Below are 71,861 nucleotides of genomic sequence, written 5' to 3'. Positions count from 1 at the left end.
ATCCCCTCTTCTGACCCTACCAGTTGGTTATTCATGTAATATGGCTCCATATCACACTTTTTTTGCTTTATAAATTGGGTACCCTGGACATGAGCTTTCTGCAGAAGACAATGGAAATTACAGTTATGAAAAACTCTTTTTTAAAAATAACAGAAATGTTTTAGAAGAGTAGAGTAAGTCAAATGCAAGTACAATTCAGTTCCATAATTATCTCATAATTAGGTTAAAAACATCATCCATTTGAGACCAGCAGAGCACCACACTCAGAATCTCTCTAGAACAGGGAGGAAGAAAATGAATAGCAGCAGTATTTGGAAGCTGAAAAGACATAGCTGTGATATCTCTGTATTTCAGTACAAATGCCAATCTATTCTCCCAGCCAGTATTTCCAAATGATTACCTTCCTTGTGATCCTGAAGTACGCTGTTATCAGACTCATTAGCATCATTTTTAGAAGAACAATGGCTGTGTAAGTGGCGTAAGCCCGGAAGACTTCATTGTCAATTAACTGGGTGGCTTTAGCCATTTCTCCCCTTCTCACAGACGACCTTTAAAAAACATTAAAGTTAGTTAATGCTATCATTGCAATCCAAAATTCTGACAACAACGTTGTCTTAATAGCCTTGTTTTTTAGCATCACTGCAATGACAGCACGATATTGCTACCGTGGAAAGTTTCTTTTAAAACAATTTCACCTCCTTTTCTATTTTTTTTTTTCACAATAGCATAATATCATACCTTAAGATGATAAATTATACCATTTGGCTTCCATTATAACTGCTTATTAAACTATCAAAGTACAAACTACCAAAATATTTAATGCAATTGCAGAAACAACACTTAGTCACAGAAATTAGTACTCCTTTGAAATAACACAAGGAGTTAGACCAATTTTAGACCAATTCATTCGAACTAGCAAATTTCCCTAAGCAGCTACCGGGATAGAAGGAGTGTGTGACAATACTATGAACACTACACTGTGTGAAGAGAAAAATTAGTATTGCCTACTCTTTTTTGTGTAAAATGGCACAATTATAATTGCACTTCAGCTTTCAAACTAACCAGGATCTTCCTACCCAGCAGTAACTTGTGATCAAACCGAGTTGAACATGCACTTTTCCCCTTTGAGACCTTGTTCTTAAAAATTGCTTTTAGCATGACTCACAGGCAAAGATTAAGTTGTAGTGACAAAAAGGAGAGGACTATTTCTGCTTTTATCATGGGAGGTTTAAATTAATGAAGTCTCCTTCCAATGAGACCGTACCAAACCCACAATCCTATGGACACGGTACATTTTTTATCAACACCAGAAAGTTAGGAGGTGCTGAGGAGTGAATGCACGTGAAAAAAAAAAACAACACATCCCCATGCACATTCAATTTTTGCTCTGCACAGAACCAGGCTTTTGCCTCACCAAGTGCTTCAACCATGCACTTAGTGACTAGGAATCCACAGAATTAGGATGTCTTAGCTTCACTAGAGACTGAAATAAATGAATTTTTTTGTTACAAATAACTTACTTCCTGTGATATAATTTTAACAATAGTAATAAAAATGTTAATATTCACTTGATTTCAGTTTTAACAATCACTCATCTTGTGTTCAGCACAGTCAGCTGTTGCTGAACAAGGGGAACTTGATGAGCCAAGAGCACTATAGAAGACTTGCTCTGAAGGCACATCCTCGGTGAGGAAGTGGGCAGGATGGAGGTAAGCAGCTGTTTGCTCAGTGAAAACAAATCTAGCCTTGCCTGCACCTGTCTGCTGTGGTGATGGGATTTTGCTCCCTCTCTTATCCTTTCTAAAGCAGTGCTTGGGTCACTGGGTCTAGCACAGGGGTCTATGGACCATGGGAAATTAATTCAGTGTAACTCTCCCTCCTCTCACATTACAGTCCAGTTCGAGATAAACAGCGACTGGGCGAAGGCTTCTCTCAGAAATGGACAGCAATTGTTTCTGCTTACTTTAACAATCTTGTTAACACGTTTTAACAGAACTGTCCTACTACTTTTAACTTTGTATCACAGCAAAAAGCACACGGTGTTTCACACAACAAAAACAAAGTAAATCCACGGCGTCAGAGCACATTTCCCCAAGCGACGCTGAAAATACACCCAAGAACGATGCAGAGGGAAACTGTTCCCCAGCACCTTTGGCGCTCCACCACATTTATCCATTTTCCCTCGCCGCACCGTGGCCTGCCCGAGCTCCCAGAATGCCCGGGGCCTGCCTTCAGTACAAAATGGAAGGGCACCGAAAAACCCGGGGTGTCAGCACCAGCAGAAATGCGAAAAAACAAACCCCAAACACGCAAACAGCACAGGGTTTTAAGGGATTTGCTCATTACGGTTACAAACAGCCTGATCTACATGGGCAATAACAATAATAGTAACAATGACATGTCTCTGCAACGCCGCTGTGCTGGCTCTGGGGGCAGACCCTCCCGCCGCCCTCGCCACGCGTGTCCCGGGGCCCCTCGTTTGTGCGTGCTTCAAATGCTCCTTCTCCAAGCGCGCTCCCGCCGCAGGCTCCGCTCCCCCAGCCGCCGCTGGTTCCCGGCCCGGCCCCGCGGGAGATGCCCCCGCCGCGCCACCGCGTCCCCGCCGCGCCGCCCCCTCACACCGGCGCTCCCGGGGACGGCCCCGCGCCCGCGCCGCCCTCCCGCACCCGCGGCGGGGATCGCTCCCGGCACCCGCCGCCACCGCGCAGCGCCCACACCTCGGCCTTGCCCGCGGCGATCCGAGCCCCGCTGCTCCCGGGCGGACACTGCGCCGCGGCCCGGCCCGGCCCCGCCTCGCCCCGCCGGCCGCGGAGGCGGGTCCCGCCCGGGCCGCCCTCACGGAGCCGCGGTGCCCCGCGGGCTCGGGGCGGTCACCCGGGAGCGGCGGGACAGGCTCGGAGCCCAGCAAACTCGGGAGAAAGAGAAGGAAAGCGTGTGAAAACGAGCAAGGTAAAAGCCCTCCTGTCTCACCACCCTTGGACAGGGGGAAACCAAAGGCTGTGGCCCAGACGGGCGCTGGTAGTGACAGCCAAGTTCAGCGACTGTGCAAATTCCCAAGAGGGCTCAAAGCTTATCTGAAAGTACCTGAAGTCTCAGTATTTCGGGCCCTCCGTTGTTCTGGCGGGCCTTAACTTTTACCAAAGTGAAAAAAATTAAACACGCTTGTATTGCCAAGCCATCAGCACTGTTCCAATACAGATGCATCGTGTTTCTTCACAAAGTGAAACAGAAAATTAAGGAACTCCGCAGCTGGCCACAGACTTGTCCTACCAGTGTGCTACAATGTGATGAACAGTGGGAACCTGGCGTTCCTGAGCTTCCCAGTGCTTCTTCAGAGAGAATTATTCTAGTCCCACAGCACTCCTCATCAACAGGAGCAATGCTTGTGACTAAGCAGCTCATGATAAGCAAGACTGAAGAATATAGAGATAAATGTACTCAGATGCCCAGCAAAGGTTTCAAAACTAATCCTAAAGATGTGCACGTGGTCAGAAAGGGATACAATTTTTAAAACTGCATTCTTACAGAAAAATCTCTCCTCTTAGCTACGTATATTCAGCATTCACTGATGGTACTTCTGTGCTTTGTGTCGTATCCTGTCATGTCACGTCACGTCACGTCACGTCAAATACCTGTGTAACTCTTCTTAAAGTCATAAAATGCAGAAAAACCCATTTGAGCAAGAACTGTAGTATCAGAACTGTTTTTAAATGTTAGTAGGAGTTGGGTTCAACAACCCTTGTTCTCACTAAGAACACAGCAAATAGTGTTTCTGCTGAAGTCAACAAAAAACTCACAGGAGCATGGGTCCATCCCAGGGAACAGATTTATTTCAAAAAACATGGAAGCATTTCTGCAGCTCATGACTTAGTTCAAGCCAGGAATTTTATTTTCATCCTTTTTTTTTTTTTTACCACACATAACACATATCATAATCACATGGTGTGACTGAAATAAAACTGTAATTATCTTCTAGTACTGCCTTTTTGATTGTTTGGCATTCTAATCCTTATCTGCAGTCAGTTTTAAAAGCAGGTAAACCTATTAAGTTAACAGTTAAACTAAACACACATTATTACACTTGAGAGGAAAAGCTGGTAATTGATTTATACAAGTTCTCAGAACTACACCTGGAAACACCAGAAAGCCAGAAAAAAGGTGCTTTTCATTTGCTGTAGGTAAGATATAAAAAGAAACATAAATGCATGTAGAAATTCTACAATTTCCACGCTTTCCTTTGAATTTTACATTCCAGTTTTTCAGATTCTGGAAATTCAGATTGATTTATGTGACTTTAAAAAAGCACTTCTGAAACTGGGAAAGCTGCTATTCTCCCAGTCTTTGAATTTTGAGAGAAACAACTTGTTAATTTTTTCCTACCTTCTTTGAATACCCCTAATTCTGAGAAAGAAGATTAGGAGGAAGGGAGAAGGACAGGAAGGGAAGAAAAAGAAGAAAGAAGGAGAAAAGAGAAAGAATTTTTTTTAAAAAAAGCAAGGTAGGGAAAAAATAGAAAAGAGAGAAAAAGACTTTAAAAAGAAAGTTAAGAAGAACAGGAGAAGGCAACAGAAGATAAGAGAAAGGAGAAAAAGAAAAGATAAAAGAAAAAAAGGGAATAAAAAATAAAAATAGAAAATATTAAACAAGGAAATTAAATCAGAAAAAAATAGAGAAAACTAAAAAGGAAAGGAGAATTTTTTTAAAAATTAAAAAGCAAGACTGGAAAAAAGGGGGGAAAAAAAGAAAGGTAGAAGGGAAAAAGAAAGAAGCAAGAAAAGCCAAGATTTCTTGCAGACCCTGATCCACTTAAAAGGTTCAGATCCTTAGAGCAAAGACTCTTCGAGGGCAGAGAATAAGAAGAGAGAAAAAGTGGAGCCATAGTCTGTGAAGCAGAAGTGAACTTGTGCCCAAGGTCTGTTTTCTTCTCAAAGTTCAGTAGCAGCATAAAGTGCCTGTAGAACGTTTGAAAACTGCTGTGATCTAAGTGAGGCTGGATGCATAACTGTGGTGATAGTTGCTCCTGAGGGGCCCATTCCCACCGTCCTTACTCATGTGAATTGTCCCTTGGATGCTAATAGGAATACTCTTGTAAATCAGGGCTGCCATATCAGCCCAGTGCCCAGGGTTATACCGATCATGAAGGGTTTGATCTTGCAAACCTCATTCGTGTGAGCAGCTCTTTTTCATGGCAATTTTCCCATCGACTTGAAGAACTATCCACGTAGCCAGAGACAGTAGAATCAGGACACAAGTTTAGGGTCAGCATAAAAGTAGGAATAAAAGAGTTTTTCATTTAACCTCCAGCAAGGAATGGATACTCCCCAAGAAGGCCAGATAAGTGCAATCATTCTCTTTTAACTGCAGGGAGGGCAAAAGAGAGGCACGTATTGATCAGACTTGTTCTGTCCTGTCTCCTTCTCTGGCTCCATTTATTCACCATAATTAGAGTGGCAAAGAAGGCAGCAAGAGTACACTTTCACCACGCCTCAAGCTTTTGTTCAACATCCCCTTAGTAATATAAATTAGGCGTTCCTTCAAGTAAAATTGGCAAATTATGCCTGCTTCATGAAATAAACCAGTGCTTTACAGAGTAAAACAAATCATGAACACTAAGATTCAATCCATATTTTAAGTTAAAATCTGAAATGCTGTTTAAATACCACAAGAAAAGTGTTACAAAAATGTTTAGTATGACGGACCAGAGTCATTTTTTGTGCTGCTCAATTAAAACCTGCAGCTTCTGGTTCGGAAGCACTTTCACTGTATCAAATGTTGACACCTATGTAATTTCGCTGTGATTCACACACTTCTTCATAAGATCTCAAGCTGCTGTCTGGTTTCTCTAGGGAACTGCTTCAAAAACAGCAAGAAAGGATCGTTGTTCCATTGGGAATGCTTCCTGCTGGATATAGCTCAGTGAAGGGTTCTCTGGCATAAGTTGCCTTTCAGTTGAGCTTCTAACACCGAAAGAGCAGTGTCCATCCATCTGTCTCTTTTATCCATGCCACTGTTTAGAGGACAGCAGTTCCCAGTATTGGAATTTGCCATTTTTACAGAATTCCAGATGCTTATTTGTGAGACAGAAACAATAGGAAACAACTGAAGTGACCAGTCACAGTGGATGGTGACCAACAAGCAGGGAGAGAAAAGGGTACAAACTCTAGAAAGCACAGGAGTGGTGATATCTGCTGGTTATCTGCCCAGTTATACTTCATTTATACATTATGCAGAGACCCCACAAAGCCCATTTACTGGTCATTATCAAGCTATCATCTAAAGCTGCTACAGTCTTCCAGATCAAAAGTCAGGTGCAGAGCAATCATAAAACCCCAACACAAGTAAATGATCTGTAATCTGTGCCCTGCCAGCTTGGTGTCCCACTTGAGGAACAACTCAGAAAGGGATTGGTGGGCATATAGGAAAACCTTTTTAGTAGGTCTATAAATGGACCTTTATTTTGCCTTGATTCCTCTTTCGCTGCACAAGAATACTGCAACATCTTGCAGTCTTGCTTCTGAAAATAGGTCTGCAGCACAGAACCACCTTTGCAGCTGGCAGTAATGCATGTGTGGCGAGGTGTTTAAAGCCCTGTGCTGAACTGAAGGGGAAAGCTTCACTCAGCTTTTGTCATGCTATTTGAGCTGTACAGTTGCTTTTATTAGGAAAGCAAGATATTATTATTATTAAAGGACATGGGAGAGTGGATATGTGCCCACAAAGCAGAGTTTTCAGCCACCATAGTAACTTTCTTTTAAACTAATCCAATGAGAGGGTTATTTGTTAAACATTATTACATACAGCTCACAGAACAAAATCTGATCCTTTAAAATAACACTGAAGTAGCAGAAGGAGAAAGTATTCACTATAAAAGCAGAATGCTTTTCAAATTTCACTTCACAGATTGGACTGACAAGAGTGTAGAGAGCAAAATGATTTTTAAGACATCGAGGTTTTGATCATTTATATAAGAGTCCAGTGGGTTTTACTTGTTATTGTACTACTTCTCTGCTCCAGAGACACAAGGAAATTACAAAGCTGGAGACCAGACTGGAAGATTTCTTGCCACAGTGACACTCCAACTGCACACAGAAGGCTTGAGTGAGCTACTGAGATGAAAAAAAGTATCTAGCAAGAAGTTGCCAACTTATCTCTGCAGGCAAGATATTTCTTTAAGTAAACAAGCAAAAGCTTTACAGTTATTGGAAATACCTGTAAACAGACAGACCCTGTATGTCTGTAGATAAATTGGTAAAGTGATAAAGTTGATTTTTGAAACTCTCCCAGATCATGCATTGTACTACTTGTATAGATATAAGTATTTATGTAAGGCAGTGAAAGAGTTTGGCCCTGTGGATTGAAGCAAGCTCGTTTTCTCATGAGGGTTCTATGCTACGCTTGGATGGCCTGAACCTTTGGTGTCTGTTAACCTTGACTGGATTCATATCACAGTTGAATATCAGTAGGCTAAATGGTCCTAGTGCACATTATTAGTCATCTAAAATTGGAGTTTCTTAACACTTTATGTGCGTGTATATATATATATCACTGATGGGATGTGAACCATGTTTAGCTAATAGAGCAGCACCTGCCTGGCATTTTGGTGATGATTGTGAGAGCTGAAAGCAGGGAAGAAGAGGGGTACTAATGCCCAGGTGGTTATTCTTGAGGAGTAACCATCTGAAAGAATTAAATGTTCAGTGTAAGCAAAATACTGATCAGTAGTAATCACTCATCCTTCCAACAGGCAGGTATCACTATCTGATGGGCTGTGCATGGGATTCAGTGGACATTTTACATCAGAGGATGTGGGGAGAAGAAATAGGGCCCCCAGATTTGGGGTGTCTGTTTTCATCCTGCAGGAAAGGAAGACAGGAGATTTCTGCCTTCAACCACTCAGCTGTGTCCAACTCACAGATTGAAAGGAGTTGTGTAATGAACACAAAGTGAGTAGATTTTGCTAAGTTAGAAAAGAGTGCCTGGAGAGTGCTTGTCTGGGACTTACCTCTGTGTGTGAATTGTTCCTATGTAAGGGCTAAGAGGCAGGCTGTGTAGTCAATGTGAGGCAAACATCACTGTTTTAAAAAATCAATTAACTGCAATTATAGGGCCTAGTCCTACAGTACCTTTGCAGTATGCAGAGCTTCCCCAGGTAGCACAGCTATTTTTATTAGCAATCTCCCCTCCTCCAGCTCTCTATACAGAGCCAAGTTTAGAGTCAGCAAAATTACTTGGAACCAGCACATTTTATCCCCAACAGCCCAACAATTAAACTGTATTACCATACATTAGGCTTTAAAGGGGTTCCTTTAGTGCAGAGTATAAAAGGCTGTAAGGAGAGACAGAGAGGCAAAGAAGACAAACATTTCATGTGTAACAGGTTAAAGTCCTCCTCTATGTCTGTCCATTGACTTCAGCTGGCCGGGGATGAATACAGACAATTCAATATTTAACAATCAGCAGCTTTGCTTAGTCGGCAAGAAAAGAAACAATTTAAGGTCCAGAGCCGTCCCCGTGCTTTTTCTGCCTTCCTGAATCTCCACTCAGTTGCAGTAGCTCTCTCCTAACAGAAATGACACTCCACAGGGTAGTCTCTTGGATATTTTCTGCTGTGGTGCAAGATTACTCCTCGTGGTTTTATGGGGCAGCAGTAGACTTTAATAGTCACCCGAGACAATTATTCAGATACTGTATTGTGCAATAAGATTGCTTTTGAACAGCTGCAGAAATACTTAGCAGAAACACACTCCCTAAAGGCCTGGGATGGGAAATAAAAACAAACAAGCCACAGGAGCAAGACAAAAGTCTGCATCTTACTCCATCTTTTAGCTTGTAGAAAAAAGGAGTTGTGTAATTGGTTTAGAAGTTAATTGGGACAGGGACCATTTTTCATTTAGTGGTCCATATAATGCCCAGTAATAATAGGCTACAAATACATACACAGTCACTATTCAAACACAAATCCTCTTGGGCAGTGTTGTGACCCAGTGTACAGTTCTTTGCCAGGCAATTCTCATTAAAAAGATAAAAAGGTGATAAGATGTAATTATTCTCTCCAGTAGAGATGATCTGCTTTGGTGCAATCCTGTTTACAAAGAACATCACAAAATCATACATTCCTCTGGTAAACATGGGCAATTTTCTTTCTCAAAGATTCAGCCTTGCCATTCTGATGAATACCATGCCTTAACAAAAATACCATTTATATCTTTTTCCCCTCCAAGCCACTATAATCAGTCTTTCTCTGTTACGCTCTGCTGAAACTAATTTCCTTGCCATTGCAATTCTAACTAGTCCTGGTGAAAATCTTTTGGCTGATATAACATATTGTGGCTTAGCTTGATGATCTCAGTTGTTTTAAGTCTCAAAATACAAAGGGATTTTCAGCAGCACTGTCAATTTTGCTTGAATAAAGAGTGCTCATAAACACATAACATTTTATGGAATCTCTTAATAGGTATCTGGACATCAAATCCTGGCTCCAGCTCAGGACTTAAGAGGATCTGCCAGTACAGCAGGGGAAGAGAAGTACGCTTGCTTAGTTTCAACTCTCAGAGTCTCCCTGTTTCTTTTTAATTCAGCTGGGCAGTTGGTGGGGGCTCAATGGGCTCTGCTAACCCACTCCTCTGCTGTATCATAACTGCTTTTCTCTTAAGACACACTTTGAATATATCCTCACCATTTTGTCCCAGGATGGCCATGCAGGCAAAGTCAAGCTGGGACAATGTTTTGTACAAAATACAGTGCGTGATATGTTGGGAATTTAGCAGCTGAAAGACTGCTTGTTCACTTTTTACTCATGTGAGCTTCATTGAAGTTGCTCTTGATTTATAGCTGGATCAGCAGAATCAGAATCAGACCCTTGCTGCTCATTTCTGTGGGAGCAGGACTGGGTCTCATGTGCTCTTGTGCTCATTATATATCTCAGTACCGAGTCTCTCAGCTTTGATTCATAGAGTTGTCTCTAATTTGGTACATGCAGCCTTCCAGACTAGATCACATAGCAGCAGGATAACAATCCTCAGGAGAGCATTTCAGTTTGAGAAATTCATGAAGAGGGTGACTTTGCTGCTTACCTTCAATGACACTTGTGGAATAGGAAAGAGAAGAGTGAATGAAATGGAATTGCCAGCCTGTTTCAAAATGTATGCTCTATTATACAGCAGATGACAAATAGCGTCCTCAATAACATAATTCTGGGAGCTGTGCAAGTTTTTGTTGGGTTGTTGTTTTTTCTTCACTATAATCTGTCTTTTCACATTTAGGCCAGGTTTTTCTTACCTGTCTGCATGGCACACAGGAGCTCTGAAATACTTCCTTGTGCCCTTCTGCAGGGAAGGCATCCACAGGCCTTGCCTGGGGTGAAAGCAAGCAGGAGGAACAGAGCCTCTTTCTACCATGCAGAAGGGAAAGACCTTGAATTCACCTCTTTTCTATTCCCAGCACTATGACAAGGAGTGCTGAATTCAAGAGTGGGCGAGAAGTCATCGCAATGTGAGGTGTTACAGATCTGGGGCAGGTCACTTCCTCATGGAGCAAAACAATGCTTTTCTGAGCCGTGAAAAGTCATGTCTGTGCCTCCTTACGTGGGAGGGATGGCAAAGCAGTAACCTTGCCTTCTTCCAGCAGGAATGAGCCACTTTCCTAGTGGAGAGGGCATTTTACTACATATTTGGGTGTACTGAAGCTGAGGGGAAAATGTGTCTTTGACAGTAGCTCTAGTGAATCATCAATATATACATATGTATAGAATGAGTGTAGGAGCTGTGCAGCAAGAGAGAATGAGAAAGGGTTCCTAAAAGAAAAGTGAGCATCTTCCCACTTTAAGAACAGCAGGATTTTTCTCCTTTTTGTGGAAGGTTGGCTTCCCACCCTGGCAGCTGCACCAAGACCATTTGGAACTGATCTCTTGATGCTTTTCACCCTATCCTAATTTCCACACAAGTGCCTATTTGCAAAAGGCAATGTTGGCCTCCAATGGTAGCATTAACTGTCTTTGTACAAGAAAAATTACTTCCTTGTGAAGCGGAGTAAAGGATTTTCATGGGATTACAGGTTGAAGCAAGTTGAAGAAATGTGCTTGACTGTATCCTAAGAAAAGATCAAAGCAAAGATCCCTGACATGCCACCTCCTCCCAGTCCATGTCATACTGCCCTGGCAAAACTCTCCCAGAGTATGCAGATTGTGATCTGGACTCCTACCTCAACAATGACCTGAATGATCTAGAAGAAGAGGCGAGAGAAGCCTTTTGAAGAGGAAGCTTCAGATGGAGGATGGAAGTCAAGTTCTGTCTTTTCCTTGAGTGGAGCTGACTGCTCCTCCTGGGCAAGACTGCAGGATTTGCCCCTTAACTTCATAATGTACTTAGTTAACTTTTCACAGAGTTAAGTCATTAACCTTGGTTTGGACGTGTAGGATTTGTCCATCCTTTTATCATTTTTTTCCAGCTGTTAACATGGCACTGCGTGATACACTCAGACGCTTCATTGCCTTCCCAGTTCAGAGCAGCCAAAGCAAAGAGCTGCTCAGGAGCATAAGGAAACCTCTTTAGCTGCCCTGCATAACCTTCTAAGCCAAGGGCAAATTCTAGCCCACATTCTTAGATTTTATATATGTTCACCAATACATTTCATTCTCATTTTCTTTAAAACTTTCATGAAGTTGCTTCAGTCATTCAATTCTGAAATTTCAGGTGCACCATCTCATTTTTAGCCTCTGAAAAGCCTCTCTGAAATTATGCCCCCTCTACTTTTGAAACCACTCTTACCACTCATTCTTGTCACTCAGTATTCCCTCTACTCTTCCCTTGACAAGGCAGATAAATTGATATACAATGCTACATAAGGGAGGTCAAGGGCACATTAGAGTGGCCTGATTTGCCTGAATGCAGTCTTTCTGCTACTGGCCTTCCACAAAAGGTGCTGTTAAACTCTGTGGACATTCCATTAATTCTGTGAGGAGCAGTGCAAGTTTCCTTCCTTCACTAAATTTTATTCAATAAACAAGCCACCTACAAAGTTGCATCATCTTCTACAATATGTTCAGAAACACCTAAAGTATAGCTATTTCTTAATGAGCTATACTGACTTGAATTCAAGTTTTTTGACTACTCTTCTTGCAGAAATAAATGTAGTTGATTTGTTTCTTCCACTGCAATAGACCCAATCCAAGTCCTATCGAGACCAACAGATTTTTTTTCCTAATTTTTGGGATATGGCTTACACTCAGCTTAAGTGGCACACAAGGATTTCACTCATTTTCATGCTTCTGAAAAGTAACCCCAGTCACAAGTAGTGGCACCTCCTTTAAAGCTGAATTTTCCTGTTGATAAAGAAGATTCTGAGTGGATGTTTAATGAGTAGGGCCTATCTGCAGCTCACCTCTCACAAGTACAGAAAGCAACAGCAATGGCATCTATTTTCTGAGAACTTTACAACAACTGGAGATAACTTATCAGAATAAACACTGATGGGCCAAAGTTTCCACCTAGTCAGTCCATGCCAGCCAGTAAATTTGGCACTTCTGATAAAGCAGTGAACTTAATTTTTCACTTCTGTACTTTTCGTGCAACAGTTTTAATGAAGAATAGTGGGTGACTCCCTGTGCAAATTGCTTAGGGTATCAAAGTTCTTTGTGTAGCACTGGAAGAAAGGAAAATTGTATTGTATTGTATTGTGTTGTGTTGTATTGTAATGTCTTTCTACAGAATGAATGGTTAAACCAGAATTTCTACATTTCTTCAGAATGGGGGTTAAAATGTACTAGCCAGAGGTTTTCTTAATGTTTTGTCAGTTTGATTTACATATTGGGAATGCTGGAGGTTTAAGGCAGGTTGTAAACAAGTTTAATTTCTCTACTTTTTTGGTGGTGTCAATGCTCTAAGTGTAGCATGCTTTATTAAAATTAGTATGAGTACTGTTGCTTGATGTTTTAACCGGAGCAATACAGGTTCCAGTTTAGCTACATGCTTCAAACGCATAAAATAAAAGTCAGACCTATCACAACACCTAAAAATGGATACATATGCTTAACTGTGCAATTGCATTAATGTCAGTAATGTGTATATTGCACAAAAATTTAGACATGACCGTAACTCACTGCAACGTTCGGGCTTATTGGAGCAGGAATCATTTTTAAATTTTATTTTTTCTACTTGTTTAACAAACAATAAGAGATGGTGACGGGAAGATTCAAAAGTTGTACCTCTGAGGCCTGATAATGTATTGCACATCCTAGTGATGATTCCTGTTACATTTGTGTGAATACTTAAAAGAAATTGCGGAGGGATTTGGATAGAAGGACTTGAGGTATTTATGGAAGCTCCCTGTGTTGGTCTTACGGGGCCTGAGCAAGGTGAACTTTTCCCACAGCGCTTAACTTCTTCCTTGTAACCTGCAGGTGTTGTCTTATGCAACTCAGCTTTGCTGGTGCTTGTGATCATGTTGCAAGTTCTTTGATACTCGATGTTTTTCCTGAAATCCAAATCCTTCAGGCAGGCGAATCTCTGAGAATTTCTCTTGGTAATCCTTTGTGCTAGTAGGGGAGGAAGGAGTTAAAAAATGTGGCTGAGTATAGCCCTAAAGGTCAAACAACAACACACATAACACTGGGAAACATAACCCTCATTCAAAAAGGGAAAATCTATTATAAATATTTTCACTTACAGACTTTGCCTTTTCTAGACCTGATTTTTTTTTATGCATTTGTTTACTTCCTGAATCAGTTCCTTTGGTTTCAGCTTGGGTCAGAGGTTTGGCAACTGTTTCCCCATATTTTTATTTTAATTAGACTATCCCTGATTTTTATATTGCCTATTAAAACAGTATTAAAAACCTGCAAAGTCTGCAAGACCTACTTTTCTGGTCAGTACAGAGTGCCCTCACATCACATTGCTCTTAATGGAAATTAATTGTATCATGCCTATAGACCTTGGAGCAGTTTTGCAGATATTAGATTCTTAGACATCTGTGATGTTTTATTATTGATTAAAGAATGAGAGGAAATCTCATGGTTTAAGACCTTGTACTGGGATTTATGAATTACTCCTTTTCCTGTGTGACCCTTGGACGGTCATTGAATCTGTCTTTCAGTTTCCCACCCGTGAAGCAGGGAATAATGATGATTTTCTGCTGCTGCTCTTTGTCCATCATGCCTACTTAAATAGTGCACTCTTTGGAACAGGACTTGCTGCTGGGCAGTGCAGAGAAATTTCATTCTGAGTTAGGATCTGCAGCTGTAATACAAATAATTAATATCAGCATTAAACAGTCAAAGGTATTACATCCAAGATGCATTTGGCCTGAGGCCCACATAGTTCTTAAAATGATGGATTTTTAATTGATTATTTGGAATGAGGCCTTTTCTCAGACTAGCTAAATCGCTTAAGACCCATGCACACCAGCTATATTTAGAGGCGAGGAGGTGGCAGAGTAATTCTTAAAGTGCTCTGTTTCTAATAACCCAGGTGAGTGACAGTCTGTGAGTGCTGCCTCTTTTAAAGCAAACATGACTCACAGCCCCCAGGCTGCAAGCATGTGCAGGTTAGAAATTGTATTGAACTGTCCACATTCAAGAAGCAAGGAAATACAGCCAAATTCATAAACATTTAATTTAATAATTTCAGGTTCGTACAACAGGGTAGTCACACTAATGGCTTAGCATCTCCAACAGCAAAATGCAAAAAGACTGCTTAAAATTGGGGCCAGGTTAGGGTGAGTCTGGAGTAAACAAGGCAATATCTTCATCCCACAGCACATGTTGATACTTTCAGAAAGTATTCTGCAGAAATTACATCGTTATAAGAATATCTCCAGAGTCCAAATCAAAGGCAAAATGGGAACAGCCTTCTTGATGCACTAATGTTTAATTCTTGTTGAAACGGACATATGCACACACAATTGGCTGCTTCCCGGGCGTTTCTTGCCCCAAGCAATTACCAGCACCCATGAATGGTCTCTCTGTCCCACGTGGTGAAATGAAACTCTGCCATTAGAAACTGCCAGGAGGGTGCACAGGAGGAGTGAGCACCACCCCATGCCTTCTCACATCTCTGACCAAAGCTAAAATAAGCAGCAAAACAGGGCAAAATTGGTTTCCCAGTGGGAGAAGAGTATTCTGGCTTCTTGAAAGATGCTTTATGTCCCTTGTGCTCCTGGGGACAATGGACCCAGTTGATTCTTATTTTGTGCCCTAAGCTTGTCACTTACCTTGGAACCCAGCCACTGTTCCTTTTTCTGTGAGATTACCCAAGACAAGCTCTTCTCTGGGAAGCTGAGTATTGCCAGGAACTCTCACTGATGCAACAACTTTCTTTCATCACAAGCTGCAAAATTAAAAGCACACTTTGGTTTTAAATGCAATAGCAACGCTCACCCAGGCTCTGGAATAGCTGCATCTTGGTTCCATTCTCATTAAAGAAGTTAATGGCTACATGAAAAATTAAGCTAGTTCTAACTACTTTCCTCCTAAAGGTAGTTTCACTAGAAATCAAACATGGTCCTTCTTCCCTCAACCATTGCCTCTTTTTTAACAGTTCCCATGTTCCATTCCCAAATATTTGCATCCAGTAAGCATGAAGACAGGTGGAATACACAATGCAGAGGTTTTGGTTCTGAGTTTCCACACGTCTTTGCTTCCTTTAGAGCAAACACAATATTGACTTTCTAGCTGCCTCCCAGTTCTGTTTCTGGGCATTGAACCCAGTGACAGGTGAGAGCAAGGCACGATATCTGCTTAACAGCCAGTGCACATCCGGCTCTGCTATGGCTAAGGACAATTCCCATGTCAGAAAATCAGGTAATCATTACTCAGTGGTTTTGCACCAGACTAGGAATATCTGCATTTTACAACATCTCCTTCATGTGGACCTGAGGGAACCTGACAGGTCTGAAGAATGAAGACCCAGTACCATGTAGCAAGAATCTGGTAATGAAAGAAGTTCAGTGTCCTCCCACCTACCCACAAACACACCTTCAACTCTGACCCACTTTGCTGGGTGGTGTCTCATGTACTCCTTTGCCTTTTTAAGATTTGTTTGTGTAAACTTAATAATAACTTTCATCATTGTAAAGAGGCTGCCAAGTTCTGAAGCTACCAGGGTGTACTAGATATAAGGTTCATCTGGTTCCTGGGGGTGTTGTACAAGCTGAGATCAGCCTAATAAAAGTACGGGAAGACTGAGAAGCAGTAACAACTGCAATGTGTAGTGCTTTGTGTAACATCTCTTAACTGGAAGTATTTCATGCAAGTTATTGCCAAAGATTCAGATTTTGTTCTACTTTCAGAAGTTCCTTTATTTCCACAACACTACAGTTAACTATTTAGTTGGGGGCAACCAAATTAACTACTCTTTGTCAGCTTAAGCTGCTCAGTTTAAAATAGTTGCCAAATATCTGAAGCATAAAATTTAATAGCTTTCCTAACATTTGTTCCTCAAAATTAATAATTCTATAGATAATTTTCATTGTCTGCATAAATATCCAGTCCCTTTTTGTACCTTGTCAAGTTCTTGGCTTCCAAGAGAAATTAATGTCAAAGTCCAATTATAAGCTGAGTAAAAAAGTATTGTTTTCTCAGGCTTGGACTTTATTCTTCCTAATGGCATTGAGCTGAATTTGTCTTCTGATTCTGTGTTATGAGACAGTGAGAAAATAAGCTCCCTATATCTTTGTTACTGATACACACTTTCAGGATTATCCGTTTTAGAAAGGACAGTCTTATTATCCTTATTTAACTAAGAGACAACAGTTTCAGGGATAGATGGAGTGATTAGCAGTTGAATCATAACTTATGTTTCAGGCTAATATTCTCAGTTCTTTCCTTCCTTAATATTTGCTTCTATCACAACCAACTTCCAAGAAAGGCTTTCCATCTGCTTCCTCTGCCCCCTCCCCCACTTTACCTTTTAGAGTTAACCCTTTCTCTTCCAAGCACACTGCTTCCAAAGTCCAGTGGAAACAGTGGAAGGTCCCTATTGATTGCAAAATGCCTGTAACCAGGTCATGGGGAAGCGATGTGTTAAAGGGATAGTTTTCTTGATTTTTTTCTCTTCTGACTCAGCCTGGGAAGATTTGGCACCATTTCCAGACTGCTTCAGTCTCTCTGAGAGAGGTTAGGATTTAGTTTTATTGGTTTATGTAGAAAAATTATAGTACATAAGCTGACCTTTCCTCCTAAACCCAGGATTCTTTCGGTGTGTGTTTATTCCCTTTAAGTTTCTACTTAATGGGTTGTTGCCCTGAGTTGTAGATTCTGTTTATTACACGATCTAACTTGTTTCATTTGTCTGCCTCCATGATACAGGACTTCAATGTTGAAATCATATCCCCTATAAACCATTAGTCTAATCAGTCCAGCTCTTGAGGAAGCTGATAAATCAACAGTAATCTGAAGGTCAGGTTCCCTTCAAGGACCCTGTGTCAAAGGGCTTTGGCATTCATGTCGTTCTGTGTAATGAGCTCTGCCCTGGAAGGACAGAGAAAATACACCTTGATAGCTGATGAAGGTTTGAGATTCTTTCTCCTGAGCAGGATTATGATTTTCCTGCATTTCAGTAAAATACTTACAATGTAATTTAGTCAGTGTGTTGGTGGTGGTTAGATGTGGATGCTTGACCACTAAAAACTGAACTGGCAAGCTACATGCTCCTTTCTGCTTAAAGTCACTTAAGAGAAGAGGAAGTGATTATCTAGAGTGAGCTGTCAACCTTTATGCCAGCTTTCCTCCTGATATGATTTATAAAACAGCTAAGATAACCTCTGGGGGGGAGCTTTGCAATGGAAATAGCAAGTGATTTTTATTCTAATGAACATAACACTGTCACAAGTTTAAAGTTCAAATCTGAGGTACGAAGGTTTGGGGGAAAAAAAGAGCCCGTAAAATATGAATGTGACAGCATATGTGTTCCTTTCCTGCACAGTGTATGAAACATGAGAAATAGGCAAATTTTACTTTTCTAATGAGGTTTAAAATATTTTCCAGTCTTTATCAGGCAGAAGGTGCTCAATACCAGTTGTTTTTTGGTGGCTGGATTTTTTTTCCTTCACAAACTCCCCGATTAAGATGAGGCATTTTTCTCAAAGCAAGTTGTGCTGTGCCCTTTGGTTCTTCAGCACTGCAAAATGTCCTGTCACAATTGGCACTCAGTAAATAACCCTTGGCCAACTGTGGCCAACAGGCAGAAAGCTGAATGCACTACAGGAATTTAAACTGCTGGAGGAGGCTTGTCCTGACCTGCATTTAAAAACACCAAATGACGATTTATTGCAGAACTTATTTCTTCTTATTCTGTTAAAAGGAGAAAAATAATAATAATAATAATAAAAAATAAAGCATCAATTTGACAGCTTTCACTGATATCTAGCTTACTTCAGAACTTCTTTAAAAATACAATCAAACTCTTTTCTAGTAACTGTTACATGCAAAACAAAACCAGCAATAACTAATTAGAAAGTTTATACATCAGTGGCAGGTTAACCTGCCCCTGAACTTACCCAGCATATTTCTTATGATGAGAGTTGTATGAATGCAATTTAGGCAGTGAACCATAATGTCTGCAGGCTTGCTGAGGCTGATAGCTTTTCACTTTCTAGTCAGTACCTTTCTGTCTCAAGGCTAGAGTTGCACTACATCCTTGCTATCTGCTGAAGTAGAAAGAATCAGCTGAGTAAAAATGGAAAGTGAACTAAAACTTTAACAAAGCTCTAAAAACACTTAAATTCTGTTTATTAGCCTTACTTCCTGAAGACATATCTCACCTTGAAACCATGTATTAGTAGGAAGCTCCCTTGTTGTACCAGTGGGGCACACTGGAAATGAGGTGGTGGTGCTCCATGGGATTCAAAACTTCCATGTTGGTCTTTTCCTCCGTGGCCCAGCCATCCCCAGCCAGGTGGGGAAGGGGACAGCAGGCACGTGGCAAACGCCTGCTGAGTGGAAATTTTCAGTGGGACATCAGTGGAATGATTATGACCTGGAAGAAGCAATATTGAATGCATCAGTAATCAAAACAAATTCCTTCTGCTGATTTGGTAAAGCTGGTATGAGTTGTACAGGAATGTTGGCAGCCAGCAGGAATAGGTGCCACTGCCATGCACTTGCTTGCTCTGGAGTCCTGCCATGCTGAACTTCCATAACTAGCAGCAATGATCCCCTCATTTCTCTTTCTGAGTGCAAGCTGTGCACTAAAAAAGGTACTGAATAGCTTGAAGACACAAGGAGTTAAAAAAAGAGGAAGTATAGCTGTGCTTTCCAATGTGTCACATGATTTCAGCTCACTTTTCTGATGTGAAAAACAGAATATAGTCTAAACTGCTTTCAAAATAACGAAAACATGCTTGGGCAGTATTTTCTTAAGTTTTGTCTGTTTAAGTAACTAACTGGTGGGACAGATGGTAGATAAAAGAAAAATGAATCTCCAGGAAACCCCAAAATCCCCTTTGAATTTTTGAAAAAGAAGGAAAAAACAAGGAAAATTAAGAGATCTTTTCATACACCAGCTGTTCCCAAATGATAGACACTACCACACCATTGGGAAGTTTGTATTTACTTTGGGAACCTGACTGCATGAGGGACCTACCTGACACTCAGGGACAAGTACTCTGTCTCTCTGTGGCAAAAAAATGCACATTGGGTGGGGACAATGCAGCTCAATTTTTTTCCCCTCATTAATGTCTCCTGAGATACGGTCAGCACAGATTTGGGCTAGGGAATACAAAAGCTCAGTATAACAGCTTGTTAAGAAAATCAGGAAATCACTGGGAGTTACTTCTTTCTTTTTCAGCAAATTTCGAATTTCCACAGGGGGAATAAAATCAGTAATTCCTGATACATCCAAAGCTTAGTATCACAAAAACTTTGAAGGTAATAAAAATAAGCAGCCTCTCTATTTTTCCATTAGCAGGTGTCTGAAGCTTTGCTGAGACTCCTACAGGCACAGAGAGATGCTATACGCAGTGTTTTGCCACCGTCACGGGGTGATTTATCTATGGAGTATAAATTTTTATGCAGCTGTTATACCTCGAGTGGTAAATAAGGCTTTGTCTGTGCTCCAAAATTGTGCCACTTTAAATATACCGCTGTAATTAAAGTGCTACAACCCATTGGCTGTTGTTACAGCCCTGTAAAACACCATTCTGTCATGTACTTGTCCCTGTATAGCAAGGGGAGCAGGGTGATTTTGTACTGTAATGCACACTGAAGCTTTTTATTGATGTTACAGTTACATCTAAAAGAAAAAAAAAAGGCAACAAAAATGTTATGCTGGGAGAGGTCTTGAGTGTAGATAAAGTCTAAATCAGAAAGATTGTGGGCAGCTTCAGGTATAAACTACATTTTCCTGTGGCCGGGGATAATGGTAGCACATTATAGTCCGTGTTAAATATCATTAACAATGACAAGAGTGTGGCAAAAACATTTCACCAAGACAGGAAAAATACAAGGTTTGTGGCAGTAGCATCAGCAGCCTTATCACTGAGCACAGAAGGATTTCTTAGCATCCAGCTATTGCAGAATTAAGACCATTTTGGTTTCTATCAGAAGTCACATTGTCACCATGAAGTCACTCCTGAGAACGGAAGTTTGGGCCATGGTTAAAAATTTCCAAATATCTTGCAGCACTTGGAGTATAGTATTTGTTTTCTGATTTCAAATAAGCAGTGAAAAACTGTTCTTGCAAAGGGTTTCCAATAAGGACTACAGCTGGGTAAATCTTATTTTAATGTCTGATTTCAAAAAATCAGATTCACTTAAGTTAATTGCCTCTTTGCAAGCCAGAGCAATTTAGAGAATATCTGCCTGGAAAATTTCTGTGGGTTCTGTGGGTTATTCTCCCAGCAAGACAAATATCAGCATAATGTTCAGTATCGTGACAGAAGGGCTTTACATGCTGTGCCCCACATGTAAAGCCCATGGTCTGATTGTCACACTGTTGAATATTTTGAAAAGGCTTCTTTTTTTTTCCTCTCCAGTGTAAAATTCTGTAGTGGCTTTGATTCATCCTTATGTAAGTAGAGTCATTATTTAGGATCTTAGTTTTTTCCTCTGATCTTCTTTAGGATTCTTCATTTCTATATTTGGCCCGCTATTAATTTGCAAGGGAGCCAGAGTTTCTCTGTGCCATAACTGACCCGTCTCTAGCGTGGCAAATAACATTCCTTGCCTATCTGACAGAAACGTGCCAGACTTAATTAGCAACAGACAATGTTTTCAGAAGTGACTGGTTAGAGACATCCTGTGAAAACTGACGCTCTTCAAGACTATCAGGTTGAGCCTCTGGATACACATTCACAGTGAAAATTCACAAATAACTTGAAAAACAGTTGGTGCACTGGTAAGATGCATTTTAAACACATTACTGCATATCACAGCAAATAATTAATGGTTACTTTCATGCACATATTTTGAAACCTAATTCTTTCCCTTATTCAATGCCAAAGACTTGAAATTCTACCTACTCTGGTAGAATTTTTCCATTTTGTCTAGCAGAGAAGGGCAAACGTTGTCCATCCCACCTGCAAAATCCAGAGGTGAAACACTACGGACCACGAGTAAGAAAGAATTTTAAAACTTCAAATTCAAGCTTAGATCTACTCAGGATTTTAGAGCTCCATCAGGATTTTACAACTCCATGGAAGCGTGCTTGTGTGACTGCCAAAATCCTTCACTGTGAAAAATACCTATTGTGATTTCTTCACCAAACTGGAAGCAGCAGCCACTTGCACAGCACACACAGGTGCTATACAGCTGTTTCATGATGGATCTCTTGCTTGCTGACCTGATTTCCACTGGTGTTAACTCAACAGAGCACTGTAAACTTCTCTGGATGATTAGAAAACATTCCTCTGAAGTATGTGAACAAACATGAGCTACGAGCACTGTGCTGGAGATTATCTTATAAATGTGACATCTCTGCAGTGGGACAATATAACTCTGCTGTTTTTTTCTTCTGTCAGCTCCCTGGATTTTAACAGTTAGTTGCAATCATATTAAACATCTCCGTACCATTTTTTGTAGCAGGAAGCATGATTCTCTTCTCTTGGAAGGAGCCAGACCAATTTGTGTGCTCTATCATCCATAAGTAAATGTAAGAACTGATCTGAATGCAGTGTTTATTTTCAGGTAGTGTGCTGTGGTAATCTGAGAGACATAAACTCATTGCAACTCTTCCATGGAACGGGAACTTGAATTTATGAAAAGACACTGAAACCAAAGGTGTCTCCCTCATCCCTTGAAACACTTGCCAAACTTTTTTTCTGTCACAGCTTGAGGTCTTCCCTCTGAAATTGATGCCCACTGTTACAGGTGGAGAAAGGCAAACATTCTGGTGACATGGCTGTATCACTGTTAAACACTGCAGCCCGGGTGGTCTCCTTGCGCATCACTTGGCACATGGGCTTCTCCTTCACCATTCCAGCTCAGCCAGGGGAGCTGGGTGAGGAAATTAGGGTGTCCTTGTGTTTCTCTTTTCCTGTCAGATCCTAGTGTGATAGCCAAAACCTGGTTTGCATTCCTCCACCTTCATCTCATCTGCCACAAATATAATTACTCGATGTTCGTCTCGCTAAGAGATCTCATATCTAAGATCTTCAAAACGTCTGTCAAGGAGAAAGCAATAGGGAGAAAGCTGAGAAACTCAGATGTGGGTTTAGGTCAATGTGCATTATGAATGTGACAGAACTACTGATGTACAAACACGTATCTAACTGTAAAATGTGAGCACCTAATACCAAATTTATTTCACTATTATTCCCTTTCTGTCTTTCTTTTTGAGTTCAGGCTTTCTTCCTGCAACAGTATCAATTATTTTTCAATAGTGTCTTGCATCCCATTCTTTCTCATGTCTTTTTCAGTACCACCCTTTTCTCTGCTAAATCATCAAAGATATTTTTGTTCTTTTATTGTGGCAGAGTCTGTAAACGCGACCTTAGAAAGAGAATTTCTAAGTGCGAGCATTTGTGATGCATTTGCACTAAAAGCTTTGAATTGCTATCTTTGATAAAGCTATTTGGTCTGATTATATTGTTTTGGAATCGCACATTCAGGTGCACCTCTCTAAAAAAAATGAATTTTTCAAAATGTACTATATTGCATGTCTCAAAATGGAGGAGGATTATTTTTAAACTCAGAGTATTCCATGTAAGCAATTGTATTTCTATCCTGAAATTCACACACCAGCACTTAAACTGAAATTTAAAGTTCAGTGTTTAAAAAACAATAACTCCTAATCTTAAAGTTGTACCAAATATAAATAAAGTTAATAATAATTATTCTAGGGTTTTTTCTCTTAAATTGCTTCCATACTTTCAAAACTGCCTGGGCAGATGTTGCAGACATCTCTCGTATTGAACATGACAAATACTCTATGTGAGCACTGAATAGCAGATGCAAGAGCCACTGATGGCTGAAGTGTGATTTTTAAGTGGAAATTGAAAACAGCATTTCCAAATACAAATTCAGATCTCACAGACCGCAATCTAAGTGGGAGTAACTGTACTTTGGAAAACTCAGGGATGTCTTTAAAGAGCCGTATGCAGTCAGGAAAAAGTGTATTCACATCATCAAATAGTTGAGGCCCAGCGGTACAGCCAGCTATAAAGTTACATGATGTGTTGTTATCAGCATTTGAGGCATGGGAAAACCTCCCCTGCCTTCATAAACCTCTGTGGCTGAAGACATCCCAGCACCCACCCATTTCAGCAGTAGAAAGGATTATGTGAGCCCTCTGTCATCTGTTTTGGTCAGAATCAGCCAGGTTTAACAGTTAATGGGGTTGAAAAAGTTAATCCAGTGTATTTCAGCTGAAGCTAATTTTGAAACAGTTCTACTGTACTTATCCCCAGATTAGGAGTGTAACTTCAGTTTCACTCATTTTAGGCAAATTGCTGACAATAGAGGACATTGTACCTGGTGCTCCGGATGTCTCCTCATCAGTGTTGAGTGGAAGGATCACCTCCCTTAACCTGCTGACCATGCTGACACCTTTCATGAAGACCAAAAACTCGACTAAAATCAGTTTTAGATAGGAAAATATCGGCCATTAGGAGAGAAGCATTTTAAATTCTGCCAGTTTCTCCCTCAAAAAAGCCACACAAGGCACTGTAGACAGGGTCTGTAGTGACTCACACAGTTCTCAGCTTGTGGACGTTCAAGTTTGCAGATGAATAAATAAAATTGTGTTACACTACTTCCTGTACCAGTTTACAAGGCAGAAATGTGTATGAACAGATAAGAGCAATAAAAAAGGTTTCAAGATGACTGCCTGAAACGTCCTGCCATCAACATTTATGTGATCATCTGTGTATGAGAATTTTATATGGGCAGACAATCTGGGGTTCATATGACCATTGACACATCCCATGCAGATTTGTGAGACTCCAGATATTATTTTGTGGATGAAACCAGAAACTTTAAAGTAATACTTTTCCCTTTGGAAAAGGATGCTCTGCTGGCTCCAGCATGCAGCTTTCATTTTCTCCCACTCTTGGGCCAAAACTGTACTTTTCTCAGATTGAGCTTTCTCTCTGCTGTCTGGTGAAGACTATCTCTTTTGTAGACATAATTAACTATTCATTGACATGGAGCCTTGAATTTGACTCTTCCCAAATTCCATAGGGAGAGCAGCCCGAATCTCTAGGTTACAAAGTCAGCTCCCATGCAGCTCACAAAGCTTTACACACTGTAAAGCTCCAGCAGGAGAGATTAAAAGACTGTCTGGGCACACCAGTGGCTGGAAAGCTCTTCAGTGAGGTGGGAGATCTGCTGTCAATCCCCTGCTCTGACAAATATTTGCCTTTTCCTGGCTTCTCTGAAACCAGTTATGTTGGATCAGGGATGAATATAGAGCAGAAACTCTGCAACCACATAGTACTTATATATGTATTTTAGAATACTAACCATAGTCTATTAAATGGACTTGAATATAAATGAACTGTCACTATGGGAGAATAGTTGAAATCATCTTGGATGTACAGATAATATTGTCTCAGCTGTGAACTCTGCTGTAGAATCTCATTTCAGCCTCTACCTAAAAATCTATATGTCAAAAGAAAATATCCTGGGTGCCATCTACAAACCATAACATGACACAAAAAAGCCATCTTTCTATATGATAGAGCTACTTCTAATTTTCCCATTAGACCAAACGACACCATAAAGAATATCTGCCAACAACATGATATAAAACCACACCATGCATCATGAAAAATAATTGCAATTCAATTACTCCTGAATTATAAAACTGTCAGCTAGGTGCAAAAAAGACAAAAGCCTTGGAACATATGATAAACTGCTTAGCATAGATAATTATATATGTTTGAACAAAATCCCCAAAATAAAACATGTGTGGTTTGAAGGAACAGGGTAATCATGCCAAAATAATTCTCATTTACAGTAAAGGTTTGAGGATCAGCAATTTTAAAACCATCTCCCTGGAAAAAAAATTATCAAAATAAATTAGCACTCATAGAGTGCAAAGTAAATTTCTCACTCAGAGAGGTCATGCCCAGCAACTGGGCAAGAAAAATTTTCTTCTATCATCTTCCTTAGAGTCTACTTTGCCAAAGTATTCAGTGTTGCTGCTCAGCATCACAGAATGGTTGAGGTTGGAAGGCACATCTGGCAATTGTCTACCCCACCTGCTCAGGGCAGAGTCACCTGCAGCAGCTTGCTCAGCACTGCCTCCAGTCAGGCTTTTAATATCTTTAGGAATGAAGATTCCACTCCATCCTCTCTGGGCGACCTCTTTCAGCATTTGAAAACCCCACAAGTTTTCAATTATTCCTAAATTGAGTTCCCTTTTTTTCATTCTGTGCCTGTTGCCTCTTGCCCTGTCGCTGGGCACACTGAAGAGAGCCTGTCTCTGTCCTCTTTGAACCCTCCCTTCAAGTATTTTTATAGTCTAATAAGGGCCCCCTGAGCCTTCTCTTCTCCAGGCTGAACAGTGCCAGCTCTCTCAACCTCTGGTCGTACGAGGGATGCTTCAGTCCCCTCAGCATCTTCATGGCCCTTCACTGGACTCACTCCAGTATGTTCATGTCTTGTACATCCTTGTACTGCTTTAGGTACCATGGAAAAATCTATGGAATTCTTGCTTGGTGTCAGTTCTGTGCTTTTGCCACGCTCCCTGCTTAAGTAAGAGAAAGGGAAAAAAATTGCACCAGGGGAAAAGTAGGATTCAGGGAGAAGACAGGCTTTTGGAGGACAAGCTGAGAAAATAAAGCTTCTAACAGAGAGGTCCTACCTGCACTCTTCACCAGGACCTCTGGGGCATTCTTGAGAGAAGGATTTAATTCTCTTTCTTAGTATGCTGCATTTCAGCAGAATGAAGAAAATGGCTTTCCCACATTATTTTTGATTATTACTATATTAGGAAAAAACAAATATACTTCTTAAAATAACGCTTTTCCCTAAATTTAAAGTCTCACCTTGGCCTTACACTTTCACACACAAAAGTGGCCATGGAACAAGACAGACATAGCATCCATTCTGCAGCAAGGCAGAACTGGGTAACGTTACCAGTTAACATCTGGCTAAAGTGTTGACACTTCTGCAAAAATACTTACTGAAGGGAAAATAAAATTATTCAAAGTTGATGTGGTACCGTGGTTCCAGAACTTCTCAGAGCATTTCTCATATAATCAGTAATTTTAAGAACTGGTTATTTCATAGATGCTATTTTTCAGCCTTCGAAGTGTCCTTTTAAAACATTTGAGAGATCTTTATAAAACATAAAACAATTTTATTTTAGTAGATTTGCTAACATAACAGATTTCATAAATTGGATTTCTCAAACTCATGATGACTACATTTCACTTTCTTAATCGACCTTTTACATGCTTCACAAAGCACTTGGGTTTTACATGTATTTATTCTTCTGGAGTTTCTCACAAGTATCAGATATGGGTTTGAAATGTTGGGAACTCCTAAAGAAGCCATATTCTGTCACAGTTCTGTTCAGGTCAGAGTACTCTGAGACTACAGTGACAGGCAGTGCAGAAATCACTAAAGTGGTTGTCTGAGGTAACATTTTAAACAGAATTTTCATTATTCACCTGTGAAATAGGATATAGGACATAGGAATTAACACATTGTCCAATGTGACACCTAAAAATGAAAAAAAAGGGAACAAAAAAAAAAGAATAAGAAAGCTAATAGAAAAAGACAGAGTTCATCCTAGAAGCTAAATTTTTATTAAATTTTTTAGCTATTAAAATTTTGCTCTGCATTTCTTCTGCCTTTTAAATTCCAGTCCTCAAGTCAGTGGTCGTTGTGCCAGGTTCTCAGCCCATACAGTTTAATGTGAATCCTAGTGCTGCCTAGAAAGAGTTGACCCACGTAATTTTTTATTTACTAGTGTCAAAATTCTTGTGTTGCACTGTCAGCCTTGTCCATGTCAATTATGTTTCCACCCCAGATATTTAGCAGGAACCACAGCCACTGCTATGATGAAGGGTAACACGTCTCACATGCTCTTTAAAAGACTAAGAGTAAAGCTGAATTAAATTTACTATAGCATTAGAGAGACTGATCTTTCTAGAGCACAAACTGAGTTCTAACACCACTACTACTCTTTAGCCAGAGGAAATGTTGTGCTGGACACAAAAGTTCTGCCTCTTCAGTTCCAATAAACTACCTCTACAATAAAAACACTGACAACTATCCCTTGTCAGAGAAAATTAGGAGAAAATTTCAGTTCCAACCTGTCCAGCTTAATTCACTTGCCTGATGCTCATGTATAGGTTCTAGTATGAGAAGAAGTAACCTTTAGCCTTGGGTGGTAGGGCACCAAATAGCAACTCTTTAACAGCCAGACCTCTAGTGGGCTGACACCATCATGTGAGAACAAGTATTTTTATAAACCAAGATCTGACTGCCACATTTTCAGATCTTTAAAGAGGATGTGTTTAAAAAACATTCAAAGTCCTTACTGGAAGGCAGAAGTACTGCCAGAAGGGCTGGATTTTGAAACAGCAGTTATTTTGTGTGTCCAGTTTCTAGGAGCTTCGGTATACATAGAGCTCTACATATGTTAATGCAAATAATAGAGGTTTTTATGGGCTTTATGCAGTTCTATTACCTTGTGTAAGAATAAGTAAGAATAAGCCAATTGAATGCCATGCAAGTCAACCAGAATTCACTAAAAACCATGTCAAGCAAATAGAATGACCACCTATAATTGCTGCAGAAGTGATTAAGAAAGTAAATCAATATAGATCCTGTTGTCATATGTAGCTTATTCTCTTAGCATTGAGCATGTTAACTCATGTACTGATTGATCTTTGACTGTCACCACCACACCCTTATTAATCACATGCAAAGGCAATTCAAAAGTAATTATGAAAATCACCCACCTCCTGCTTTCTACAGCATTTATAAGGCTCAGTCAATTATTCCTTTTTCCCAGCTTGTAACCCCAAATTTGGGTAAATGAAACCACAAGAGGACTAAGAGCCCTGCTCTCTGTGCTGGTTCCCATCATATAATTCACTGTGAGCTGCTAGCACCCATGAGAACAGGTAAACTTGGCACTCTAAAGGAAAACAGACTATTTTACATTCAAGTGTCTATTGGAGCAAGAGTTTATTTGTCCTTATGTTTTCTATCTGATGTTAAAAATTGGTTGCATTTGCTTAAAAAAGGAAAAAATTAAAAGAAAGGGGAAATCATTTTCTTTATGAACAGTTAGGTAAAAGTAGCTTTATGCAACAGAAGAGTTAAAATACTTTTCTCTGTCCTGTTTTGAGATTGGCTTTTTTAGGCTTTGATGAAGAAACTAAGCTGAGTTATACTCTTGATTTCTCTGGTTGGTTTGTCCAAAGGAGGATCATTTTGGCTATCATGGATTAGAAGACAGATACAGTTCTTGACATGTTACCAATCACAGCTGTTTTCATCCCCATTAGAATGTCTCTGAAAACTGAGAGGTTTTTGCTGTCTGAGTTCTTGCTTTAGACCTGTAATAGGTTCAAAAATACATTTAATTTTAGGAAACAGCCTATTACTGCTTAGATTTAAGCTTCAGAGTTTCTAGGCTTTGTGTTTGAATCATGGTTGGTTTTGGGGTTTTTTTGGGTAATCTTGGAATCTTTATCCCTACTGGTTATATACTATTGTGCTTCTGCTTTGTGATGTAGTAGCCTTCATATTCTAAACACATCTTAAGAGGCCAAATTTGAGTAGTTATAAGGACGGGTGGAAGCGAACAGCAGAACCTATGTCTCAAAAAATGCCATCAGAAACACCGAGAGCTCTGTTTAGAGAAGCTGACCTGGTTTTCCACTTCCTTGTAACATGTGTATGCATTTACACCTGCACGAGATAGATGTGGGATGCTTCCATTTGCAGGTGGAAGCATTTTGAACAGGTGTTAGTGATCTTAATGAGCTCCACAAAATGGAGAAACTGACCTGGGAAATCAGCAAATTCACTGTGGATAAAGCAGCAGGAACATTATAAAGTGCTGTGAGTTTGGCTCTTCCTAATTCCCTTTCAAGGTTGTAATAGCTTTTGTTTGATCTGAGAGAGCACTGCCAGTGCCCCTGCCCCTTCTGATGCATTGTAGCTACAGGGCAGAATCTGCCTAGAGGAACAGTTGTGGGTTAGGCTGCTCCTAGATTGCTCTTTTTTTCTTTTGATAATAAATTCAACTTACTTTCTTTTAAAATTTGTTTTTCTAGCTTAAACCTAGTAGCATTACTTATTTTTATAATTACCTTTATCTGAATTTCAACCAGAAATAGAAAGAAATTTCACAATGATTGGATAATGTTAACCTTAAAAAAAAAATCCCTGTCTTTATCTACTTGCCGTTTTTCACTTGTTGTCTAATTAAAGTATTGGATTATTTTAACCAAATTATTTTCTCAATCTGTTATTTGAATTCTGCTGAAAATGCTAGCTTTCATCTGTGTTTAAACCTTTATCTTTAACATACAGATTGAGTTTAGCATACAGTATTGGATTCACATAATTTAATAGGTAATATAATTCTGGGGAAAAATCTTGTTCACCCCCAAATGAACTAATTAAATAAACTACTTAACTTCCTAGTGTTGCTAAATTCAGAAGCTGAAACGTTCATATAGTTCTTTGATTTATTTTTTTTTTTTTTTGTTTGGGTGTTTTGCTTTTTTTTTTAATACTCTTTGATCCTATATGTAATATCTCAAAAGTGACAGGTGCCCTAAGAAATTGTAGTAGCAAAGTGTGGAATTCAAAGCGAGAGTCTTACCAGTTTGCTGATGACAGTGCAGGAGCACAGAAGTATACCTGTAACTTAAGCTGATCTACTCAGTCATACTCCAAAAAAAAGAGACAAGCATGCCTGATGCAGACAGAAGAGATATGCAGGAGAAGGGATTTTTGAACCACATGGCTGACAAGGAGCAAGCACCCCTACCTGGGGGAAGCAGCCATGCTGGCAAACTGCCTCAACCTGAGAAGAAGCTCCAAGAGGCTGTCTGTGTGCTGCTGGTGGAGCTGTGCGAGCGATTCACGTTCTTCGGCATCGTGTGCAACATGATCCTCTTCTGCACTGTCAAGCTCGGCTATCGCAGCTACCAGGCAGCCATTGTCAATATGTGCTTTGTGGGCAGCTCCACGCTGACTCCAGTGCTGGTGGGCTGGCTCGCCGAATACCTTGTGGGGAGGATCAAGCTGGTGTGCATCTGCATGTTCCTACACTTCCTAGGTGGGTGACTCCCTGGTGGCTATGTCACGTTTTACTAATTCTCTTGCAGAAACGTGCTCTTGAGCATTGTGTTTGGCATCTGTTTTCCCCAACTTTCTCTAACACCTAATTACTTAGCTACTCCTCTGCAAAATGCACTGCAGTGTTTTCACCTTTGCAGTTTTCTGAGGCAGTGCTTTCAAGAAGATAAAGCAACATTTGTGTGGGCACCTTGTGGTGCTGGTGCACAAACTTGACTCTTCTGAAGTGGGTCAGCTATTGAGAGCATGGATGTTCAACTCTTAAAATTGGTCCCTTTAGCAAGTGTTTTTGCACAAATGCAAGGCTTCAGTCAGAGAGAGAATTTAGGAACTGCTTCCCTGCTGCTAGAAGTAAAATTATATGTAAAGGTGCATGACTTTTGTGTTTGGACAAGAGGAAAAGCATTTAAGAACACACCAGTATAAACAAAGTTTGTCTTAAGTGTCCTAATACCGCCACTGAGGGCCTGCCTTCTGTTGGCACATTCTGAATCTTCCCTGGGTATTATTCTGAACACCTTTTACAAAAAAAAACCACTGCTCAAACAAAATGCACCTGTTCTGTAGCATTTAGTGCATCTCCCATGCACTGGTGGTGCATCTGGTGGTTACTCTGTCAATTTACATACACCAAGTTGATAAAAATATTTCTTTCTTGAACTGGTTGTTGAGCAAGTCTGACTGCTACAATAGCTGGCCACGTTGTTATTTAGATACACAAGAAAGGAAGTGAAAAAAAATCAGAGTCATTCCTGAATGGTCTTGAGCTGATTGCAAAACCATTATTCAAGCAGTCTGGAAAAATGTTTGCTGCTGTGTTCCACTGTTTCTCCTCTGGTATTCTGGTTTAAATCTCTTTCTGCCACTTGTCCTTTCAGTGCATTTCTGAAAGTAGAAGATTGGAGACACAAACACAATTTGATGCACTTGGGTATTGTTATAACTAGAACATTTCTTCCTTTGGAGATAAATCATTAAACACTCCAGATGTATTAAAATTTGATGCACAGTCATAGCATTGGCTGATGTTGGTGTTGTTGACCCATCAATATATTTTAAGCTTAGTGTCCATTAAAACTTGAAAAATCAGTAGCGGATTAAATCTGTAAGACTTGCTTTGAAGACTAGAAGTGGCAAATGCAATTCATGGCAGTGCTTTGATAGTTAAATTTTCTGGAAATCATATTTTCTATGAAGCTGCTGCAGGAAAAAAGGAAATTGTCAACAAAAGTTTTGAGAATTTATTTCTTAATTATCATTCCTATTACAATTCTGGGGTTTTAGATGACGCAAAAAAAAGCTGCACTCCACTGTGGGATGGTTTGTGGGGTTTTTTTTGATTAATTGGTGGTTCAATTGATAGAAGAACCTGAATCCTTACAAGCATTTCAGAGGAAATTTGGTTTCTTGGGGGTCCATAATGGTATTGCTTTAATTTTCATAGCAACATCCAAAAAGTTTCTGCCTCTCTACAGAATTATGCGTCTCCCTCTCTGCACTTTTCTGTTGTGCATCTTTGATTTTCCATCTGTCTTTTCAACATACCTGCTCTAAAAAATATACATCTTATTCATCTGATTCTAATTCCTTTCAAATGACAATTTTCTTTCCATTCCAGGCACAGCACTATTACCTGTGGTGTCATTCCCCTTTGAAGATGTTTACATCGACAGACGACATATTCTTCACACTCTACCCAAAAGGGAGGAGAAAATTGTGTTCTACTTTGCCCTTCTCACAGCCAGTCTGGGAATAGGAGGAATAAGAGCTATAGTGTGTCCACTAAGTGCGTACAGCCTCGAGGACTGTGGGCCAAAGGAACTGCTTTCATTTTTCAACTGGTTAGTAATTTAATGTTGGCTAAATATCTGTTGGGAATCATGGAACATTGCCTTGAAATTCACTGCTGAAATTCACAGATCCTGTGGATGGTGGGGTTTGTGGTTTTGCTTTTAACGGCACAACTTTTAGATTTTGGAAGAGTTTCAAGAGGTTCAGTTAAAACTTTTCCTGACTTTTTCCTTTTGCTAGTAGATGATAATCTATTTTGGCCTCCTACAGAAGTATTCAGTCAGAGTATTCAAGATTAAACAATTTGCCCAAATACTCAAAAGACTTGCTGCCCTATTTGCTGTTGGAACAACATTTTCCATTTGGTTTCCTGCCTTTAACAAGGCTATGCCTTTAGGATACTTTGCTGTTGCTCCCTAACAGTGGCAAAATTCAATGATATTTTGGGATTTACATCAGGGTAAGTTTTTAGCAGCGATGGGAAGCAGTAGACTGCTGGTTTGCTGGAAGTCAGGATTGTGAGTAGTCTCAAACTAAGCTCAGTGGTAGGGATCTCCTGTATTGCTTCAGCTTTGTTCCTGGGAAGTTCTGGCATCTGATAAACCACTTAACATTTGTATTTTGGTTGAATTTCTTTTTCCATTCTTTAGGAAAAGTTGCTCTTAAAATGCTTCTTAAAAATCAGGGTTTGGATATTTTTTTTTTCCTAAGAACTATTTCTTTCTCCATGCATCAGGGAGGTAATTTTTGATGATTTGTTTGCCCTTATTTGCCCTTTCTGTAGCCCTATACAGAGTGATATATTTTCTGGTTAAACTGTGTAGTGAGGAAATTGCAGTGGGAATCTCCATATTCCTGCTTCAAGGCAGGGTGAAAGAAAGCCCTAAACTGCCCCCTTTTCTCTCCTTTACATGCACAGTTATTAAAATAAAAACTGAGCACATTTGCATATTAACAATGCAATGCTGAAGAATCAGTGAAGATCTTGGTGAATCAGATCTCTCCTCCTTTGGGGATATCTTTCCTGGCTATTCTTTTTTCTTCCAATTATGTTAATATCAAAGAGTTTTGAATTAAATCCAAACTTCAGTGAATAAAGTAGCTTTACCAAAGGTGGATGAGATGTTTAGTTCCCTAGAGCAGATTCTGCCTCCTTGACCTGCCCATAGGAGAGAAGAGAAAAAAAATCCTTCTTTTTTACTCTATTCTGAGTTTTAATCCTTAATTAGCAACATCATTTTGATTAAATAAGACTCTGGGGAATTAAGACTGGAGAGCAATCAGTTGTTCTGAAAGATAGCTCTGGAGAGTTTATTGTACAGTGGTCTTAGCCATTCAGAATTGTGTTTAATCAAAGTGACATTTCTCAGTGTTGATTACAAAGGAGATATAATATGAATAAAAAGTTCCTTGGGGGAATCCAAATGGGTAAGTTCTTGGAACTTTGGAAATATCAAGAAAGGCACATGTCCGATGCCAAAAAATTTAATTTTTGCACTGGCACCCAAGGAGGAGCCGTTGGAATGTAATCTCAAAATTTAGAAAAATGAGGGGTTCATTCTAAGCATTTTTAATCTCATTAAAGCCCTCAGAATATAATCACTTTTCCTCAGTAGCCTTGTCTCTCTTGGTGGGTGTTTGTTGTGGGATTGAATTTTAAAATGATATAAAATGAGACGGCATACTCTTGATGAGTTTGAGTCTGGTCTTGGCCAAGTTCTGTTTAAACAATCAGAATTACTGAATTAAAGATTGGCTTAAAAGTCCTGGTAATTACCTGTTTTCTAATTCAATCCTTCAAGAAGATTGCTTTGCACATCTTAGGGCTTGGTTCTAATGTGCAGTATGTACTATGGCTCTGACCTCATAAAAAAACAGAATATACCAATTCTAAGTGAAGAAGTAACTTGGATTCTGTTGGATTAAGTTTTTCCAAGGCCTTCTGCATTTCCAAGGTTAAGATTATGGACTGGTACTATTTTGCAGCAGGAGAAATATTTTCTGTTTGTTGGGGCAGGGAATGAGAGCTAAGGGTACAATCTAGATGAGGGGTGAGAGTTAGCAGAGCTGTATCTTGTCTTACAGACTTGCTGCAAAAAAAACCTGCCGAGAACATAGAACCAATGATGTTTTCCATCCTCACTCTCTTTTTTGTTTCCATGTATTGCAGATCAATTTCTGCCATTTTCCTCAAAACACTTTTCTTTGACTTTTTAAAGACTTTTTCTACTTCTTTGGGATTTTCTCCCCCACTTTGTTTTTGCAGAGAACTCCACAGTCATTCTGAAAAAACTGACCTCCTCCTACAAAGATGTATAAACATAAACAATGCTTTTCAATAAGAATCACCTGGATGTTACTACTTTAAAGTTTTCACAACAAATACATTTCTGTAAAATGATTTAAGGAAATCATTGGGTTTATGTAGGCTTGTCACAGTAGCTTTTAAGTTTATCTGGTCTGCATTCTTGAAATGAACCTCTCAAGTTGGTTTTTGGCTTTCATTGTGAAGAGATCTCAGAGTGCTGAAGCTTCAGGAAGGAGCTCTTCCCTGCAAAGCTGGACAGGATATTCAGTTTGATGTATCTAACTAAATCTGCTATGCCCTGATGTGAGCTCTGAGACTCTTTAGGTAATGAAGGCCCGAATACCTATCTGCTGCTGTCAGTATGATATGAGCACAGCCCATAATTCTCATATGTGTGTTGAGGTTAGTTCATCTTTCGTGTTTTGGCCATAGGGATTGCTAAACACATTGGTTGGGGTTTTTTTCTTCTCATTTTTTACATTTTACTTTACATTTCAGTCTTAAAGTACATTGCTACTCAGCAGCGAAAAATGAAAGTGCTCTCCTGTACTCCAGGGTTTTCTTTGGATGCTCCTATTTCCAGTCAAACACTCATAGAGTCATGAAGAATGTCAGGACTTCAGGTAGCTCAGGCACACTTCTTTGGAAAGTTTGGAAAACAGCCACTGAAGCTTCTAACTTAAAAATTGTCACTTAAGAATTGATTGAAAACTTCTACACAAGTTCTAGTTAAATGAATCATGTAGTTATATTTTTTTAAAAGCCTTAGTTGAATGGGTCAATATTTTTATGCACAAAATCCCTCCAACTGTATCATCATCGAGTAACTTAATTCCAAATCTCTTGTCACTGTAGACAATTCTAGATTCATTAGCCCAAATACTCAAGTTGAAATAGCATGCATGAGGCAGAAGTTACACTGAACTAGAAAAGGAGCTTGGCTTCTTACAGTAGTATGTATTAAGCTGTACAATTATGTATCGATGTGTATTTCACCTTTAAATGAAAATGGCTTCAGCAAAGGCAAAGGATTCTCTTCTTGCAGTTGCTTTCAAACTGTAATCTTTGACACACTGGGGCAGTACTGCTCAATAATTGTGCTATTTTCAGGGGTTCCAAACTGCAGTAGATCTATCACTAGTGGTATGCCATCTGCTTCCAAGTGTGTGGGATTTATCCTTTCAATATCTTCTGTGATTAGGAGGGGCTCAGGACTTGGGAAGCACCTCTACTACCAGTTACAGTCTAAGAGAAAACTGGGTTGGGGAACCTCCTTACCAAGATATTCCAGAAGCCAACAAAAATTCAAACTGAGCCTTGCAACTAGTAACTGATAAATCAAATTTTAATATTTCTTACATTTTTTAACATTTAATATTTCTGAACAAAGCGGTGGTGGCATTAAGACATTTCTCTCTTAAACTTGAAACATGATTTGATGATATTTCATACACAAAGCTTGTTGCCAGATATTAAATGTGTAAATGGTAAATGTTGAGGTATTTAATTAATGTCACCCACTAAAATATTTCCAGTACTACACTGATAATTTGTTCAGCTCTACTGCCTTAGTACACTTACTTTAATCATATACCTCTTGGAGCTGAGACATTTGAGTGAAAATCTGTTTTAATTGCTGTGTTAATGTGTGCATGGTACTGATGCTGTCCATGATTACTATACTTAACCATGCCTTTAATTGGATGTTTTAATCTTCTGTACAGGCTTTTATATTATTCAGCCTCTCAGCTTTTCTCTCTCTTGTCTCTGTGTACCAGGTTTCATTGGCTGGTTAACTTGAACTCAGCAGTTGTCTTTGTCAGCATTTCTTACATCCAGCAGTCTGTGGCCAGGAACCTTGGCTTTCTCATCCCATTTGTGTCTGGGCTTATGGGTATGATCACAGTGCACATGGTTCGGGGTGAAATGATTTACAAACCCAAAACAGGTAAGAGGCAACTCTGTCTTAGGAAATATCTTTAGAGATTACTTTCACAGAAGAAATCAACTTGCATATCTAAACTATTTCTTCCATAACTCTGCCCTGTTTGGTTGGAGATCCTTGGGTTTTAGCCCTCCAAAATCTGCATGTGAGAAATTATATCCTCTGCAAAGACAAACCTGGATATTCTGGGTAGGCTGTAAAAGTGGGAAGCAGTGTCTGGGAAACTCGTGTATGTTTTCTGTCATGCCAGGGCATGTGTCACAGCCTTTGCCTATGCAGGAAGAGGTGTGCTATGCCTGCTGCTGGTGGAATTGATTTTGTCACATTTGGTTCAACCTTTTGTCTGCCCAACCCCTTACATTCCGGAGGAAAGGAGATGGCCATGACCATCTTTGAGACCAGGTCAGATGAGCCAGGGCACAGCCATGCTGCTGCTTTGTTGAGCTCTCTGCTGGGCTTGTCATGGAGCACTCCATCTTCTAATTTCAAGCCTGACTGGGTTCAAACCCTTGCAGAGCAGTAACTCCACATTACTGCTTCTTATTCCCTTTCTGTGAATGTCCAATCTCTAGTGTAGGGCAAAGCAAAATAACATTTCTCTAACTTAAAACATTTCATTACAAGCTCTGCCAATGAATTGAGCTGATATCAAATGTTCTGTTACCTTGTATTTACTTCTGAAACTAGCTCTGCTTTGAGAAGAGCCCCAAGTCCTACTTGTTTTCTGGTTAGCTTCTTTGTCAAGTCACTCTGGAATTCTGCACTTTTTGTCTTTTAGTCTTCAGAGTTGATCTTAAAATTTTCTAGGTCTGAAACTTAAACATCACTTACAATGAGTGGTGAGAATAGTTGCCTAGTACAGTCCTAGAGAACAATAAAAACTCTACCAGCTCTGTGTTTTCAGGTTTTGATATGCTATCTCAGATTTTATTCCATAGTGGCAACAGTCTGCAGGTTAATACTACACAGCCAGGGAGTTTGAAATATTAGTTTACCTAATAAAATGCCTTTACTTAGTACTTTAAAGCAAGTGCTTCCAGTAGGTGTCAATGGATATTTCTAGAAAACAATTTCCACATCAGAGATAGTAGGGAGATATTTTCATTCTGCAATCTTAGTTCGCCTTGGCTTTTGGGAAGTATTTATTTATAGATACTCAACTTAGTGTAGTGCTTCAGCACTCAGAAAAGCAGAGAAGTGCCATAACCCCTATTTGCATGGATGGTAATTTGCCAAAGGTAAATGAACCTGCGTTCCCAAGCCTGATGCTAACAGTTTGGTGCTCATTCTACTTCTATTTCTTACCAAGTTAGCAATTCCTGAACCTAGTGAACAAGTTTTAAAATGCTAAGTAGTAGAGTGGAAACTCCTCTTCTGTCTTGCATACTACTTGGAACACCTGAGATAATTCTGGCTTTGAAATTCATCCACGAAAATTCTCTTAATTCATCAACTATTTTTTAAACTCCTTTTCCTTCTCACTTTGCTGCTGCCCTTCCCTTGCCACTGGACTTCAACATACATTCAATAAATTGAAAGAAAAAACAAAGGAAATTAATACTTTACCTGCTCAACCAGAGAAACACATTGTGCTGTGTTAAATAACTGGTAATAAAAGGCACTCTTCTCTGGTGGCTGTTGGACGGGATTGCTTTTGTAACAATTAGGTTGTGAACCAATTGGGTTAAAAAAATGTTTTTAAATAAATGCAGACTGTTATTACCTTTCCCCTCCCTAAAAACACAGAAAGGCGAGTATACCAGCTTATATTTTCCCTCCCAAAGTGTTTTGTCTCGTCTTGTTTATTTTGGCAGCAGGCAAAAACATACCAATGTCTAATTTCTCTGATTGTTTGCAGACAGTTCCCTGCTGACGACTTTTGGGGTCATTTGTAGTGCCCTGAAAGCGTGCTGTGTGCGGTATCGCTACTTTAGCACAGGCGTGACCAACTGGCTGGACCATGCCAAGGAAAACCACGGTGGTCAGTACAGTGAGACTCAGGTGGAAGGCACAAAGTCACTTGCCAGACTCTTCCCATTGTTTACTTTCCAGATTCTGTACAGAACATGCATTATGCAGGTGGGTACACAGCTTTTAAACAAAGATCTCACAACAGACCGTGACGCGTTGTTTAATACCGTGTCTCTAGGTGTGCTTTTTTCTAACTGTGGCTTTGCCAGCTGAGCAACCTTGCAGAGTAGTTTTAATTGCCTAAGAATATACCTTGCTATAGCCTCTGGTCTCCTCAAATAATGAAAATTGACTTGGTCAAGACTCATTAAGAAGCTTGTGTGAGTGCTTGTTACTCCTTTCTTGGAACCTTTTTACTGGCTGAACCATCTTGTGTGAGAGTCCTGTGCTCCTCATACTGCTGTGCCAGTTATCAACACTGAGCCTTAGGCTTAGCATTCCTGAAAAATGTAATTTCCCAACTTCCTAAGTGTTCAATCACTTTTGGGGAGAGGTAGAAAATCTTTATTTGCTGTTTTGATTGCATGTTTCTCCTACTGTTTTGACAGGATTGTGTGGCTGTTGTACCTACAGTGGAAGTGGGTGGGTTTCCATTTGGGGAAAGCAGCAGTCCTTTCACAGCCCCTCTGTCAGGCTGTGTGGTTCTTTTCACTTGTGTGTGTGTGTGATATAAATGTAAATGTGTCAAGAAGCTCCTTAAGCTGACATGATTCCTTCAGATTCCTTTCTGCCTGGATGATCCTGGCTAAGCAGGAGTTGGAGGTAGCTTACCCTTTGGCAACTGGAATAACAAGTTTATGAGCTGGCTCGGAAATGCATTTTTAGTCATTGGTGTTAAAATGCTGCTTAAGGAAATTCTTACAAATATGTGGCATATACTGCTTCACTGACACTTCCTGTTGCCATCATTCTATGTTCCCATCCATCTGCCTCGTTCTTTCTCCTCTTCCCTCCCTGGTTCCTCCCCTCCCCTCAAAAGCACAAAAAAATCCCAAGCAAACAAACAAAAAAAAAAACCATTCCAAACCAACAAACACACATGCATGACCAAGGTTGTGCATTAGTGACCAGATGAAAATTAAACAGTTATTATCATTTATCAAGTTTATTATGAAGTATTTATCTAGAAAATATAGATGTCTTTCCACTGCTGAAAGAAATTAATCCTTTGGCAGAATTTCCAATAAGTTTGAGGCCCTTTTTCAAACTAAGAGATAGATCAGTATCTCTTTTGTAAAGATTAATAGTATTTTCTTCACATTAAATTTAAAGCTTTCAGTGCCTGTGATTCATGTTGATGATACTTTAATTCCTATTAAGTAGTCAATTCTTATTTGCAATAGGCATTGGAAAAAAGGAATCAACCAAATTTGACTGTTTTAACATACATAGCTTGGTTGCTATTTATTCTCCCTTTTACAATTTATATTTCCTTTTGGAGGTGGAATGTAGGTGAAAAATATTTTTGTTAAGAGCTAGCATTTGAATAGTTCTTGAGCACTGAGCAGACTCATGGTGGGTAGGGCTGACTATAACATTGGTGAGTAACCCTACATGAGCTCAGTTAATAACGATACATTAATTTCAGACAGCTATAAAGCAGCAATATCCTGCCTGAGGTTGAAATTACTGGTCATAACAAAGAGTGTGCAGGATGCTGCAGGAATCCAGAACTCAGTAAAAACAGAGTAAAGAATCCAGTTCTACATTGAGTTCTGTCATGACTGTACTCTGTGAATTGCTTGAGCTGGAGTTTCCCAGCCTGTAAAAGAGTGGATTATGGTTCCCTGCTGCACATGAAATTAGTTAATCAACCTTTCTCAAAACCCAGAAAAACAAACAAAAAAAACCCACTGAAAAATCTGTAAATCTGTTGGTAGAAGCCACCAGGATTTTGATTTTACACTTTTTAATAAACTCAACAGCTCTTCTGGGTAGCCTCACACAAGCAGGAGGAATTGTTTGCTTTTGTAGTGAGAGAGTCTTATAAATCTACTTAATTGTGTACCCTGTTGACTGCCATAGGGATGTTCCTCATCTGCTTCTTTTTGTCTTTGGTTTTCCATTCCCCCAAGTAAAAGGAAGTCCTCTATAGGTGCTCTGGCTGTGAGTTGCATGAAGCTGGTTCTAAGGCTGTACCCAAATCTTCCTTCCCTGTAGCTTGGAAAGTGCTCTTAAGAATGAGTCCTACCTTGAGCACACAATCATAAGTCCAAAATCACTCTGTGCCTTGCAATTCTGAAATAAAATCACTCTGCATTTTGCTATTTTAAGATTCTCTTCTGTTAAACACTGGGTGAAGTGACTGAAGTATGGGGTGGAACTTTGGCTGATGGCTCTAATCAGAGGTGATCAAATAAACTTATAGACTGTTGCTTAATCTGTAAAATATAGGAGAAAATGTTATAAAAGAGAAATGTTATGTTCTGGCAGAGAACAATATTGTCACTCTCTGAAAGGCTTTATTCATGAATGATCATTCCTTTTTTGCCAGCAGGTATTTGGTTTAATGTGACTCCTTCAGAAGGAAAAACTTGGAGAGATTTCCAAATATAGTGAAAATCTTATCCATGGATTGTGGTTTTGTCCTTCAATACAGATTCCTTCAGGATATTATCTCCAAACCATGAATTCCAACTTGCACTTCAGTGGATTTGTCTTGCCAGTTGCAGCAATGAATGTGATAAGCATCGTGCCACTACTGATTCTTGTTCCTATTTTGGAATGCATTAACTCATGGCTCTTTAGCTCCAAGGACAATGGACATTCTCCAACAATTTACATTGGTATGTATAAAATACATGTGTTTATACAGTTTTAATATGTCTTCTGTTTTTGAAAGAAATTTCAGTGTAATGGATGATCCTAGACAATTATATCTGACTATAAATGTTAAGATGGACTTGTTTTGGGATGATGCTCAGAAATAAATATGTATCAAAGGAATTATTGGAAAAAAACAGTCCTGAAAATACTTACTAGATAGTAAGGAAAAATGTAAAGGTTTTGTGTAGGACAGATTCCTCTGACCAATAAAAATTTTGAGGCACTAGGGATCATCCAAAGGAATTGGTATTGGGGAGAAGCAGTTTTAACTATTTATGCCTGAGAGTTATTTTGACTTGGTTATCTTCAATATATTTCTTTATCCATCGCCTTTTGGAAAGTTAATTTACAATCAAAGACTTTTTTAGAAAGTAAAAATTCCTTCAGTTAGTTGCTCTCTGATACTGGAGAAATGTGTTGCTCAAAATGAGGAGTCTGGATTCAGATAACTCAGTTATGAATAGAGGCTTTGTTTTGCTGTGATTTTTATGCTGTAAGTGTGTTGTGTTAGGACTGCAGCTCATAAGAGGGAAACGGTATTACCATTAGTACAGTTTCTTCCAGGCTCTGAAGTTGTGTCATAAATGAAATAAAAGTATCTAGGCTAATTCTCTATGTGCAATAGGAGTTTTTAGAATGGAGGAGCAAAAGAAAACATGCAGAAAACTGTGCAAAACAAATGGGTGTGTATCACTGGCTGCTGTTTACATTGAACAGGCTGAATATTTCACAGGTGGAAGGTTACTTGGAGAGGTTACAGCCTTCCTCCCCAGCACTAGAGTTTTCATTAGAATATCTAACATGAGATAATTGCTCAAGTGATTAGTATTCTCATTATTAAAATCCTCATTGTACATTCAGTCACAGCAAAAAGGGACCTCCAAAGGTGAAGTTGTTACCTCTTTCTCACAGGAGTGGTAAAAGGAAGTCTTCCCTGTTGTAGACTGACACTTGTTTCAGAGAAATTCATAGCCTAGAAGCAATGATAACTTTAATAAGAGTTGGGCTGCCTTCTCCTGACACTGATGTGGTTTCTTTTATTTATTTGTTTTTTCATTACCCCCAAACCTCTTGTGTTCTAGGATCTGGAGGGATCCTCTGCAACACTCTTCAGACATCAGCTACATGTAGTACCAGCAGAAAAGCATCTTCCATTCCATATTCACTTAAAACTATTCCCTTTCATAGATACTCTCATTAAACTTCCTACATTTTTTATCTTCCAGTCTGCATTGCAAACCTCAGATGAAAATATTTATAAACCGCTATTTTCTCAGTGTGCTGCTATTAATTCAGTGCCCCATGGCAGGCAGCACAGTGAGTACTGACACACACAGAGGTATTAATCTGACTAAATTAGCCTAATTAAGAGTGTTATTAAGTTTTATACAAACCAGAAGCATATAACACAGCAGGTTGCAATTAGCCTAGTTTTTAAAATAACATCTCCATTAAAACACAAAAAGCACATTCAGATAATCATTTTCCTTTAAACCATGGAAATTTCAAGTTAGTATTAATGTTCTATCCTGTTATGTTGAACAGCAGTAGAATATATGCAGTGGTTTATTCTTAATAGGTTCATTTATCAAAATAGCCTCCTGTTAGGGGTGATAAACTACCTGAGGCATAAAAATACCTGTGAGTACAGGCAATGGCTTTAGATATCCAAGTATATGACTGCACCTGCAAGTATGGTAGACCTCTAAGTGCCAATATTTTTGCCAACAGTTAATTAGGTTCTCAATTATTTTCAGCAACAAAATTGGAAGTATAAATAGGCAGTTGGTGTTAAGCCAGCCTATAACTATATTTTAATTCAACTCTTGTAAGAAGAAGAAATTTTAAATAGTTTTCTGGAAATTTTCAGTATGTTAAGAGTAACAGTTTTCAAGGATGAACCACGTAGACAATATTGAACTGAGATACCTGATTGCTCTGTATTAAGTGTCTACATAAAAACTGTAATCTGTTACTCTCTATAGCTGCTGGTTTATTCATAAATTAGATATGACCTAAAAAACATTAAAATCTTAACATGAATTTAGATTGTGTCCCAAATACGGTGAGTATCTGGAGTTATTTATGAAAAATGTGAGTATTTGATAGACTTAAAGCTTCTCCAGTTTTCCAGTTGTATATTTGTGGGGTTTTTGTTTGTTGAGGGTTTAGTTTGGAGTTTTTTTAATGTGTTTTTTTGCTGTGTGATTTGGTCAGTAATGTAGAAGATTCAGTAGAGAACTGAAATCGTGTGTCTGCTGAATAGTTGTCCATCAGCTACAGGAAAGAGGCTCTAGATGAAACACCTAAGGCATAGAAGTTCTTTCTGTAATATTCTTCATGCCTGATTATACTGGGATGTTGTCTTAGTCTTGGATTTACTCCATCCATGATTGATATGGAGAACAGCTCTCAGTACAGCACACAAAAGCAAGCCCTCAGTCTGATTTGAGGTGATTCGGAGGCTGATTGCCATTTCTCCCTGAGCACATTCTACTTTGAACAGGAAAGCTTTTGACTTCCATTACTCAGGATGCGAGATCAGGACTTAGGTCCAATACAACCTTAGTCTCTAGATAACATAAACAACCCTGTTGCACAATCACCCCTAAATGTTAACAAAACAGCCTGTTGTCCTATAAAACCAAAGCCTCAGACAGTTGTTCCGACACACTTGTTTTAAAGAGGACTGAAGGGAGAAGAGTAAAGGCAAAAACCAAAGCTCCAAGGGTCTTGGTTTCTTCCTCTGCCACATAAAATCTTGGGGGGAAAAAAGGAAAAAAAAAAGTAGAAATTTTTGGGCACTCATAGGTTACTTTTTCTGAAATGTCTTGGCTTTTAGTAAGGCAAATGCTTCAAGTATAGCACTGCTAGGAATACTGAACTGCTGGAGGTTCCTTTAGTACCAACATAATTTTTCACTAGGAGAACTCTTGCTTTGGATGACTACAAGAAGCTCCTTGAGGGCTTTATACCTGGTTTTGATAAGGTGCATTGGCTAGAAAACGCTGTTGAATTCCCTCCTGTCATCAATTTTCAAGCAATAATTCATCGATATTCTCATTAAGCACTAGAGGAGCCTAAACAGCTTCCAAGGTTCAGGTTAGGCAGTGGGGATAGGATATTTAAAGCTGTGAACACGGAGGAAAACTGAGCTAGAGGAAGGGTGTGAGAGCTTGGTGCCGAGAGAAGAAACACAGAGGCTGCAAAAACATAACAAGGCTAAGGCCACTTAGCTACGTGAGGTTTTACATCTCTTCTGTCCTGACAGTAAAAAAGACTAAGTGTGTATATGTTATAAATACGAAACAAAAGCTCTTGACTGTTGATGTTTAATTTAGTAAGTGCAACAATTACCATGAAGGCATTGTGAGAAAAACATAGTCCAAGCATTTGAGCCAACACTGTCGAAAGCAACCAAATTCTCCTCACATTATGGCTTAGAAATGCTGACAAATAAGAAATTTAGTCAAAATTAATGGGAGCTCAAACTGTGAGAAATATAGATAATTCATGTTCAGAGACTTACTTGGAAGCATTTCTTGCTTTGTTTTTCTTTTTTGAGAGGATACAACCATTTCATACTGTCAACACCAAAAAATATAAAATAATATATTTTAATAGTACCCTCTGTGTGATGGGTGAAGTGTGGGGTAGTTTTAATACATCTGAATTTTGGAAGAATTCCCTGCTGCCTGATAGTGTTGTTCCTACCCATTCTCTTGTAGTATCTGGAAGGATGTTTGCCTTTTCTTTCTTTTCTCCTTCCTTTTCTCCCTCAATCTTCAAGAATAGAAGTAAAAAGTTGTTCTTTTTGATTTCAGTCTTCAGAAAACTTCTTCCTCTCTTTTATTCTGCACTCTAAAATTGTCTCTGTGCTGAGCTGGTGTCCTTTTGCCATATATGTATATATGGCAAGCACTCTTTATCCATGTTTAGATGTTCAGAAAAAATGATTTGGGATGGGGCTAGGAAGCTTCTTTTGCATTTCTTAGGACTTTTCTTTACTCTAAACACATGATGGTACTGTAACCACAGCCTTGGTGGATGCTCTCTGTGCTGTTTACCCAGTTGTAGGTCACTTATCTGCTGCACTTTCCGTGATGGTTGCTGGCTTCTCTGAAATGCACCGAAAGCGCTTCCCTCAGGTGGAGCAGACGCTCTCTGAGGAGGTTCTCCTGGTCTCCTCCATGCCTTGCTTCCACTTAGCTCCTCAGTACATCCTGCTTGGAGTGGCTGAAGCCTTGGTAACTCCCTCCTGTAAGTAAAATCAAATTGGCTAAAGCAAGAGTGTCCTGATTCTCAGAGAATTATATCAGTTTCCTAAAAATAATTACCGACATCTGATATTTTATCCCTGGCTCTTTTCCACGGGCTTAATGAGCAGATCTGTGCTTTACCTGTTTCAGAGAAGCATAATTTGTCTCGCTGGCTGTAGCTCAGGATGAGCAGTGATGTTCCAGGTTAACTGGAAGGCAGCACGGTCCAGTCAGGCCCCTGGGGGGCACAACCCCCCGTTTGGTCTTGGAGCTGAACCTGCTGCAGGCAGGGGCTGGACTGGATGAGCTCCTGAAGTCCCTTCTGACCTGAGCTCCCCTGTGATGATTTTATTGAGATGGAACAAAAGCATGAGAGCTGAGCTGGGGTTATGCTCTGTGACCACCGTAAAGGCCACAGTCAGAGCAAGGTGAAGCAATTTAACACCTTTCATTTGTGGGCCCAGCTAATAGAATTGTTACGTGTTTTCCACTGGCACAGAGCATATGTGGGCAGGTAACAGTGACAGGTTAACCTAGAGAATGGTGTAGGCAGCTGCCAGATTTTTGTTACTGCTCCAATCAGGAGTCATGAGAACATGCCTCCACAGATCATCATGTCCTAGCTTGTGACATGGAGCCAGAGATAAACACCCCTGTTTTTCAGAGCACAGGCAGAGCTCAGCTTGTGCCTGCCATCCATGCACTATGTATATCCACATATACTCTTGACTGTGAGTGTGAACATTTTCTGCTTTCCATAATTTACTTTTCTGTGTCTACACTGACATTTTTGAGGCTTATTTTCTTCTGAGGAGCATGCAGAGTGCTTACCAGTGTTTTTACCTTGCAGAGCTTTAAAAAAAAAGTTAGTATTATAAAAATAAGCAACATTCACTTAGAGACACAGGTAAAGTACTTGATGGGCTGATCTCTGCAGGCATTTAATTCTATGGGTTGAGTCTCTTGTTCTAGTACAACCCCAATAATGTTCAGGTTTTTATTTAAGAGTAGGAAATAACTTCAGTATCTCAGCTTCATTCTTATACTCAGACTACTGAGAGCTGTGGGTCACAGTCTGTCACTAAAAAGGTAATTTTCCCTAGTTTTAAATACTTAGCACTTTCATAATGCCTCTTCATCTGATAGCTCTCAAGTACTTAACTGAGACAGGTTTCTAGGCAGGTAATTTGGTTTCTAGGTTACAGGCTAAGTGTAACTGAAAACTGTGACCTTCTCTGTTTAGCTTAACAAAAAAGAGGTTAGGAGGTGACTTGCTTACAGTCTTCTCATGCAAAAGCATGAGAAGAATATTGCTGGTAGAATAAGGCTTTTTAATCTAGCACACTGGGACACAACTGGAGTCCAATGACTGGAAGATTACATTAGCCTTTAGAAAAGAGATAAAACTCCATCTTCGTGGTTTTCGTCCCTTTTTTTTTTTTTTTTTTTAAGATCTTTTTAAAGGATTGTGGTTAGAATTTCTTAGGAAGAAAAGCTGTCCTTCCCCATTTAAGTAGAGATTAAGCATCGTGCTTAGAGCTGCAGTAAGAGGTGTGACTTAAAGCCCCAGCTAAATGGGACTAAGTCTGAACATGAGACTTGCATGTAAAAAGCTGAAGGGAGGTGCCTGAAACAGCATATTGCTTAGCTGATGGGGAAGAAGGCTTCTGTTCCCTTGCCCACAAATTGTTGTCTGGCCCTGTTTGTCATGGAGTGTCTCAGCTGGGCAGGCAGGGCAAGCACGCTCTCTACCTTCTGTGACCTCCAGCTGCTGCTGGACAAAGAGCCTGGTTTTCCCCCAGGTCTTGCACTGTATCAGGCAGCCCGGTGCAGGTGGCTGAGGTCCACTGAATCATCTCCAGCAGTACCAAGCCTCTGCATTCAGGCTGCTGATCTGAGCTCTAGCTTTCTACGTCAATTTGAACGGAATTGCTGTTCAGGAGCTGTTCAGTGGATCTCCGTGGATGTTAATGACAGCCTAGATACTTACAGAGCTGTTTCACCTTTCCTGATGCTTTACTGCCTTTCTTATGCAGAAGGTCAAATTCAATTATCATAATAATTTACTGGACCTGAAAGTACATGATCCAAGCTGAACAGGGAAATGCTCACTCTTAAGCAAAGGGAAGAAAGAAGATTCCTCATTTCTGAAGAGCTTGGTTAGAGAAGTTAGATTTGGCGCATTGAACTCTCTGTCTTCATTAAGACCTCTTATTGGGATTGTTCAGCCTGGAAAAGACAAGGCTTCAAGGTGACCTAATTGTGTCATTTCAGTACTTTGACAAGAGCCTACAAGAAAGACGGAGAGAGATTATTTACAAGGGCATGTAGTGACAGGACAAAGGGGAATGGCTTCAAACTGAGAGTAGGTTTAGATTAGTTATCAGGAGGAAAATTCTTTACTGTGAGTGGTGAGGCACCGGCACAGGTTACCCAGAGAAGCTGTGACTCTCCCATCCCTGGCAGTGTTCAAGGCCAGGTTGGGCTCTGAGTAACCTTGTTTTGCGGGAGGTGTCCTTGCCCACAGCAGTGGGATTGGAACTGGGTGATCTTTAAAGTCCCTTCCAACCCAAGCTATTCTATTATTTGCTCCCTGATACTTAGAACTGTGTTTATACAATATATTTCATTATCTTATTGATAGGTGATTTGAACAATCACCTGCTTCAAGTGGTGTGAGCATCTCTTAGAAGTATATCTGCCTTCAATATTCCTCTACCACTAAGGAAGTCTTAAAAATAAAATAAAACAATTGTATTGCTCTCCTCCACAGTGCTACAAAGTTCTCACGAGCCTTTGACAGGCTGAATTTGTAGCCCTAGCTTGGTTTAAACCAGGAAACTACAGCTCTGTTAGTTAGAGGATATATTGGGGATGGCTTCAGCCACCGATGAAATGCAGTAGCTTCCAGGGGGAAATGCAGCAGCTGTTTAATAGTTCCCAGCAGCACCGTGGGGAAAGGGAGGATTGGAGTAGGCTATTGAAACAGCAGGGGCAATTTAGGTAAGTAGGATGCAATTACCCAGGCTGAATTTGACCAAGATGCATGTTTTGCACCCCTGCTTTTAGAAAGGAGGAACAACCAGAAACTTTAAAGTCTGTTAATGGCTCAGATTTGCTGTGCAGTGCTTCAGACTTGCTACAGATGGTGTCCCAGGCTCACCTGCTTTCTCTTGACCTCAGGGTTCTATTGTGAATGAGGAAGAAAACACTGTCTGTGGTATTTTTTCTTTCATGTGTTTTCGAAGCTCTCATTTGGACATCCGAATTAAAAATGGTGAAAGGTGGTGATTGCAAAGTTTCATTTGTATTCAGAGGTGCTTCAGGCAACTCAGTGTCCAAATAGGATCCTCTGCTGGCAAGTTTTTCAAGCTGGAGGGCATTCTAATTCAACTAATAAAGCAGGTGGGGAGGCTCTGGTTTTGGGAGAAAAAGTGTGGATGAGAACTCAAGGAGTGAAATTAGGAAACAAAAGTTTTTGATGATCAGTGAAAATTGCACAAAAAGAACAGCTACCATAAAGTCTTGCTGTTTCAGCCAAATTACAGCTGGTGGGATAATTTATAGTCATCCATGCTACAACAGCATGCTACAGCTTCCCCTCACCACCAAAGCTGTTGCTGCTTCTGGTTTAGGCTTCTGGCAAGAAAGTGAAGAATGATGTCTTAAAAATGAGCCAGTGAGCCTGGGGGTTGCACTCTGGGGACGAGAAGCATTGTCCAGCCTTAAGGTAAAGCAAGCTAACTGTCCAAATTAAGGCAGAGCTCTAGATTTTGGAGGTATTTGCTTCCAAACAATGGCTGTGCTGCACTGGCTCTGGGATAGAAGGTCCTGCTGTTCTGCAGTTAAATATCACATCCACTGTCTTCATGCTTACTGACCATGGTGGTGTTTCTCTGCTCTTGCTTATGCCTGAGGCTTTAAAAGGTGCAAGCAACTGTCTGGGGGAAAGATCTTGGTGTACTTGTGGAACGTGGATAGTTGGATGGGGGTGGTTTATTACAGATATTCATTTAAGCAGGTTATAGGGTGCATACTAACACATCTGATTGCTCTTCTGCAGCAAGTACATTCTCTGTATAAAATATGGAAATTCACTAATAGAGATGCTTTGATGATTTTTTTTGTTTGTTTGTTTTTTGTTATCGATGTTCTACCAACACTTAGCTTCCTTTTTTTTTTTCCTTTTTTAACTTGTAACTGTATCTGCTTCCTTTCTAAGGTTCCTTACTTTCATTCTGGCTTGTGCCTGAAAGAATGAGAGGGATTTCCATGCATTTTTTAGCTCTCTTTAATGGAGCTGGCTGCTTTATGGGAGCTTTCTTTGTTCAGACAGCCCACACAGGCACTCAAGGTAAGAGTATGCTCATGACGGGTGTTCCTGAGCAGTTTTCTAATATTATTGATTTGGAGAATCAGGCAGCAGAATTAAAAGGGATGCCAAAGTTTTATTGATTTGCTCTCACAATTAAGATGGAATTAAGATAGGAAATAGCCTTCCAGCTGTATTCATCCAATTTTAATGAGTCATCTTAGTTTTGATAGTCGGAGTAATTAGAGGATGGCATCTTGCAGGAAGTCCTCCTGTCCAATCTCTCTACTTCCGTTCTGGAAGACTGAAAATAAATTGGCTAGGAAGCACCTTTTTATGTTCATGAAGAAGTACATTCATGATATTAACACTTACATGGAAGCCTCTGGCCTCCAGAGGAAGATTGGTGCTTTAAAGAATGGAGAATACTCCCTTCTGTCTGTCCCACTGGGCTGTAGGGAAAATGAGGTTGGGTTGAGGGTTTCAAACTTGTCTGGGGAGCTCATTTTCCTGGATCAGTTCTCTCCTGCCTTCTTTACACCTCTGCCTTTGCCCAGCTGTTGGAAGATCCAGATTCTGTGACAATACAGTCCTACTGAGGGCTTGCCCTTTTGCAGATGCATACTGCAATTCCCGGAAAACTTCCTGTTTCCAAAGGAGTTATTTCAGATTCACTTCAGCCTTCTGTTGAGGTGTATTTAGTGTAAGCCCTGAACTGGAGTTTTTCCTGGGTTATTGACTTTCAAGAAAAGCCAGGAATTTCTTAAAGTCATTTTTCCTTTGCTGATGAATCTTTGTTCAATACAGAACAGATTCGTTTCACAAGTAAATTTAACAAGTGAAGCACTTGAGTTCTTGAACTGAGGGACAAGAGTCTCCCTTTGTTCATAAATTTGAAATAGTCCCACGTGCTGAAGGAATATTTCTTAATGTGCTATCAATAAGTTCTGGTGGAACTGTTACAGAGAACTGTTCTTTAAAGACCACAACTGCTGGCCCTAATGCATGACACCATTGCAATTGCCACGGCTGCAGGATTTTGTGACTGTTTAGGGTTAAGTTTTGGGTCCTTTTCTTTCCTGTGTAAAGAATCATGTAATTTAAAAACAAGCGAAAGTGGGTGTTTTGAAAGTGTGACAAGAAATTTTTATTCCTACTTGCAAGATCTGAACAAACAAATGATGCTTTGACATGCAGTACTGTTTTTCAGTTAAAAATTCAATTAAAATTTTATCACGAGGTACAAAAACATCACCTGGAGATGGGTAAAAACCAGGAATGTTTACACAAATGAATCGGGCAAAGAACTATTAAGCACCAAGGCATTCAGTGTGGAGAAGTGATCTCCTCAAATATCCCCCAGTGGAAAAGGCTGTTTTTCATTACTGTGAGTTCAGTGCAATATGGGTTCAATGAAACAAACAGTTTAAGACAGACTGTGTTGCTGACTTTTTTTCTTTCCTCCCAAAATATGAAAACTATTAATTTTTATGAGATTGCAATGTTTAGTAAAATTGACATATTTTACTGCAATTTGACTTTTGAAATAATTAAATTATAAAATAATTAATTATAAAATAATTAAGCATAATGTCAGCACCAAAATATTTTGTCTATGTTGTGTCACTATTATGTAATTAATTTCTTTACAGAGTATTTCTATACAAAGTGATAGAGGAAACCAGTTTTTGCATTTGGTTTGCAATTCAGTAGATTTTTGTCTGGTTTTCTATCAAGGTGATTAATTATTTTTCTGTGAGTCTGTATGAAATCATTTAATTGATTCAAAAAAGCAAACGTTCTTTTCTTGCCAGAAATACTGTTTTAACAGAGATTACAAATTCTTCTTCTGGCTGAGACCAAGAAGGCTGAACTCTCTAAATTCTCCACAGGCTGCAGTTGTAACATTCTAACCCCTTTTGCTCAAGATTTTTGAGCAAACTGAAAAATTTCCTGGCTAAAATATTCTTCACTCTTAGAAAGTTGGGTGGCAAACTTCTTAACTTAGCTTTTTTTTTTTTCTCCCCCAAAGCTATAACTTGTCTTTGTTTAATGTTGTCAGACCGGCTGTTCCTGTAGGTGGAATTAACTGCACCATTATCCTGAGCAAAAGTCACTGTGAAATTTCCAAGGGAATCAGTGAAAGTCTGTATTCAGATTCAGGTGCTGTAACGGGAATGACTACTGCCAAGGAGGAAAAGTCCTCTGCAAAACTTGAAAAGCTTCAGGGAGAGTAAAGTGAAAAATGCTCAGTGATTGCTCTGTTGCTCTAGTTAGAAGAGTGTTAGAGATTACTTGCCCTGTTAATATGTAAACAACAGATTACTGGGCTCTCACTTTTTATTTTTAAAAATAATTGGGATCTCGCTGGATGTCTCTTTCCCAGTGTTCCTTGCTTGAATAAGATTAATTATTCCAAGTTACCACAATTCATTCAATTCACAGCTTGCAAATGATGGTGATATTCCTGTAAGTTCATTTGTGTTATAACACTCCTCTGCTCGTGCCAGGCTCTTGTCCTGCTGACTCCTAAATCAAAGTAGATTTGGGATCAGACTTTTGTAGGTGGGCATAGACTATAGCAAAACAAAAAGCTCATTTTAGGCTCAGTTTTGGTTTTCTCCTAGTTCGGTAAGAAACATTATACACACTAATTTTTTGTTCCATCTGTATTTTTCCAATTGTGCTTCTTACAGTGGACTTTGGTGCTCATGGCAATCAACAAAATAATATTTTTTTTTAATTTATTAACCCCTAGTGGTTGCCTAATGATCCCTCTAGAGATGACACTGCTGTAGGGAAGGAATTTGTGACCTCTCTTAGGTCAAATTACAGTCCAATGACACAAATTAAGCTTTATTATTGGTCACATTTGGTATTTTTTTCAGATCTGTTTAAAGAGCTTGTAAGTATTTGGTATCTGAACAATTTATGGAGCCGGAAGTAAAGCAAACCAGCCAGAACCCTTTTTTGTTTTTCTTCCTAAAAATAAGCTCAGCTAATTTGCTAATTTATTTATATTGGAAGAGCAAGTTCTTTCTCTTTAGCTGAAAGAGAGGATAGTGTTCACGAAATGGTTCTGTAAGCTTTAACAAGGCTTGGTAAGTGACTCTTAATACAAGCTATGAATGCTTTTGTCTTGTCCCATGGTTCCTGTATCACTAAAACCTGAGCCAAGACTATTTCTGGTTCTCCCATCTCTAAGCAATTGAGACCATGTTTTCTATGTTCCTGCAGCGAAGTAGATCCTCCAGTGTGTATTTTGAAGTGTTGGAGCACAGAGGGTGTTGACAAAATTTAAACATTTTTATATCCTATTTTATGTCACTAGTTTAGAATTTTATTTGGGTTTTTATTGGCAAAGTTGATCAGATATCAGTCACAGTCAAAGCTGCATTAATCATTTTTAACGCATCTATGGAGGATGGTGTGAATATGATAAAATAAGACTTTTTTTAAAAATCTGACGAGTGCAAACAGATGATGGGTGACAGTGATATTTTCAGTACAAGCTGGGAAACTGCTTTCTTTTGGATCTCTTACCTCTCCTAACATTTTAACGGAAGAAGATGCAAGACAAAACCTGTCCTCCTATGCCAATCATTTCAGAATATATTTCTCTAAAAATATTAATATAAATATGTAAGAAAGAAAAAAAAATTAAAAAAGGTCAGAGGAAGGAAACTGCCCCAGACACAGATTTCCTGCTTGCAGTTAGAGGATCATTGGTGGTTTTTTTGTGGTTTGGGTTTGTTGGGCTTTTTGGGTTGGGTTTTGTTGGGGTTTTTTTTGTTGTTTTTTTCACTTTAGTCTTGTGTGATTCTAAATACCAAAGATGATAAAGCTAAAGGATATTTCTTGCAGTCCAGATGGTGGTGTCCACTGGTGCCTACTTAGCTAATAGGGATTAGAGGCAGAGTGAGACTTTAATTTGGATATGATTAAACACTAAATATATGCCCACTAAGTTGATGAAATGAAGGAAGGCAATACAAGCCTTTTCTAAAACATGAATTAAATGTTTTCTATAGTCATAGCATGGGTTTCAGGATAGCTGCAAAAATACAGGAATGGCACGGGGTAAAGTAACTTCTGTCATATGACTGACTTGTTTTTTCTTCAAGGTTTTCCTCATAATAAAATAGGATAGAGTTATTCAGCGAAAAATCCTGGATGCCTCCCTGTGCAACTTTCCCTTGAGCTCTCTGAGGGTGCCACCACAGTAGCAGATATCTTGTGTGCACTAATATTTGTCAAAGACTGGCTTACAGCCCTTTTCAGGTTTTCTTTGATGGCTGCTGCTGTCAGCAGCTCCTTGCTGTCAGTCATCCACCAGAAACAGCCCAGGAAAGTTTTTGTCCATGTCCTAATCTCTGCTTCACCACCACCTCCGTCTGTTTTAGTAGGATCAGTTGTTTCCTCTTGGTATTGTATAATATTCATTCTTCTTGAACTAACGGAGTAATTTTGATGCAAAATTGATAGGACTCCAAAACGTCAGTGGAATTTTACCAGGAGCTTTATTTCCGTGATTGTAGAGCAGACTTGAGGAACTGATTCTGCCTAGACTTCATTTTCCAACTTGTTCTAAATTTGCCGTAAAATACATAACCAATTCACCTCTAACCAGTAGAAAAATCTGTTTAAAATAATACACCTAAAGGAAATTTCTGTTTCTTTGTGGTGATTCATGCTATGAAGTATTTCTATTGTTGGTATAAAAATGGAAATCAGGAGCTCGTTGTGGAAAGTTAATTCCCAGTGAGCAATTATCTGTGTGACAAACCAACCTTGTAATTGCCACTTCTGTTGGCAATCTCCATAGAAAAGTAAAGGATGCACAGAGCCCAAAGGCAGTCTCTTTTGGGGGAAAGTGAATTGTTGCATATTGCATGCTGAGTCGAGGATGGGAAGGTGCTGGACTCTTCAAACACAGCAGTGCCCAGGGTTGGAAACTCCAGCAAAACCAAACAGACTGGCCCAGGGGGTCCCTGATGTTCATGGCTGAGAGTAAGATCCTCTAAGTATGAACCCCAAAGGCAGTCAGTGGAGGGTGCTGGAGTCTGCAGACAGCTTGTGGGAGGTGTTAGTAGGGTCGGGGTGAAAGCATCTGAAGGGAGTTTTGGTGCCTGAAACACGTGGGTGATGTTTTAGCACAGATGACTCTTCTCTCAAGGCTTCCTGCAAGCAGAGGAGAGGATTCTCTGTGAAGTGAGTATAAGTAGAAGTAAATGTAGTCCAGGTTTATCCCCTCTTTCATGGGAAAAAAAAAATAAAAAGGAAAATTAATGAAAGAAAAAAGAGTGAGAAGTAATTTTTTTTTGGCTGAAAGTAGGAAATGGTTATATTAATTTTTGCTGCATCCATTGATATATTAGAATGTGTATTGGAAGGATTATAGTCTGGATAGCCTTAGGGCTGCTGCCATCCTTGTTCCTCTGTAGAGGAAGGCCTACCCCTAACAAACCCTGTTGTCCCTCTCTGAAAGGAAAAGGAAGCCTTGATCTTACCTCTTGGTTTGGACAGAGCAGGAAACTAGAGGGAAAAGTGTGCTCTATGGCAGCTGGAGCCTTGCCATATCCTATCTGATTTTTGTCCCTGCCTTGCTGTTGTTCATCTAGATTTACCAGAGGCTCTCTGGCATTGTCCTGGCCTCCCTGTTTAAACAATGGCAATTCCTGAAAGAAGCAGGGAGGAGGCAGAGCAAGGATCTTTGACCCAGGCCGTGGAGGAGACCCATGGTGTAGCGGGAGTAGAATCCAGATCTCCTGCTTGCTGGGCTGCCCTCCTACCCTCATAGAACCAACAAGCCCAGTTCCAGTGCTTTTATCTGGTGCCTTTATCAGTGATAAGACAGAGGATGGTGCAAATGGACCTTTGAAGCTCAGAAGCAGCAAAATGGTTTTTATTAATTTTTTTAAGTATATGTTTTCTGTTCAGGTTCCACTGTTGATGCCATTCCATTAGGAAGCTCCTGCTGCTCCTGTAGTTAGCCCAGCCAAGGTGAATAACCCAGCAGATAATGTGAGCTCTGCTTTGGCAAGCTGCAGTGCAGACCCCCGTGCATGTTTTCTCTTTCATCACGTCCACATGCTCTCTCTCTGCCTTGTATTGGGCCCTGGGGGATGCAAAATGAAAAACTACTTGATTGTGAATTATGACAGTAAAAGTTTATAAGCTACTAAAATGAAGTTACAGCACCTAGGAGCTCAGTCACTTACAGTGTAAGATGATAGATTTTTAAAACTGGCTCTGAGATAACACTACAAAAGGAAGGGAGCAGGCAGAGGTGTGGTGGTTCTTCTCTGTGACAAGCACAAAGGTAACAGGGCATGGAGACAACTGTGGAGGAGTTTGGGAAAACTGCTGCACTGACAGCAGTCGTTCTCTGTTAATCCCAGGAGAGCTAAAGGCAACAGCTCTGAAAAGAAATGTGTTTACAACTCTGAAATGTGGAGGGAAGAGTAAAATGTAAATACGTGAATGTGTGTTTGGCAGGGTGTAATCTTTTGGTGTCTCTTCTGCGCTGTGGAACTGCTCTTTGTCTCTAATCAGAAAAATATTAATAATCTGAGGATAGCATTCAGTGGGTAAAAGTGGCATTAGTGGCCAAAAGATCTGTTAAGACCATCAGGTTTTTACAATACTGCTGGGGTAAGAAGGCTGGTTTTCCTTCTTCCCCCATCCAAGGGGTGAATAGCGACACTAGATGGGCAGGATGTGACACCAGACTTTCATGCAGCAGAGAAAGGTGACTTTGGGCACATTGATGCTGGTGTAGTTCAGATCCAGAGGTGTGCTTTTAATCTAAATATCTTGATAATCTCCAATTTACATCACAGAATGATCTTGGAGCATGAAAACAACTGAATTCCTTTTAGATGGAACTAAGCAAAAAAAAAAAGCTCATGTCTAATATGTTCCAGCTGTTAGTGGGAACTGCTCTGATGTGAACCCTCCTGAGCTGTGGAGAGTGTGGTCATCACATTCTCTGCACCAGCTGTTTCACACCCTGCGTTTGTTCATTAATTGCTAATGAAAACAGTCTATCTGCCTTCTTCAAAGGCAATAAATATCCTGTATTCCCAAATCATGTAAACAGCCATTACAGCACTGTAGAGGTCTCTGATATTCTGTAACTTCAGTTTCTACTGTAACTTTTTTTTTCACCTCGGTTTGATGGTTTTGCTGTAGTTGATTATGGCACTTCAGGTACTGATTGTCTTCAATTGCAGACTGACGGGGCTGGCTTTGTTTTTAACCATTTTGATTTCTATAGTTATTTGCCACCTGAGCTTGTTTGCAGACTGGTTCCAGTGAGCAACACTGAAACCATTACAGCACAAACTGGAGTGCACAGGAATAGACAGGCAGGGAAGCTTCTCAATGTGCATATAGGTGGTACTGTCCTCTGCTGAATGGAGTGCCCAAATGTCCCAGACACTATTGCCAAAAACCCTGGTTGAAAAAGCTCTGATTTGTGTAAATAAACACTGAATGAAGGAAAAGGACACCTTACAGACTCATGGCTAAAGGCAGCTATAAAGAAAGGTAAAGTAAATTGTCAGGTAGTATCTTGGTAATGGAGTGAGTGTTTTTAATGTTTTGAGTTTTAATTTTTTTTCTTAATTTTTATTAAGAAGAGGCTATTGAAAGAATGAGAGATACAAGTAAGGATTTCTACAGACCACCTTAATTCTAGCCCTTCCTAAAATGTTCACAGTTGACTTTCATTTAGCTGTGTTCACAAAACAATACAGACAGAAAGTGGTCCAGTCATTACAGCAGTAGCTGTGCAGGATTAGGTTTTCCAGTACACTTCAGATTTATTAGGGAAGTTCTTTAGTTTCTTTAGATCTCTACTGCCTGTCTGCAAAGCAAGAGCAGAAGTACATGGAGCTCAAAAATCCCCAATGGATGCTGTGAGAATGAAATCTGTACCAATAGCTATGGGAGGGTCAGAGCACCTGTGGGGAATTGTGTCTCACAATAAGTTATCTTCGTATCTTCCATGTGAGCCACATCTCATGCTGCAAGGCAAACTAATTCTGCTTCAAATATCTGCTTTACCAGGCAACTGGTTTCCACACTTGCTGCATGAAGGTAAATTGGAGAGATTCTTCTTCTTCTTGGCTTCCTTAATGATGGTGAACACCCTGGGGTTCTGGACCATTGCACACAGGTACGTGTGAGAAAATGGAAGCTTGATGTTTTGTCTGTAGGTGCAGGAAGAAGTTCTTGTAAATTCTGTGAACTAGTGTGTAATAAAGAGTTGGTAGTGATAGATCATATGTGGAGAGAGGTTTCACAGGAAAAACGTGGAGAGGTTTAAAAAAAAAAAAAAGACTGATGTAATTAGCCTTAAATATTTAAGGAGTCTCATTATTATAAAAAGCCTCAAAGAAAGGAAAGCATCATATTCTTTACAGAAGGGTGTGAATATGTTGGCACGGAGTTTCGAGGGGAGCCTAAAGCTATACTGGCCATGGAACTGAGCTCCACTGCCCTTGGTTTTGTACCAATTTATAGAAAGCATTGCTGTCTCTCAATGAGCTCACATCCTGAGTGTAGGATAGCAGGCAGGGGGTGGTGAGAAAGCAGCACATCGCTGCAGGTTAATGCTGCATGCAGCAGTTTCAACACAACACCCCCCAGATATCTTCTGACACTGGGCATGGGATGGAAGCAACTTCCAGCCAGAGACAACAGGATTTCTCAGCCCTCTCACAGGAAGCAGCTTTATGCCTCCTATAGAGCCTAGGTTTAATCCCTGTGTATTGCCTTCGAAATGCAAGGAACTCACAACTCTGGAGCATTTAATCCCCCTTAACTTTCTATTGTCAGCGTTAAAGTAACCCTTCAAGGCAAGAAGAGGGAGGGAAAGCAGCCTGTGCCACCACTGGTGGGAGGGGTCACGTGCAAGTGGCTCTTAGGCTTTGGGAGGCAGTTCTATGTGAATCCTGCAGGAACCTTGATGAAGCAAGGATATGATGATGAGAGCAATAGAAAACTTCCAAGGCCAGTGCACTTCTGGAACTCTTGACAAAAATATTGCTTTTTCTACTGCTCAGAGCACCAGCTTTGCAGCACCAAAGTTTACCGTAGCATCTTGTGGATTATTCCAATGTGATTTCCTTATTTTAAATGTGGGCTGGGTCACAACTAAAAAACGTTTAAGCAACTAAAACATTTCTCCTGCATGTACTTTGTATTCTCCTTATGAAATGGGATTTTATTCTTCTGTAAATTGAAATTTTCATTTGTGACATTTACTGCTGAAAACGAAAAGGTTTTGGTTGTCAAAAAATTAACATAAAATTGGTTTACACTGAAAAAAAAATTTCCACCACATCTTAACATGTTTTTATGAGGAAATATGTTGACCTCCAATCTTCCTAAAAATAGAAAAACAAACGTTTTAAAAAATTTATTTCAAATCAACATTTCTCTTCAGAATCTCATGGTACCTCATTTTTCAATAAGACAACCAAAACATAAAAGAAATATGGTTTTTGAAGTCAAACGTAATTGTTTCATTTTTTGGTGAATAAAAACCCACAGGGGAGAAAAAAGTGAGGACTATTGAGATAAACACTGATTTAGACATGGGGGGGAAATCAGATTTTAAAACTCTGAATTAGGAAAGATACACTAAAATTTCTTGGGGGGTGGGGGGGGAAGCATGTTCATTATTAATTTTTTTTAAAAAGACACAGAACAGGTATTGATAACATCTGCACCCACTTTGGTACTTCTCATCATGAAGTTCTGAAAGGCTCTAGGAAAATGCATGTCATTGTCCTATTTTTTGGCTGCCTTGAAGTCCAGGATTCGGAAGGCACTGTAACTTACAAAGTATTGTCTAATAAACAATGGGTGAAGCTAAAACCTTAAAGGGTGATTATTTTGTTATTTTCCTTCTGTATCATCTCCCCCAGATACAACAATCTGCATCAGGATTGCACCAATGAATTCAGAGGATGTCTTCCTGGAGAAAAACTTTTGAAGTATGAAAAAGCCATCAAGCATTATAATGCTGTCCTGGAAAGTTCTCCCATTCTGTCTCCTATGGAGAAAACCTGATAAAATGTCACCCTTGTTTGACTAAATTTTGATTGTGTTATCCACCAGCTCTCTAATGATGAATTACCCAGCGTACTTAAGTGGAACTATGTCCTGGTATTTATGAATTATCTGATGAATAATAATGTCATTATAAGTTAACAAAATAGCATTCTTCATAGGGTTTGGCCTCAAAGGAGGCTGCACTGTCATAATTCACATCAAGGCCAGTGAGACCTCACTGCCTGTCATGGCTGATGGAGAGAGGCTTTTAATCTTTATATGGAAACAGGCATGCACATCTATTTGTACTAAGGAATGGTTAAAAATTAATAAATGTGCAGGTATGTTTAGCAAATGTCTTTGTGACAGTATCATTTACAAATAATTTTGGAATCTGCTGTTGGCTGGTTGATATTTGCAATGGTGGGAGTCTTGTGTGCTGTTCTGGGCTCTTGCTGATCTACTCCCCAGCCTTTAGCAAGGTGCTCCTTTAGTTTCCCTGTCAGTGGAATGGACGCAGGCATATCAACCTTCTTTGCAAATTGCTTTGAGATCTACCAAAAATACCCTAGAAACAAGATACCAGTCATCAGTGCATAAAGTGTGTCTTGAAATGCTGGATGCTGAGGCATCCAGTCTTATCGGGCAGCAACACTGGGATTTGCCATTCCTAAAGGATGATAAAAAGAAAATTGCTAGTAGGAGAACAGGAGACTGGAATATATTAACATCAAAATTACTAATTGCAGCCCGGTTAAAAGGGGGTGAAGGGAATTAGGAAAAGAAGATTGGGAAAGGGTAGATGCAACTGGAGATGGGGGGAAAAAATTATTGGTAAAATGCATTCCAGTTTAAAGATCCACACAGTGTTAAACACTCCCAAAATTGGCTGATTTTGTTATTGTGGGAGATAATAATCTAACACTTAACATGTCTTTTAAAAGTCATATTACTAAAAAGAGTGATGATGGAAGTGGGGTCTTTTGTGATAAGGAAACAAACCCAAAAAAACTAAAGGAGCACTTTGATATCAAGATGTTCCTAACAGAAGGGGCAGCTAAGTCAGAATGCTTGCTAGGTATGAGGAATGCTCTACCACAGGAGAAGTTACATTAAAAGGATATAATGTACTGAAGGGACACAATTTGTGAGCTGAAACTGTAAAAGAGCTGGTAAAGGAAATCTCTTCTGCACCATTAACCACGCTTAATGCTGTAACTTTAGGCTGGGCATTGTGGGAGTGGGAGAAAAATGTAGTGAATACACCCCTTCCCAGCAAGGGACAGACTTGTTTTCCCAAGGTGGCTCCACAAGCTGGGCTGGAACTGGGGCTGTGAGAGGAGAGAAAGCAAAAGGCTGAAGGGTCTATTCTCTGAGGGCACTGGAAAGTGCAAGACAGGCTAATTTCTACATATTTGAGTAAATTTATCCATGACACCTGAGAGTTATTTGCTTGTAAGGTATTATTTTCTAAATCATATTTGTACTGCAATAGACCCAGGTTTAAGCCATGAAAAATACTAGTTTCTTTCCTGAGAAATTCTTGAATACTTGACCTTTGTCCTTGCACAGAAAAGCTACAAAAATGCTGGCTGGAGTCTGCTGACAGGAGGGATGTGATTGCTCTCAATGCATTTGAGAGTTATACACAAAGGAGAAAAACTGTGTAATAAAGGTGCAAAAATTAAAATTTGGGCCAGTGAAAAGGATTGGGCTGGAGATGCTTTTAACAACTACTGATAAATATTTATTTTTTTAAACTGCAAAAGTAGCAGTGGTTTGGAACCATTTACATCAAGAACAGGAGAACAAGAAACTCTGTTTTAAGGTAAAATGTTTCCTCTGCTGCATTCTCAGGCTGAAAGGCTTCAACCTTCCCGAGACCAGTTTGTTTCTTTTTTTTTTTTCTCCTCAGAAACTGAAGCATGAGAATAGATGACAGCTGATAACAGAATGCAGCCATTTGAGTTGAATTGTCTGATGAAGATAATTCTGCAAGAAAAAGAGGATTAGTTAACTCCCTGGATAGGACTTGCCTGGCATGCACTCATGCAAGAAAAGCTTTCAGCAATGAAGGAAGCAGTTGGGCAGCCTGCATAAACAGGTACTCTGGAAGACAGTGAGTTAGAATGGGCTTTGGGATGAAGAGTTGACTACTGAAGGCTCGATGCCTTCTTCACACAGACTGGAGAAAAGCTTTTTCTATCAGATTTAATAAAGAGTTTGGCCTTTTAGATGGATGGCAGAAGAAAAGGGAGCTGAATTTTGGCTTAGCTCAGTTGGTGGAGCAGAGGAATCTACATGCAAAAATCTGTCAATCAATCTCACTGTTATGACAAAGCAATTTCGCACTTAAAACCAACAGACAGGGATTTTTCTTGAACTGAAGCATCTAGGACTCCAGTCAAAGCTGATGGAATCCTTTGTACATACAGGGCATTGCCTAAATTATATAAATCTTGTGCCAGCACACAGTGAAATCAGCATAAAGAACTCTAAAGGTTTGGCCTTGACTTTGAAGGAAGCTGCCCTTCACTTCTGAAAAGTTTAGAGACTTTTAACATTAAAAAAACCATTAAAGGACAGAAAAAATAAGGATGTGTGTGCATACAAAGTGATGCAATAAACAGCTGGAAAACGTTAGGAGAGCCTTCTTTTGTTCAGCCTTTTGTTGATATGTGGCAGTTTTCATGGGAGATAACAAAGCACTCAGATCTGACCGCTTGTGTTTGAGGTCACCTGTTGCCATTCTGCATTGCTCTGCACAAAATAAATTCAGAATATGCATGCTTTAATCCTCACCATAAAGGTTTATAGTTCTGAAACGTATTGTGGAAGAAGTTGCCTCCTAGAGGAGATTAGGAGTGACCAGAAACATTCCACTTCAGTTTTCTGTTTGATTACTGCCTAAATTTTCTAACTGTTCTCCCAACACAGAGTGGAATTAGTATAAAGAAGTCTAGATTCAGACTTGACTTTGGAAGAAGTTGCTTTTGGGCAGTTCTGGTTATAACTGAATAGGTGCTGTGCTCATCAGAGGTCATTACTAGCCTTGAATAACCAGATGTACTGCTGATTACTGCTGGTACATTTTGGGGATGTCTTTTTAGTGGTTAAATGCATGTTTTATACTGTAATCACGTACACACATTAAAAAAAAAAAAAAAAAAATGCAAGTTCTGTCCCAGACAGTTCATAGACCACCTCAGTTATGCCTAAATGCATGGGACACCATTTTGTGGGGGGGGGGGGGGGGGGGCTGAAGAAAACTCGATGGAAAGGATTAAGATCTCCATCTGTTAAGTTTGCACTGATGATAAAACACATGCTCCCAGTTGGAACAAGATGCATTAAAAGAGCAATTTCACTTCTACTGCCTAGCAACAATGTCATTGAGCACCTGCAATAGTTTAAACATTAAGCATAATTGGCTTTGCTTGACATAAATCTGTAGTTTTGTAAATAAGAGCAGTTGAGTTTCTATGTAATACCAATTAGCTATAAGGAATGCTTTGTTTGCTGAAGCCTGCAGCTTTGTGGAGGAAAGAGGGAGTTGTTAAGGCTCAGCAGTGGTAGTCAGAAGGTAGAACCCAGATTAGACATTACAGAGGCTTTGAGTGTCCTTGTGCAAGTTACTTAATTTGTTTGAATCAGATTCCCTAGGAATGTATGAAAGAAAGAATTACATTCTTTTTTTTTTTTTTTTTTTTTGTGAAGAACTCTGAGAATGTCTGATCAAAGTAGCTTGGGGGTAATTTTACCGCACTAAACTGAGCTGTCTTGTTCTGTGCTGGATTTCTTCTCCCTTCTTTTAGTTGAAGTTACTATCGCATCTTGAAAGTTCTTGAAAATTTTCTAGAACCATTTGTTTCTGCCAGTGATGGAGGAAAGAGGCGCATGATCCACTAGACATGAAAATCAGTCTTGTTCAGGTCCTGTGGGAACTCTGAGTGGAAAAGGGAGGTAGGAGAATTCCTTCCTTGTGGCATTATAGAGTAGAAGTACAGAGCAGAACTAAAGCTTTTAACTTAAGCTTGGTGTCTGTTTGCTATAACATGTATTAGATTTGCCTCGGCAAGGGCAAATGCAGCTACCTTCCAGAGGATGTTTTGAAAGTCTGCTTTTTTTTCATCTGAAAAGAAAAGGAAATTCACGAGTTTCCTCGTGATTTCTCTGTTCTGAACAGAATAAAAACTGCCTTTTCCTTTCTACCTTCCCGGTCTCTAGAAAGTCTCACCACAGAAGTCACATTCTGGTGGTGTAGTACTTTAGATTATTCTAGTTTCAACCTCTGTCTATAACTTTAAATACAGATTTCCTTGAATCACAGAAGGTTGACATCTGAACCTTATGAAGTCTCCTTGTGTGGGTGCTGACTCTTTAAAGTTAATGTGTTCTAATAGTAGTAATAAGAGCAAAAGAAACAGCTCTGACAGGGATTTTTGTGTGTTTTGGAGATATTTTATCTCTACAGAGTGCTGGATGTTGCACCCTAAGACTACCAAGTTATATTTTGTTGGGAGATACACACTCTCAGAAATAAAATTAGCAGGAAGTTTTTTTAACATACTGTATGACCAGCATCTTTTCCTACTTTGATTTTGTTTGTTTTGTTTTGAGGCTGAATTCTGTTGTTTGTTCTCCCCAGCTTAAATAAAGGAACCGGAGTATGTGCATCTACAGTTGACTGGGGAGTAGTCCAGCACCTTTCCAAACACCACAATTTTTTGTAGAGCCGAAATATTCTCATTCCTTTCTAACTCACGCCTGAGAAAATGCTCAAGTCTAGAAAATACTGCAGATATTGGCTTTACATTTTTGAGGGTTAGGCTTCTTTCCTGTTAAGATGGGAAACTCCTGTTCAAGTGGTTGCACTGTCACGTCTGGAGGAGCTTAGCTTTGAACAGAGGTTTTGAAACTGAATCTTGAATACCCAGCAGTGTGTGCTGACCAGTTGGAGTTGAATGCAGGTTATACATATTTTCTGGATTCTCCTTTCATTATTTAAATATATATATTCTTTTCCCTTTTGGATCAGAAGACATGTTTTGAAAGCTGAAACACTTAACAAACAATCCAAAAAACCCAATCACCGAGAAGGAGTCAGCAGGGACATCAACAAACCTTAAAGCAGTTGATGTTTGTCCTACCTGCTTTGTAGCCTGGTAAAAAGCATCTTTTGAAACCAGATCCTGAATGGTTTTATTGTCATGACGTGTGAACTTCAGAAGCAAGATTGCCATGAGAGTGGGGGTAGTAGTCAGAGTAGCACTTAATAAAAAGGCACAGTGAGTTATCTCAGTTTCATTTATTGCGTGGTCAATGACTGTGATATGAAGATACTGCCTGTTTAGCTGGCAGGATGGAGCAACCTTTGATAACAAGCAAAATCATAAATTCAAAGCTAATGTTGAATAGTAAACCGAAGGTTACAAGAGGATGCTGCTTGAAAGTGAACCCAGCATTACAAGCAATTCTGAATTTCTTCATCTTGGTTCATAGAGTTTTGTTGTTGTCTTGAAATTGTTCCCTTTTAAAGTGTTCAGGAGAAAAACCTGAGAGATTTCAGTATCATGCTGACAGATGATAACCCCCTCAACGAGCTTTGTCACTGGTTATAAGGAGCTGTCATTTAGTGGAAACGTTCTTTAAACTTAAGCTGTTTGTAAACTAAACTTTAAAGGTGAGAATATTGTTTAACACCTTAACAGCAGAAATATTATGCAGCCTTACATGTTCTGTAAAAAAGAACTAGGGAATGCCTGTAACTTTAAGGAAGAAACTTCATTGCAAAGATACAAATAGAGAAATTGTGCAGGTCTTGAAAAAAAAAAAGCAAACTGTATGAAGAGGGGAGGGAGGTGATTATTAGCCATTTGAAAATGGTGTTACTTTATTCCTTGAAGCTTTTGATTGCTGCTCTTTGGGATAGGAAATTCATGTTTATGAGAACACGTGAGAGTGGAGGGAGTTCTTGTCTGTTAGACTGCACAGGTGTTAAAAAGACTAAACACAGTGGCAGTAAGGGCACACCTAAAGTATATATATTGTACTTAAAAATTTAAATTAAAAAAAAAAAAAAAAGACGACCAGAAAAGGGTGCTTTTGTAGTTCTGGCTTAAGTAGTGGAAGGGTATAACTTAGTAAATCCAGTGCTGCTTCTCTTGTCAGTTCCAATGTGAATTACTAGTCAACTGCTTCTTGCCCTTGCAAAGTTTGCTCATCTGATTAATGCCTGAAATGGACTATTCTCTACTCGGTTATTTAAATCAACAGCCTCTGTTTTAGCAAGGGTTAACTAAAGCAAGGTGATTGGGGTTTGTGCTTTTCCCCCAGTTAGCATTTTCAAGCTCTCTTCCTATGCACCCGGTGATTGTTACTCCTACTTTTCAGCATTCTTTACTAAATGGCATTTTCACTTTCTTCAAGCCTTTTCAAGACGCAGTGAGTTCCAAACAATCACTTGCACAGATGTTCATAAGTGTTTTGGGGTGGGTTTGTTTGTTTGTTTGCTTTTCAGGGGGGGTTGCTGCGGGTTTTTTTAGATACTTGTGCAGTTCTGACACAGGCTCAGGCATGTAGATCCTTCAGAAATGCTCAGAGAGAGCGGCCCAATTTAAATTATCTATTGAATGCTGAAACACAAATTGCACATGAAATCCCCAAGCTTCAAGGGTCTCTGGCAGGTCACATCCTACCAGTCAGTCAAACATTTAGTCAGTGCTACCCCCATGCACCTATGAAACTGAGGCTGTTTGACACCTCTGAGAATATTTCTCATGTTAGATCTGTTGTAAATGAGCACATGGTCCAGAATAATTAATGGTAACACTTCAGTCCTTTTTTGACAGAGTTGTGTTTCTCGTGCAGTTTGTGCTGGTCTGTCTATTTAGCTGCAATCAGCCATGCCTGAAAGACAGGAAAGAACAAGACGGACAAGTGTGTCAGTGAGTGAACCTCTTTTCTGTAATTAGAAATGCACAGGGAATAAATTATTCTCTAATTCAAGCTGTCCAGCTCACACTAATAATGACAACTCAAGAAGCAATCTGTTTATAAAAATCAAAACCAAATTTGTGAGACTCCTTAGTGCAAGACAGGATTTACTATGTAGTCTTGTTCTGATTTATCAGGGCTCTAGGAAGGCAGTGTGAGTGTTTGGGGCTGGACTACACAGCCCTTTCAGACACAAATTTTATATCACTGATGACTAGCTAAAACATTAATCAGAGAACAATGTAGCAACTCTGGACCAAATTTTTCCCTGCTAAGTTAATGACTGATAAGGGAAAAATGCCACAGAATAAAGGTATGAATAAACTTGGCCGAAGTCTTGTCTTTATTTTTCTTCTGTGGACACCTTTTAACATTTCTCCATTTAATTGGCATTGGCTTGCATGGGCAAAACCTTTCCTGTGGAGGTACTGGAAAGGACCGTTAGCAGTGCATCAATAATCTCTGTTTTCCTCACATAAGAGTAATTAAACTCTTCCTTCTCTGGGCTGTAGGGCCAAGAGACTGGATGGAATCTTGAACTTTTGTGTCCAAAATATTTGGCTCAAAGGATTTTGACTGTTTCTTGAAATTATTTTTGCTACTATTTTCTCCTAAATTTACAAGTTAGCCATAATTAAGGCCTATGTAATTGTAGCACCTGATTAAGATGCAAAAAGCTGAGCACTGAAGAGTTCAGAGCCCTCTTACTTGACTTCAGCTTGGAGTCAAGTGGAGATGTAATGTTTTGAGAGTGAAGGAGGTGCCAGAGAACCAGCTTTCCAACAGTGAGTCTGAAAATGAGAGTGCACAGTTTCCCTTTCACACCTGGGAAAGTAATCAGGTCTCAGGATTAGATATGTTACTTATCCTCTCTGAGAGCCAAAAGCTATAAAGAAACTACTCAGAATTTGAGCAGCTGTCATAAAGAATCCCTGACATTTTTAAGCAATCTCAGATCTTTGGATGAAGAGCCACGATAGTAACTCTACTTTTTGGAAGGCTGAGATGTACACAATGATTTCTGTCTGTCAGACAACATGCTGCAAAAGAGAGTGGTGACTACCAGAAGTCAGCCTAACAGGTAACAATAATTTTTTTATTATTGTGAAATCTCAGCAAATCTCTTTACCCATTTTATTCTTCATAAAAATGTCTGTATTGTGGTCAGCCACTGATCTGAAAGTACAGATGAGATCAAGGGGAGGGAACAAAAGTTATCTGGGTTTTCTGGCACATTTGTGCATATGCATCACTTCAAAACAAGCAGAACAAGCTTGAAGACTCACTGTCCAGCAAGTCAGAGTGCCTAATTAATTTAATTCCAAACCATGAAATTCTCAAATTAGTTTATTATTCAAATATATTCATGTACTTCCCTCCTCCAGGGCTCTCCCCCTAAAAAAACCCTTCCTTTTCAGTGCAGCTCTGTTTTGTGAACATCTGAAATCTGAACAAAAGAGTATCCACAGTGTGTCAGACCAGTCATCCTTTTTACACAGAGAGTGAGGGGGGGGAAAATAAAGGACAAAACACAAAAGCCTTCTGAGGAAACCCTTCCAGGAAGCCAAGCTGAAGGAGATACCTTTACTTCTGTGTTTCCGCTTGTCCTGATAGCCTCTGTAACTAATCAGAATACAAACAATAGCTGAACATAATGCTAATTGCCAGTTTGGCATGATCTCGTTTAATGTGCAATTCAGGTACTTGTTCTCAGTTTACATCTGTTTTTAGTATCTTTCTGCTAGTGCTTTTGCTCTTGGGGTTTTTATGCCTTTCATTTTGAAGTCCAAGGTGAAACCAGCTGTGGGCCAGACACTTCACTGATCAGGTTTCTACAAGTAGTAGGAAGGGGATTTCGGATGGAGGAGAGAGAATGAACTTGCACATCACCTTCACAGAGTGCTCACTCTTCAAATATTATTTTGTCTGAGTCTCCGCTGCCCTTCCCTTGGCTTTGTAGTTCAACATCTAACATCAGGGAGCTGTGCTAATGAAAGGAGCTGGGGACAGATCTGGTGCTTTTTGCAGTGTAACCTCTCATTTCAAGAGTGAATTAAGTCATAAGTTATCAGAGCTTGAGCTTTCTAAGTCCACAAAATAGACACGTGGCTGATTTGAAGTTAGCTTTCGAAACCATTTGTAGGAAATTCCTTCTTTTAAAAATAGGATGGGATCTTTCCTTTTTATCATAGCGAGCAAGGCACTTGGGTCTTCTTTGATGGAAGAATTAGGTCTAGCTTTTTGTCACATGGGAAAATAAATAAAAATGAGTTGATGCTTACACCTTGGCTTCTATTCCTTCACATGAACTTAAGCCTCTTGTGACCTGACCTCAAAAGAAGGATGTGTACAAGTAGTCTTCCTAGTGTATTTGGGGTTTGTTTTTGTTTTCCTTTGCCTTCCCCAGCTTTCATCCACCAGTGCCCTCAAAGCTTTGATATGAGGAGCACCCCAGGGTGTTACAGATGTTCTCCTTGTTTTTTCAGCTCTTTTGGCTGCTTTTGACAGGCAGCTCTCGGTGGCCTTGTGCTGGCATCCCTGCTCCTGCTCACCTTTCCTCTCACCTGTTATGGCACAAGGCTCTTTTTTTGTCTGCCCCATGGCACGCAGTGCTCTAATCCAGGCTTCTTTCACATCTCCTCAGAAGTAATTCTGCTTTCCTGGCTCCCTCTGAGGATCTGTCACCCAGCCTCACTCGGTGTTGCATTATTAACCATCAAGTAGACACTAAGTGAACCTGGTAGAAACTGTATTCCAAGAGTGTGTGCGTGTGACCTGCTGTTCCCCTGGTCTCTGCTCTGCTCCCACGTGTGCATCTGTGTGCAGTGGGAATTCGATTGCTGTAGGAATCGTCGGTGCCCGTGTCCTTGCACACTCACTGCTCTTTGTCAGGTCCCTCGGGTTTGGAACTGCCAGGGAATTGGTGTCTGCGCTGCATTCCAGGAACAGTGGGGACATCCAGTGGTCACATGGGTTATAATTAATTACACCCGATCCCGTCAGGGAGATCAGATTTCCAAGCTTTCTTGTTTTCTCAGCGTTTGACTTGTTTTTCATCATAGCTCATTATGCTGTAAAGTGTCTGACAGAAGGTTGGGATGACTTGTTTTCTCTCGTCTTTTTCTTCCCCCTATGTGATGTTGCCTCATATCTATCAGCAGCAGAAATCAGGAAGTTGAGTCTCTCGCAGACAAATATCTGGGGATATCTTTTAATTGCTTTTCAAATTGAGGATTTGGAAGAAAGAGTAAAGAAAATATAGCTATTGTTTTGAATGCATAACACTGGAATAACTGGTAAATAAATGTTATTGCTAGTGGTGACAGGGATTTTTTTTTTTTTTTTAAAGTGATGACAAATAATCACAACTTAAACTTTTTATACAACTTTTTCAAATTACCTCATGCATAATGCATGTGCACCTTGGTTCATCTGGTGTCTGTAATGAGGCTGAGAGGAGCTGTCTCCTTCCCTTTTCTGAGCTTGGCAGTGATCAGATTCAGTCCCTGCTCATTGCGGAAGCAGAGCCTCCCATTTTCCCCACTGAGTGGTTTTTTTCTGGAATGATTCTGAACAAGATAGATTTTAAAATACACAAATAAAAATAGACCTGTTCTGTGGTTGTCACAATATAGCATAACTGTGAATTCCAGACCCTTCCATCAGAGGATGGAAGATGTTTCTTATCCTGTCCTGCTAAATTTGTACTGCATGTGTATATATATATATTTAATTTGTTAAATTGAGTTTAATCAATTTAAATTAATTGAATATATATATTTAATTTGTTTTATAGTCATGCAGAGGATCCAACTGTCCTTTGCTTTCTTGGTGACTCCAAAAATGGCACAAGCTGATCTTAGCATCAGGATAGCAAAATGTCTTTCTGCTGTGCATCACTGTGGTCAAATCTATTCCCTCATTTTTTTCAGAAATGTTAAAAAAAAAAGAGTATGAACCCTCCAGGGATTGAGAGAGCACATAAATATCTTATTTTAAAATTAATTTATTGTAATCCTGTATAAAACTACATTTCTTTTAGTCTATCTGAAAGTGGAAACACTGCCTTTATTTTGTTGTCAAATTACAAATTAATTTAAACAACACAATTGTTCCTCTGCTGTTTACTGTTCCCACGTTGAGACAAAATTTGTGGAGGCCATGGGAGAAATTCCAGCAAAGGTCACTGGCCTAATCATAAAATGTCTTTAAAAGTTTTATGATCTTTTAATGGAGTGCAGTATGATATTTCCTCCTGGAAAAGATCTAGCTCTGGAACAAAGCCTTCCAAAGGAACACTGCAACTTTGGTACAGCAATTCTTTTCCCCAGGTTTGCATGGTGGCAGTGACCAGCCAAAATGCTTGAATCATTTGTAAAAAATATGATGCACAAATAGAGCAAGAAAGAAGTCATGGATTTTAAATTTTACCTTGGTGGAAGAGTATGGTAATTTCAACAAGGCAAACTCATATAAAGGAAAAATAATTATCTAATATGCATTTGTCTTTAAGCAAATTTTATTGAATTACCTCTACTTTATTTGTGAAACAATTGCTTTTTCCAGTGTACCAGGATGGTTAAATTTCAACAAATCCTTAATTTTTCCTGGGTGATGGAGATGGTGGGAATACCAGACTGGAAAAGCTGTGGTGCTCTCTCACTTTCTCTGCTGGTATTTCCCCA

At 39.7% G+C, this 71,861-nt stretch overlaps 2 protein-coding genes and 1 long non-coding RNA gene across 3 annotated transcripts in view; 1 reads left to right on the top strand and 2 right to left on the bottom strand.

Annotated features, from left to right (window-relative positions):
• The window catches only part of MGST1 (microsomal glutathione S-transferase 1), a 10,340-nt gene extending 7,519 nt beyond the window's left edge, over positions 1–2,821 (bottom strand). The window contains exons 1-2 of the mRNA XM_048301860.1: positions 2,718–2,821; positions 401–548 (exon numbers count right to left, since the gene is read on the bottom strand). Coding sequence (XP_048157817.1) covers positions 401–526 — 126 coding nt within the window. The 5' untranslated portion in view covers positions 527–548; positions 2,718–2,821. The remainder of the gene's footprint in view (positions 1–400; positions 549–2,717) is intronic.
• Positions 2,822–13,871: 11,050 nt separating this feature from the next.
• LOC125325424 lies at positions 13,872–19,195 on the bottom strand. The gene is made up of 4 exons (XR_007203321.1): positions 18,754–19,195; positions 18,490–18,636; positions 15,205–15,320; positions 13,872–14,231 (listed from the first exon to the last, which is right to left on the bottom strand). It is a non-coding gene; the product is annotated as an uncharacterized LOC125325424 (long non-coding RNA).
• Positions 19,196–30,213: 11,018 nt separating this feature from the next.
• On the top strand, positions 30,214–60,535 carry SLC15A5 (solute carrier family 15 member 5). The gene is made up of 9 exons (XM_048302085.1): positions 30,214–30,683; positions 32,322–32,544; positions 36,581–36,750; positions 38,606–38,826; positions 41,318–41,504; positions 45,616–45,804; positions 50,026–50,157; positions 58,189–58,297; positions 60,054–60,535. The coding sequence occupies exons 1-9, from the start codon at positions 30,314–30,316 to the stop codon at positions 60,196–60,198; spliced, it is 1,746 nt and encodes a 581-aa protein (XP_048158042.1). The 5' UTR covers positions 30,214–30,313; the 3' UTR covers positions 60,199–60,535.
• Positions 60,536–71,861: the final 11,326 nt, after the last annotated feature.

Source organism: Corvus hawaiiensis, chromosome 4 (assembly GCF_020740725.1).
Source record: "Corvus hawaiiensis isolate bCorHaw1 chromosome 4, bCorHaw1.pri.cur, whole genome shotgun sequence".
Taxonomy (NCBI): Eukaryota; Metazoa; Chordata; class Aves; order Passeriformes; family Corvidae; genus Corvus; species Corvus hawaiiensis.
This window is presented reverse-complemented; position numbering and strand designations above follow the sequence as displayed.

Bases quoted from the DNA above. Each gene is read 5' to 3' on its own strand.
- SLC15A5 (XM_048302085.1), top strand. From the start codon at position 30,314: ATGCCTGATGCAGACAGAAGAGATATGCAGGAGAAGGGATTTTTGAAC. The intron at 38,827-41,317 runs GTGGGTACACAG...CCTTCAATACAG, and splicing joins ACAGAACATGCATTATGCAG to ATTCCTTCAGGATATTATCT. The intron at 45,805-50,025 runs GTAAGTAAAATC...TTCCTTTCTAAG, and splicing joins AGCCTTGGTAACTCCCTCCT to GTTCCTTACTTTCATTCTGG.